Source organism: Hippoglossus hippoglossus, chromosome 15, assembly GCF_009819705.1.
Source record: "Hippoglossus hippoglossus isolate fHipHip1 chromosome 15, fHipHip1.pri, whole genome shotgun sequence".
NCBI classification, from domain to species: Eukaryota; Metazoa; Chordata; class Actinopteri; order Pleuronectiformes; family Pleuronectidae; genus Hippoglossus; species Hippoglossus hippoglossus.
Window position 1 is genome coordinate 6,531,198 of NC_047165.1, and position 71,783 is coordinate 6,602,980.

Sequence of the window (71,783 nt, forward strand, 5' to 3'; positions counted from 1 at the left end):
ACTGGAAAGTGAATGGAAACTTGAAGAGGCGGCCATGTTGACCGAAGTGGAGCGTAAAAGGACAGAGAGACAATCAAAGCTAGAAGAGGAAAGAACGAACCTGCAACAGCTAAAGGCAGAGAAGGAAGTCCAGGTAGCAGCTGCTAGAGTAAGAGCATATAACAGTTTTGAAGATGACTGCCAAAATGGGATGAACCATGAATCAGATGCTGCTCACCAGGCGACCAAATATGAAGCGCGGCTAAATTCAAATGCGTCATTTCAACCTCAACTAGCACCTCTGAGAGCAACTACATCTGAAGATACTGTCTCTCTGGCCCAAGCAAGCGCACTCAGCATAAATCGCTTGCCCGTACCTGAGCCAGCAATGTTTAATGGAGATCCCATGAAATTCCTTGATTGGAAGATGTCTTTCACAACCCTTATTGATCAGAAACCTCTCTCACCAAGTGAGAAGATGTTTTACCTAAAAACTTACCTCGTCGGAGAAGCCCGCAAAGCGGTGGAAGGGTTCTTCTACAGGAAGTCGGAGGACGCATATACAGGCGCCTGGAAAGTCCTACATGAGAGATATGGGAACCCATTCCTTGTTCAAAAGGCCTTTCGAGACAAGCTCGCCAGATGGCCTCAAATCAGTGCGACTGATCCTTTAGCACTTAGAGAATTTACAGACTTTCTCCAAGGTTGCGCAGAGGCAATCCCACATGTTAAAGGTTTGACCATCTTGAATGATTGCGAAGAAAACCACAAGTTACTTCAAAAACTACCAGAATGGATTGTACGAAAGTGGGTCCGAATTGTCGACGATAACCTGTATAAGTCTGGGGATTACCCCGATTTTTAAAAGTTTCACAACGTTCTTGAACAAAGAGGCCCGGATATTTTGTAACCCTATCACCTCCCCACATTGGATGAACTTTAAACACACAGACGAAAAGGGAGCCAGATCCCTCAAAACATTAGTACTTGCGTACCGTGCTGCGAACGGATCGGGTCCAGTCTACATCCAGGACATGGTTAAACGTTACACCCCAGCCCGTTCACTCCGCTCTGCTTCGGCCAATCGGCTTGTTGCTCCCTCACTGCGAGCTAAACACTCATCAGAATCACGACTGTTTGCTGTCCTGGCTCCTAAATGGTGGATTGAGCTCCCCATTGACATCCAGACACCAGAAAGTTTACGCATCTTCCGCCGCAAACTAAAAACACACCTCTTCCGACTATACCTTGAATACCATTTTTAAAACTAACAATTTAGTAGCACTTAAAATGGCACTTACTTATAGCACTTTGTAGTTTTGCTTTTTTGAAGAAATTGTACTTTCTCTATTCTTGTTGTTCTGGGTTTGTACCCTCATGGTTGAATGCACTTATTGTAAGTCGCTTTGGATAAAAGCGTCAGCTTAATGTAATGTAATCCCTTAATACAACTGCCCAATTAAAGAATGCCAGCCGAGATGAACTTGAAATGTCCAATTATAGGGGAAGACCCCCATGTGTGGTCTGCCAGGATGAAATGCATGGCATTGCCAGGTGCCCTTCTTTTGCTGCAAAACCCATGGAAGACAAAAAGGCATTCATCCATGAAAACCGCCTCTGCTTTGGTTGCTTAAGGAAGGGACATATCAACAAAGACTGTAAAGGGCAACATACATGTAATACCTGTGGTCGTAGGCATCCCACTTGCCTGCATGAGGAGTGGATGAAAGGACCAGGGGAAGTGACGAAAAATGGCTCTGCCCTAGCAGATGATGGCCCGAGTGAAGAGGTTCTCAAGGTCACGTCCTATGCATCAACCCAATGTGCCCTCGTTACCTCAAGCATAGTCCCAGTCCTGGTGTCGTCGGTAAAAGAGCCGCAAAGAGAAGTTATCACTTATGCATTACTTGACACACAGAGTGATGCAACATTCATTCTAGAAGACTTGCTTCAGGACCTGGATGTGGACTCGAAACCAGTGAAGCTGAAACTCAGCACAATGACAGCTGTCGACACCATCTTGGCAAGTACGAGTATCTGCGGTTTACGAGTTCGAGGTCTTAATTCCGATAAGCACATCCATGTAAAGCAAGCATACACCCGTAGCTTTATTCCGGTGGATAAGTCTTATATCCCAACAAGAGAAACGGCACAAACGTGGCCTCACCTCAGACATCTAGCAGACATGTTGCCATCACTTCAAGACTGCGAAGTAGGACTGCTAATTGGGTATGATTCTCCATCAGCACTAGCCCCACTTGAAGCCGTCATAGGCAAAGACAATGAACCCTTTGCACAGAGAACTGAGCTCGGCTGGAGCATCATAGGTTCATCTAATCCTCATCTGGACAGGCAACGAAGTCAGAGCTTCGTTCACAGAGTTGCTGTAAAAGAAATTCCTGCCCCATCAGTCGATGTTTTGAAAGCCCCGGAGTTAGACTTCAATGAAAGGGTCTATGAGGACAAGTATGTATCTCAGGAGGATGTTCAGTGCATACAGTTCCTCAGCAAACACATCAAGCAGAAGGAGGACAGACACTTTGAAATGCCCCCCCCCCCCATCCACGGTGGGAGGAGTGGAAGGTCGGCCTTCTGAGGCTAAAAGATGTTACCACCCACTAGACTTTGGCAACCTAATCAGAACAGAGTTACATCACTTCTCTGATGCCAGCAGCAAGGTATACGGGGCCTGCTCATACCTCAGGTACAAGGATGACCAACGTAGAGTGCATTTTAGCCTCGCAATGGCCAAGGCAAGAGTCGTACCAACAAAGGTGACAAGCATCCTGAGGCTGGAGATCTCTGCGGCTGTAGTGGCAACCTCCCAAGGAATCAGTGGCTACTAGGACGAGTGGTTGACCAATTCCAGACAGCGACGGCCCCGTTTGTCGGGTCAAGGTTCAAACAGGAGAGCAGAAAGCAACAAAAGGGCAAGGTCTTTCATCCAAACCCTCATTCGTCGAGAGGCCCGTCCAGAAACTGGTGCTCCTCCTCGAGAGCAAATAGTATAAACATGTTGCACATAGATAATTAAAGGGCAATTAGATGTGGCCTAGAAATCCTGTATAGTACAGTTGGTTGAATTGTTTATATCAGGATTTGGTGGGAGTGTAACTGACTGCTAAACCTGGTAGGTTATGCAGATTGTTTCATTTATTATTTGGGTTGGGTTTATTTTGTTCTTTATGTTCAAGTATGAATCGTGTTATTTAAGTTAGTAATTTGTTGTCCTTTTAAAACGTAGCGACTCACCTCGCGTAAATGCCTGTAGCTTTCACGGAGCGTACCAATATAATATAGACACCAAATCCCTCGCTTCCGGTCCGAGCCTGATATAAAACACCTGCCGTGCAGCTGCGTCTTGAGGATGGTAGCAGCGGAAACGACAGGACGCCAGCTGTACGGCGATTCCCTATCTTACGGACGTATTAATCCTCGTTTAACACCCCTCGGCGAGTGGAATGAGGTAGGAAGCAGGTTTTTATTCCCTTTGCTACAGGTAGCGCGGAACGGGAGTCGCTATGTCACATTAACCCGTCAAACTTGTCTCACGTGGTTATTTGTTTGTTTAGCTGATGTTTAGGTATTTTAACGGTTGTATTTGTCTTTTACTAAATGATTATGTTGTACTTGTTGTCTTTCTAGTTTTACGGTGTTTTTACGGTGCCATGGAGAAATGTTGAATAAAGAGCCGTGATGCATCAGTTTGGAACTCTCTGCGTCTTGTTTGCCAGCCAGGGGCTGTTACATAGAGTATCAGGTTGTTTAGCTACTATGATTTATCTACTTCACAAGCTAGTTGCTTTTTTTTATCTGCTGTTTGCAGGAAATAAGGTCAATGAGCGGGGAGACAGTTCATTTTTGGGCATAAACCAAAACAATTAGCTGAAAAGCACTGTAGAGCTGAACCTCCATTTACCGTTATTAAGATCTTTAATATCCAGCAGAGGTCACTGTGACAGCTATGAATCTGAAACATCCCCACTATGCCTTGGATTTCATATGCACCTATTGATTTGTCTCTGGAGACATCTTTTAAGGACGGGATCAGCCACAATGCATTCCAGAGGGAAATCAGAGATGAGGGTATTTCTCATCTGTTATCGCTAACAAAGCAAACATGTTTCCTGACCCCAGTCAAACTGACTTCAAACACTTTTAGTTCAAAGTCTCGAAAGTATTTTGAAAACACGTCATCATTGTTTCCTTTGGGGGGGAAACTATCTATAACTTAAAAGGGTCAGAAGGACCTGAAATTAACAGCTGGGATTCTCACTGTGGCTTCATTTCTTCATTCTTAAAGAAGTGTTGAAATAGTTTACACTCACAGATACATGTCTCCACATTTGTATGAAATGTATTAAAACTGAACTTTTAAAGCAAAGAGTAACTATAATAAAAAAATATTTGTATTTACTTATTTACCCTCTTATGCACTATATACATTTTCAATGAATGTCTTAAAACACATTACAATGCAGTTGGAGGGTATTTAAATCCCCTATAAAGACACACACACATATATCACTATAAATGTGTTTGTCTGTATTGTCATTCACTATCATTATGGACTTCTAACTCATTAATTAACTCAACTACATTATAGATGTCATAGAGCTGCATGTATAAAATGTTTATATACCTCAGCTTAAATATGATATATTATACAAGCAAACTGAAAATCTACCTTTTTCAATCAAGTTGAATGTTTTTCTAAATTATTATTCCTTCATATCTTTTACATTTGGTTTTATGATTACCTTTTGATCTTTTCATGAATTGCTTTTATTTCTTATTTGCATTAGTCTCTATAGTTATTTGATTTGTCCTAAGTCAGCTTCTCAGACCTCGTTCTTGCTGCAACACAAATAAAGTTTGTTTGATCAATGGATTATTTTAAATTCAGTCCTGGTCTGAGAGGAACATGATCCACCAGTAGGTGGCACTGCAGGAGCCTCTACGCATCACACTATTTCCTAGAGTTCACACAGACTTTTCAAAACGTATTAAACAAAGGGAGCAGAAGGGAGGTTTTTGCTGTTTGACCTTGTTTGTATCACAGAACTCAAGTGATGAAATGTTGTCCTACGATACTGACACATTCCACTATTGGCTGGAACATTTTGCTGATCTTGCAAACCTCACTGCAAAGTTCTAGGACGGACAACATGAAAACTGTTGCAAGTTAAAATGTTATTTCATTAAACTCCACTTGGGAGAAGCTGCTCCAGCTCCATGTTTTGTTCCAAGCTCTCATTCCTATTGCAACAGGTTCATTGTTATTCCAAGTCTTTATTTCAGCTTCTCAGTGTCATGGAATAGCAGCAGCAAAATTAAATTCACACAGTCACCATGCTTGAGCCATTAAACCCTGACTTTGTGGTTTAACGAAGGACCATTAAGGCATAAAAAGCTGAGCTCGGACCGCTCCCCAGTGGCCTCTATCTCACACAGGAGCTCATTCAGGAATCTCTGTGTTTGGGAAGCTGCTTCGGGCGATTTAGATTCTAGATTGTAGAGCTAAAGGGCTAATCGGGCCCCAGTGACCTCCAAGCCTAAAACCAACTGCCCTAATCTGGTTATGCAATCCCCCCTATAGACCCTGGATCGCCTGCAACCTGCCCTGGAACCTTTGGGTACAGTTTCCCACATGTTAGCTCAGGTCTCGTCCAATGCCAAAATCCCAAATTTTTTTTGGAAACATCATGAGCTCGAATCACGTCTCAACTTCAGAAGGAGCGAGCCTGAGCTACAGGGTGTCGTTACACTGAACTGTACATTCCTCTGCATTGGACCCAGACTAAAGTTATTACAGCAAACTGCCCCATTCTTTCCTGAGATAAAAAAAGAAACGGGGGCAAGAGGTTAATCTTCTGTGGAGTCCAGGGAACTGGAGGGATTTTCTTTATGTGGGTCAGACGGGGTCTCACAGATTAAAATGACACGGGTGCACACGGGTAGGTTTTCTGTGTGTGGGTGTGAGAGAAAGTGACATTTTGCACATACGCGCTGTTACGGAGCAGCATTCATTAGGAATTCCTCCGGCCTTTCGGTTGCATAACTGGGTCATTGAGTTACTTCACCGTGACGCCCAGTAAAGTTTCTGCGCAGGACCGAGTCGGCTTCAAGAATCTGGAGGGAATCCAAAATGTACTGTACACCCAGGTGGTGATGGAGTTTACTGCAGAGACGATGAATGGATGGAGGAGGAGATCTGACAGGATCGTCCTCATGGGTTCGGTGTGGAGGAGGAGAGAGAACATCTGGTAGACATCCAACAAACTGCAGAATTGAGCAAATGAAGATACACATTTGTACAAGCAGTGCTTTACTGTAGTTATGTTCATGTTCTGAATCATTTCACACATCTGGTGAAATGTGGGCGAAGACATTGTCAGACAGGAAAATCAAAGTGATTAATTTCTTCTTTTTATTGCATAACGACTTTAACATTGATGTGAAAGTGCAGATTTCAGTTTAAAATTTTCCAGTCATGTTGTTATGTTTTAGCTTCACTGTGTAAACTCAAAGATGTTTATTTTTGTGGAAACCCCTGGGGGGGGGGTCCAGAGAATACATTCGCCCTGTTTATTCTCTATTGCTAATCCCAGTGTGTATAAATCACATGCTGGACCTTTCATACAGCGAAGAGCTCGGCTATTAAAAGCAGTGAGAGTGAGTGACGCTGCTGCTGCTACAGTGTTGTCAGTGGATGGGAAGAGTTCCATCACAGTTTCCTCACAACCCCCCCGACACAGATCTGATTACTGGCTCAAGTGAAGCCTCACCTGTCGTCTCTTGCTTTATTTATAGTCAGATTCACTACATGATTTTAGTCAGGAACATGGACGACAGATATGGAAGGGTACCCTCACAGGAAGGCTACACTAAGGCGTTTTCAGACCCAGGGAACTGGGTCCGGGCTTTCTCCGGAGGTTCCCTTTCACACATGCACAACACAGCAGGAGATTCTCCTCAGCAGCCACAGGTTAGACGTAACATATTCATTCTGCTGTGGAGGTAACTTGTGTTAGTTTACAGCACATCGACACCAGTGTCTGTTCATATCACCAAAAGCTTGACGTCTTCATCTGTGTCTTTTAGGTGTGCGATGCTGCTTTTTCATCCTGAGATTTTTGTTCTGTCGCATGTTAGAAACCTCATCAACACACCCACTCACTCATGGTGAATCCTGCGGAGGATCCCCTATACTATTTTCTCACATCAGCTCCTTTGGACTTTCTGCTGTCTTTTTAGTAGGGGACTGGCTGGAGAAAGTCGGCAGAAAGTCCCACGTCTCTCACTCGGACATTTGCACACATTCAGCCCCTCCAGAGAAAGTCGGGAGGATCTCCGGAGCTCAGTGCATGTCTGAAAGCAGCTTTACTGTGAGATGCCCCAAAGGGAAGTTTTTAAGAGGAATCGTTGGGAGGGTTTTAAATCCACCTCCTCCATTTGTCCCTCTTCTCTCAGTACGACTCTCAGATTGTCCTCAGCTGTCCTTGAGATTTCACTCAATATGTTTTTCATTAATTCCCCGATATCACAAGTTCACAGTTACATGACATTCATCTCACTCACTTATGTACTGGGTCAAATGTAAGGCTGTATGATACATTTGACACTTTTTAATACAAACCTTTAATGGTTGTGTTCACGCACCCAAAGCACTGATGATACTGAAAATCAAACTTTACCCAGAGTGCTTTTCTTGCGTAAGAAGCAGAGTCTGGTCATCTAAAGATCTGAGCTTTGTGCCTTCACCATCCACACTGACCACTTCCCTGTGACTTGCACTTTGTTCCGTGAGAAGAAAAGAAAGGAGAAGAAACCGGTCGTACTTGTGCTGTGCTGCCAGCTCATGTTCGGAGCCGTATGTGTTACAGAGCCAGTCAAGGATTTGTTGTACGAGAAAAGATCTTTTGAGTGGAACAACTATGTCTCCACTCTCTGATCCAATATCTGGCTTTGAACTCTGACGCATGTTTGAAAAGGGCTTATAGTCTGGTGGTTTATTTGTAAAAATCCAATGTAACCAGCTGGTCTGCTATTTGTCGGAATCTGGGCCAGTCATGGATCCCCCTGCCTCCCCTCTGCGCCCCTGCAGCCTCTCTCTCTCTCTCTCTCTCTCTCTCTCTCTCTCTCTCTCTCTCCTCTTTCTCTCCTCTTTCTCTATGTGCCAGCTGCGCGGATCCATACACAGCGCTGAGTTGAGTTTTGCTGCTGAGCGAGAGACAAAAAACAAGACGAATGCATGCATGGGCGTTGTTGCCTACGCACGGACGTGCTGCTCAAATGTGAGGGCATCGCAGGCCGGTTATATGAGGGTAAGTGTGTGTGTGATTCTCATGCATCATGCGATAGAAAAAGTAAAAGGCGTTGTGCAGCATGTGCCAAAAATACTGAGCTGATGTGGGAGGTGGGGGGGGGGAGCAAGGAGGGTAAGTGCACGTTGTTGTTCTGCGCTCAGCTGGTGGAGGAGCACCAGGAAAAACGGTGACAAGGTCAAATGGTCATGAAGGCGCAGTGCGCTGCAGCCTGGACGTGACCGGACCATCGTATGAAACTGTGCCAGCTGATGTGTGGCTGAGAGTGTTTGCTGATAGCTTTTCTAGATATGTGATATCAGACAGTGTGAATGCATGAGTGCTGCTGCTTTAATGGTCCGACTGGGGACCATTAAACCCAGTAATTCAGCAGCGGGCAATGTTGTTGTGTTCGCTGCGGAGGGAGTTGAAATCTTACCTTACTCAAGGTTACTATGAGCCAGAGACTCACGCACACATACCTAACCCTTAACCTAAACACAAACCCAATTCTGACCCTAAAAACAAACTGTCCTCACTATGCCAGGTCTATGATATAAAATGTTGCAAGTACACACACACACAGTCATGTTGTCATTACATTGACCAACTCTGATTTCCTGGAGACTAGTGACCCAACTACTGGCACAACTCTACTACTACTACGTATTACTTGCCTAACCCATAATGTGACTGAGTAAAGAGATTAAGGTCCCCACAACATGAGTAATACCTCGACCACACACACCTCTCCACAATCAGCTTGACACGATGTTGGTGGAGTGTGTTTGATAACTTTCGAAGCTGCTTGCTTATCAGCCGTCCTGTGGCTTTGAGAAAGCTGCTATTCTCACAGTGATAAGCTGGTCTGTTGCTGTCTGTTTTCACCTGCAGTGAACAGCACCGACCATGTCAACGGGAGAAAGTTCCAGATGCTCAGCTCCGCTTCAAGAAGCTGGAGTTGAGAGGGTGGAAACTCGTCTATTATCAAATAGCAGATAATGAGCAGATTGATTTTAACAACTAGTATATTGTTTTTGAGTAAATAATCATTTAAAAATAGCAAACAATTTAAAGTTATATCATTAACCTGTGTAACCCTCATCACTCACATCATCAGAGGTTATTTTCTCTGACTTAATCATAGACTTTAATAAAGATGCACAATGCGTTTCCACTTTTTTCTTCAAAAATGTCACAGACATGAGGTTGGAGTTAGAGGTGTCATGTGTGAGCGACTTTGAGTAAGACACTGATCTTCCTGTTGCCTTGTAATCATCCATTAGTGCTGCCTTCATCTCAACACGGCTGCACTCTCCCTTTAAGCGTCTCTCTCTCTCAAACACCTTATGTCCCAGCAGGACCTTGTGTCCCGAGACAACCAGACGACTATAATTAGAGAGTTGTATCTGAAGACACGCAAGCAGGGGCAGCAGCGGCGTAATATGAGGCAGTGCTGTGAAACCAGGTGACTCAGTCTGGATCATTAAAGGCGGCATTGTGTTCATATAGCAGATGCCCTGTGGGACACAAGGTCTGGAATACTGATGAAGCAGGGAGATTTCCTCAGGGCACATCAGGGAAACAGAGAGGAGCAGACTATGGCCTTGTTACCTGAATATCTTCCCCTCCGATTTGCCCACATGGCATTCATCAAGTTCACGTTGTTTTACTAAATATTTCCATCCAAACAAGAACACAGAAAGAACAATAAATGTTCAAACAAGGTAGACTATCACCACCACTAGGTGGTGATAGTCTACATCAATAATCCATGAAGTAACAGAGAAGAACGCTGGGGTCATTGGAAGTGAGCTGTGATGTCATCATTACACAGAAACTGGAGTTTTTGACTCATCTGCACTTTGTAAGGCGTTTGTTAAAATCTCCATAAAACAAGGACAAGAGGACAGGGGCACACCAATCTGTTTACTACAACTTTGGGATTATTTTGTTACTTTTTTAGCCTATGAAATTGCAAAATATAGTAAAGAAATCCATGGTTCATCTTTATATTCGATTTACAATCATATAACATGCACACAGCCTAATGTATGTCAAATATATGTTTCCAAATGGCATTTAATGGTGAATTTAGTTTCATTATTAATATATTGTATTTGTCGCTTCCAGTTTGGCCAGATTGGCTGAGGAAAGGAAAAGGGAAGGGATTTGTCAAACTGAAAACATCCCTGTAGTTGTAAACTTTAAAATACTGATTTTAAAAAAACGCAAAGTTGAAATACTTAAATCATATTTGTTCAGAAAAGGTCTTTCCTCGGGTCAGTTTGGTTTAAACATGCTGGAATGTGGTCTAAGCAACTTTCCATAAGAAAATAAGCTTGGGTTTGTTTTTACACCTTGAATAAAGCAACACACACACACACACACACACACACACACACACACGTATGAGTTTGTTGAGTTTAAAAGAGGCAAACTGGGGACGGTTGGGTTTTCATTAGCAAATATTCACACAGATCTATATTCATCACACTGCTGAAATGAATACTATAGTTCAGAGAATGTGGGATAATGTTTCTGCATAAAGACTGAGAGGGTAAGAAAGAGATTTTTCATTATGAGATGATAAAAACTCCCCCTATTAGTTCAGGGAAACTGGGAATAATCAGAAACATATGTTTTCTGTTTAAAATCTTCAAAAAAGAATTCGAACATTGTCATTTTGTTGCCAGGGACATTATGTTGATTATTGCTCATGAGCTAAACTTACCAAACACAAGAGTCAGAGGAATCACAGCACTGGTGTTGGAGAACATAGATACAAGACAATCCTGCAAAATCTATCAGCATCATTATCTTTTAGTTTTAATGCCAATATTTTGGGTCTAGGTTTTTGGTTCCAATCCAGGTTTGCAGGATGTGTTCTAACCATTTTCTCCGGCTTCCTGCCACAGTCCAAAGATATGAATGCTGAAATTCTAAATTGACTGTAGCTGTGAATGTGTGTGTGAATGATAGTTTGGCTCTGTATGTTGGCCTGGCGATAGACTGGTGACCTGCCCAGCGTGTCCCCCGCTGCTCGTGCCTAACGTCAGCTGGGATTGGCTCCAGCATCCCTGCCCCCTGGGCAGACGGAGGATAAGTGGTATAAATGGATGGATGTTCTGTCTGGCTCCTGCAGCCCATTTGTCCAGTTAGATACTTAATGACTTTTCCACGAGAGTTGTCATTTTGATCTAATTACATGTTTTAGAAATCTGCTACAGAAAATGGGGAATTGCTTCTCTGAGAAGTGGAATGTCAAGAAAATACAATGGTTAAAATGTTTGGTTTCTGAGGTAAATGTCAGCTGTAGTACAGTTGAGGTTCGGCCTTTTTGTTCACTTAGACAAAAGTTCTCACACTCGTCATGTACTAGGCATGTTACTAGAGTATTCCACTAGGCGCCACACCACAGAACTCAGACTGTATTCTGTAAATAAGAACAAAGCTACACGGAACAAGGCCTCTGGCTACTTCTGAGATCACGACAGAAAAAGAGGTTCGTGGCTCCATCATGGCTGGTTTGTGCCACCCTTAAATCAACAACATTGTGATTGAAAAGACATCTCCAGCCTCAGGGAATCATCATGGTGATGGTTAATAACTAAGAACCATGGGACCTGCAGGAAACGTGCTGCAGGCCCCCGTGCATCCACCACACTGACCTCCATCCTTACTTTAAAGGTCACACTCTCACGCACTGGCACCAAACACACCAGACATATATAATGAGCATAATTCCCATGCAGGGTTGAAGCTGTGATCACATTGATTGTTTATTCTGCTGTAGAGGTTTGGAGCTTGTTCGGTCACAGACTTTATATGTGTTGGACATGTTGATAGAAGTTTGTGGTGGTGCCTTAAAACAGCTGACAGCTAACACGAGTAACATATATGATATCAGCCCTTTTTGCCACTCTGTGCTACAAACTGAGCCTCGGCTGCAACGATTTCCCCAAAAACTAAACAACGGTCAAGTTTACTTTTGATTCTGAGATGGGAAATTTGTGTTGTGTGAGAATGAGCCAAGACCACACACAGAGTTTTGGTTGTGAAACTCGAAGGATTAAAGTCAGCGTGATTTGAAGGTCATGTGTTTTCTAATGTTGGCTAAAAAAAACACCATCTACAGGTCGAAGAAAGTTAGATGTTGTCCTTCAGTCTAAAAGACCATATGTGTAATATGTCCTGACCCTCAGATATGACTCATATAGGAGCAAACATTTAGCAGGCGCGTCAGACCTTCATTGTCATGGTAACAATAATAAACACATGGTAAATGTCGTGGAACGGTCAAGGATTGTTTAAGTACATTGTCACAGCTTCTAGAGGCCGTTGGGTCAGTGTGTGTTCGTCCTGTGAGTTCTCTGCTTCAAGACGTAGAAGCTGTAGAATAATGTTGCTGCAGTCTTTGACGGATGAAGCGCTCGCTGACAAAGCTCTGTTTGGGAAACACAAATTCACAAACAGACATTCACACACACCCTTCTTGAGGTTTGAGGGTTTTTTTGTAGATTCTGACATCAATGTGGCTGCGACCACAGCTGAACTCAGCTTCCTGTTCAGTCTTGATGTAATAAAACAATGCTCCTGGAGCCTGACCTGGTTTAAGACCTACAACTCTGAAACCACGCGACCTGGACAGTCTCTATGCCGATAGAATCTGTCCATACGTCTGTCTCTCTGTAAGCAGCTGTTTTCTGTAGTCTTTGTTTCACACCGATGCTACAAGGTAAATATGTTTCACGCTGTGTTTTATTCAGATCCTAGTCTAGTGTCATTTTACCTGGACCATATTAAATGTGTTCTAAATGGCATTCGGTATCTGCACCACATTGCACACGCTAGTAAATGTATTGAAGACGTGCGGATCTGGATCAGGGGGCAGATCGAGGAATTATTTCTCACTTTCCTTTACGTTCTGCGATGATTTTCAGCATTTTCATTGATTTCTCCGAGAATAATTCATGGAACTTGATAGAAAATCCCATCGGGCTTGTTTAGGGCACTGATAGTTATGAGTGTGTGCAATTTGGTGAAGATCCAAACAAGATCTAGTGAATTTAAATGTGGCTTCGTTAGGAGACTGTTGGTCAGAGTGTGAGTTCTCTCAGTGCCTGGTTGTTTTTCTAAAGCTGTAAAGGGACTTTAACAGGACTGTTTGTTGTCATTGTTACACCCTCCCTGTCTGGTTTGTAACTCACAGTTTCTGTTGTCTCCAAAATCAAGCTGAGGTGTTTTTTTAACGCCCCCCCGAGGGCCCTGGAATACATCATAAAACTGAGTGTGGCGTGTTCTCCTTTGAGGCCTTACAAACACATTGAATTCATCTTCCCTCCTCAAAAAACATTTGCAAAGCATTATTAGCATTATTAAATCCACCTCAGTCTTTGCTTTTCCTCTCGCATTCATTCTTTTCACTGCACATCACCACTCACTGATCTATTGACACAGTTGTGCAGTTGGTTGTATAAGTGTGTCACATCACTCCAATAAATGTGGCCTGCATGTGTCTCATCGAGCTGCATGAACACGAGAGAAACACTACATTTTTGCTCCACAGCGCCACTAGTGGTCAGAATCTCCACGTGTACCTGTAATCTGAAGTGGCAGACCTCACTCAAAGAAGTGTTGTGTAAACTGAACAGAACCAGTTAAGTTACAAAAATAGATAAAAGGGAGACATCCTGTTGCCTAACGTTGGTCTACTTTGCGATTCTTTTTTTTATTGTTATCTGTAAATACCAACCTCTGTCAGGCTTCCAAGTGTAAACCGAGGTTTCACCTTTCATTGTGTCGTGACCCCGGAACAACGTAAGGGATGCGGTGCACGACTAAAAACAGCCCTGGGGCAACAACAAAGCAGGGTCTGAAATGCGGTCATTTGACTTGAACCCAATTTGAGAACTTGAACGTTAAACATCTTTAATAGTGACATTAAAACGTTACCTTTGGATCTTGCCTGGTAGAAATGTGGAATTGAACCTTGCACCCACTGACCCATCTGTTGGATTTTTTGATTCAGAGGGGTCACATTTTCACACGCGGTGCTCGTCGTGCATGTGGCAGATGCGTCTCACTTGATCATATGGGTGTCACGCAACCATGTGTCCATACACAGCTGAGGGATCTGGTGACAGCCTGTGAAATTAGTTCAACCCCAGCCTGTAAAATAAACCACATACATAACAAATATGAAGCTGTTTTGTCATAAAAATTGGGAAAGAGAACGTATATATGGGAATGTTCTTTAACTGGAGACTCTAAAATGCCCGTATGTGTAAATGGTTGTTTGTCTCTTTGTGGCCGTTTGCAGACGTAAACTCTGGAAAATGTCTGCACAACTGGGTCCGGACATTTTCAGAGTTTGTCTTTGACGTTTGAAGGACACAGCAGGTGATCGTGTGTTTTTGTTTGCAGCACATCGACACTGGCATTAGTCTGTAGCACCAAAAACGCTGGTGACCTGTCCAGTGTGTGTCCTGCCTCTTGCCCAATGTCAGCTTGTCACATGACCCAGAAGCGATATAACCGATATAAATAATTCATAGTTGGACATCAGAAAACGTTTTTTCTGCAATAAGCGTCCTCCTCACTCTAATCCAGAAAACATATTGTTAAGTTTTCATTGGAAGATTAGTCCATATATATATATATATATAAAGAGTTAAAGTCATCAATGGTTAGTGTTTGTGGAAACCTGTAGACATGATATATTGAAAACATTCAGCAATACTAACATTGAGAATGTCTTCGTGGGTCTGATGGCTTCAGCAGATGGCCTCCAGCTTCCAGACAGTCGAGCAAACAAGTGGAGCTGGGTGCAAATGTTCAAGGCTCAATGGGTTGGTATCTGTAGGACTGTAAAGTACGACTGGTGCCGTCGCACGCAGCAATCAAGAGAACAATTGAGTAATGGGTTTCAAATGGGGTAACAAGATGTTAAATGGACACGCCATAGAAATTACGGAACTGGCAACGCTCCAAAATCCCTAAAGAAAATAAGACCTGGCCCTTAGTTGTATTTGATTAGTTATTTTCAATTTGAGGATGGGCCAACAGGATGGCTGATAACAGTGACAAAGAGACACAAATCACTGAGGAGACAAACACATCTATAGGTGGATATAAGATTACTGCAGGAGCAGGAGTATGTCAACAGCGGAGACCGTCAGCGGGGAATTCAGATTTCCTGAATTCGTCTAACAGGTGATGTTATGCATCTGGGAACATACTGTACAAAGAAAACACATCTGATTCCCTACGTTACACACTGCTGCTGTGTGGTGAATCTGACAAATTGTCATGTGCGCAGCAAAAGGACTGAGCTGACACACAGAAACCACCCGAACACCTCACATGCTGGTTCAGACTGTGATAAACACAACAGCATAGCAACCACTAAAATGTTGTTAACAATAAAACACCTAATAAATCAATAATAGAATAGAGTTAATTTAATAGAATTGCTCTGTGACTGAGCAGATCGAATGCAAACTTTAATGAGAGGACGGAGATTGCATCAGACCGTCAGCATGAAACTATTTCTAGCAGCTTGTCCCAAAAACCGTGGTGCAATTTATGAACCGTTTTGTGTTTTGCTAAAAATGTGGAAACAACCAGCAAGTAACTAAGTGACCAAGCTCCTTTTATTTTTCGTTAACCATAACCACATGTAAGTCAAGGCTCAGTTCCAGCTTGATTCTAAGTAAAAGTGCACTTTTAAAACCCTTTGCTCACTTTGCTCTCATCTAATCTTTTGTGTTAATTGCATCTCATTTGCCATTTGGTTGTGAAATATGAGCGTGAACCTAAATAAGCCGATGTATGGAACTGAATTTTAAAGTACATCAGTGTTTGTGGGCAAAGACTAGACTGTATTAAGATGGATAACAGTAAGTTCTACTGACTACCACCCCATAATGTCCGAGTTATTGATGAAATACAATGTTTGTGACATCACGGATTTAATCTCAACTCGTAAATTGAACCATGTTTGACTGCAGAAGTTTTCTGGCCACGAGAGTCAGGTTTGGATTTAACCTCAAAACCCTCTGGATCTGACCCTGTCAGGACAGCAACTGTTGCTGCAACTTTAATTCACAGGAAAATGAGAGGAACACTCGCCCACACAGTTCCTCCAGTCTGACATTCTTCAGAGCTGGAGGAAGATGAAGCCCCATTGGCCAAAATGCTGGATGTGAACTCCTCTGGGTAAATATTTCAGCTACATGCTCCTAAATCGATCACACATATTGGCAGTGTTGCTTTATTTTTTAGATAAGCTGTAAAGATCGAAGGAGTGAACGAAACGAATTCAACAAATAAAAGTTGATGTATTTTTGTGAGGGTTTGGGGCGATTTCCATGGCCACAGAGAAGAATGTGAGCCGCAACCTATCACAGCTGCAGACATTTTGGGGACAAATGCCAATTGGTGAAGTTGCTGCACTTAAACTAAAGAGGTGAATGTCTCAAACGTTGCTGGATTCCTTGATTGAGGGGAACTCATTGTCCGTGCAGCCGCAGCTTTGTGCTTCGACCATCGTGACAGGGATTTCATACCAGTGCGTGACCTCTGCAGACCACTCACACTCTGCTGGGAATTCGAAAGGGCTCCAAAGGTAAAGCTGAGGAGGCATTTCAGACCAGCAGGCCTCCCTGAGGAGTTTTCTTTCCTTCGTCGCTTCTCTCCAAACCTTAATCCTCCTAAACAGAGCCGGGTCTCCAAAGTTTCTAATCTCAAATGGGATTTAGTTCACCCCTTCTGTGTCTCCTGAGCCATGTCGGGGTTGAAGAGGCCATCCACTGGAATTCCTCTTTTCTACCTCTGTCCTCTTAAACCTCAGGGTGTGTTTAGAAAGCCACTTCCAGCCCATTCATGCCATGCCCTCCACCTCTCCCCCAGCCCGACTCGTACGCCTCCTGACTTCACAAGATATTCTCGATTTAGACGTGTACGATGTTTATTTGCTCATAAACTTGTGTTCTAAAAATGGAGTTAGAAGGAACTGTCTGGGGTTCAGCAGGAAGCGAAGGAGTTGACAACATAGGATTTCTTTGTCTGACAATAGAAATGCATACAAACATGCAAGGAAAAGGAGGCAACTGAATGTTCCTCCGTGTTCCTCCTCACATGCATGTTACATACTATGGGGAAATGTGGGTTTATCAAAAGGTTGCTGCATGCTCAGCTTCTGCAGACTATAAATAGCGTCACGGAAAATGTACATTTTATTATCGCATAGGTGTTACAGAAAAGAGAAACTGCTTTTAGACGTGCACTGAACTCGGGATATTCTCCTGAAATTATCCAATGGTGATACCATTTTTATTTCTGAAAATGGCTTTAGTGGCAGAACCTCAACCACACAAACACCTGTTTTAGTTTTGCAGTTGACGTTTGTTTCCAACTCTCTCCTTTCTTTCATTTCCGCTCCAATTTCACAAGTCTGCACAGAGGTTGAGTAAAAACAATCCTCTCGATTTTTTCCTGTCTCTGCTTCACTCTATCCCTCTTGTTTTTCTTCTTCTTTCCTCCACTCTCCGTCTCTCTCTCTCTTCTCTATGGAAATACACAGTCAAGGCTGTGCCCTGACACAAGGGTAAACCGCTGACTGACTTTCCGCTCTGGCTACACCAGCCAATAAACAAGTGTGAGGCTCAGACAAACGCGGAGCGAGCAGTCGACACATTCAACTGCATCAAAATAAAGACGCTGAGGAAATGAAGTGAGGCTTTGTGTCTTCACACCAGCGCAGAGACACAGTCGTCCCTCAGTCCTCCGCGGCTCCAGCCTCTTCTCGTTGGGGTTTGGGTTAAAGCGAGGAAGCAGACGCATTAAAGCTCCTTCACAGATGATTTGTGTCACAGAACCGCAGCCTGCTTTTTTTAGACTGGGTAGACAGGGTGTGGATGACTGTGTACCTACCACGACTATATGAGCAAACAGAGGAGACCAACACTTAGTGTCCAGACTCAGACACGGCGCAAAAACAACGCCTCTGCATGGCCTCACGTGTTATGATGAAATTATACATTGGTGTGAGTTCTCACAGACACTTAAGAAGACAAGATGTACTCAAAAAGCAGTAAAAGAAACGATTGTTATGTGTTTACTTTGTCTTTTTCACAGTGAGATTTACCGCGGGGGCTCTCATGTCAGGAATTCAGTATTTGTAATTGCTATTTGTACAGGAAGAAACTCCTGCTTTCTCGACAGTTGCATGAAAACAAGCTCCCTCAGGCAAACGCCGTCTTTCCTCTTTCGTTAGCTCTCTGGTTTGTCCTTGACTAAACGCCTGAGACTGGGAAACACAATCAGCATTGACCTTTTGCCGGAAAATCACGTGCTACTTTTGAAGAGACACTGTGATCAAGTATGAATAATGCAGACTTTTGTTAAAACAGCTGCCTCCATGCATATCTACATTTCCTTATTTCTTTGGAACAAACTTTCCTCGTGATTTCAGGGAGATTTGAAGAAACAGCTCATTAGTTTTTCCAATGAAATATTTTGGCCATTTTGGCTCTGTCTAGTGTTTCAAGCAGTCTTTTTCCAAGAGCATGACTCGGGTCATTAGAGAAAAAAAACAATCATATAAAGATCCAGGCGAAAACACAAAGTAGCAGGGGTCAGACTAAAGGTAAATGCCACTACGTAGAGCACATACCCAAGCACAGCCCCAACAGTCCTCCAGTACGTTGTTGTCATGAAGATCCATGAATTATTCCCTGGGAAAACCTTGAAAATGTCAACAACAACAACAAAATCAACAACAAAACACGCTTGACCTTGTAATGGTAAAGAAAGTGAAAAATTCTCTTGGACCCGCCCCCTGATCTGGATTCTTCCCTGGCTCTTAATGCATCCTTCCACCAAGTTTTGTGTCATCTTCCTTACAAACAACAAACAAACAAACAGATATGAAACTATAACCTCCTTGGGAGAGGTAAAAAAAAGATAAATAAATAAAATACACAAAAACATGCTGAGGATCAAAACTGTGAAGCTATGGCACATGGCAAAAAGAACAATCTGGCAGAGAGAGAAAAGTAATATATATATATAATTTGTTTATTTTTGAATATTAAAGCCATTGTTAACCATTGTTGATAAAAATTTAAAAACTAAAATATGTTTTTACCATGATATAGTGTTTTACAAATAGCACTCACCTTGATCACTGCATGTATGTAAACATTAAAACATTGCAAACTAAAAAAAATCATATATAGCATTTTATTTGTAAAGCACTTTTCACACAGGTTAGTGCTGTTTAGAATAAAAATCCACAATTGACTGATGAGTCGTAAATAAGACAAACTAATAAAAAGGCTGAGAATGAAATTCAGTAAAAAAAGATTTTAAAGGCATCAATAACAAAAAAAACCAGGTTAAATATATAAAAGAACAAGTCAACAACATAATATTCATAACAAACCGGTAAAATGGAATAAAGTTTATAACATTGATGCAATTAAAGTAATGTCTATAAAACAAACTTAATATTCATCGGAGCCTATGAGGACTTTCTTTATACTTTACACATAGTTTTATATCTGTGAACTAAATATCAGCCATATAATGTAGATGAAGGAATGTGGGATCACTCTATAATCAGTGAATGTCAAGAAGCTGCATCTTTGATATCATAACCACATTATCACTGGATATGTCTGCTCATCTACAGACACACAGAGGTTCTTCTTCCTCATCAGAGCTGGTTAGGAAACTTTCTAACAGTTGGCAGAGTGTTACACATTCAGACAGTAATGGGCTGCAGATGACATTTTAATGTCTTCCCACATCAAAATGGGGAGAAAATTCCACCACCCCCCCCCCCCCCCCCCCCCCCCCCCCCTCCACATGACTGCTGCTGCTGCCTTCAGAGACTGCCGGGAAATCAGATGGCAGTTTGTTAGGTACACCTAGTTGAAACTAAGAAAACAGGCCTGCAATAGGTTCTACATTCATGGTTGTTATAATGTTAAGTAAAGAGTTTATTCAGATTTATGGCTATTTTAGATGCTGTTGAATTGTATTGCAATATACAGACAGGTGTTTCTATTATTCTCTCTTATACACAGTCCTGGCTGTCTTTGGAAAAATCTCTCTGAGGAGATCCGATGGGCAAACTCCCACAGACACACTTTTATATGCGTGTTTTCTCCCAGTTCTGATCTTACCGTCTATTATAACCATCTTATAATGTTTTATTCCATCTTGTTTTTATCCTTTTCTCATCTGTACGTTTTTTTTAAATATCTGTATCAGATTGTTTTGTGATCTTCAAATTACTTTTGAATAGTTTCTTATTGTTTGCTTGTTTTGAACTGTTTCCTATTGTTTGCCTTATATTTTTCATCTTTAACTTGTAAAGCACCTTGTAGCTGTTTTTTGAAATGTGCTATACAAAGTTCATCATCATCATCACCATCATTATTATTATATAAGACAGTATCGTTCATTACAAACAACATCCTCCAACATTATCATACAGTTGAAAACACAAGTACATTTTAATAAATGATGAACAGTACAGGCTTTATTCCACGATTGAGTATTAGACTTCACTTGCTTTAGTTTCTTTTTAACCAATCTGTACTTATTCTTCCTTGGAACAAAATCTAAAGAAAATATGTACGTAATGAAAATAATAAAGTGCATAATCCAGATCCAGTGGCACTTGTGGGAAATTAACAGCAATCAACAATCACAACAGATTTGTGATGACAAGTGCTTTAGTAGAACTGTAGCTTGAGTAGTATAAAAAACGTCCTGCATTCCACTCTTAGCGTGGTTCCTTCTCAATCCCTACAAATGTAATCAATTAGCGGTGACAAGACGTTTATCTGTCGCATGATCCCATTAATTGCCTTATGGGTTTGACGCCACGTGTGTGCGGGCACGAGCACACTCGGAATTTCCGAGGGGCCGTGAAAGCGTCACAGTTGTAGCGCTGGTCCAATTTGGATCCACAGAGTCAGACTGGACTCGACTCGAGCTGCTTCACGGACCCGGTCCACAGGTAGGACTCCCCGCTGTGCGGGTTAACCAGCTAACCAACCACAACCACCCGCGGGTTCGTACTCAACCAACTTCAATTCAACTCCAATTCGAACTCGACCCGGAAAGACGGATTTTTTTACTCATAAAGTGTCGCTGCTGGTTCCTGGTGTCAGATCCCGCTCCTCTCCTCGCTGTCACGGGGAGGTGTTTGGTTCGCGTTACCGGGTCCGCGCTTGTGTTTCTGACCCGGCTCCGGAGAGGCTGAGCCCGGGGACAGTGAGCCCGGGGACAGTGAGACCGGGGACACTGAGCCCGGGGACACTGAGCCCGGGGACACTGAGCCCCGCGGTGTGAGGCTGAGCGGCGGCGTGCGAGCTTCCTTCTGTTGACGGCTTCTGGCAGAATTAAATTTAGCGCCAACATGAAGCATGCTCAAATCCACGGGGGCGTGTTAGCTTAATGCTAAGTAAGTTTTAGCTTCACTCAGCGGGGGGGCTGGGGTTCCACTGATGAGGATTCACCTGCTGACTGATGGATGAATTTAGAGAATATTTAGAGAACATCTGTATTTTAATATCAATGACAAACAGATGCGTTTAATGTGTTCCTCTAATATTGCTTGAAGGGATGGTTCACCTGAAAATGAAAGTCACTCTGTCTCCTCACCACTGTGCTGATGGAGGGGATGGGTGGTGAAAGTGTTTGAGTCCATAAAACACTGTCAGGAGTTCCAGGGCTGAACAGCGTTGTAACATAATCCAATACAATTGAGTAAAATGGGGACCACGTCTTCAAACGTAAATAAACAACAGGGAAAAAAATCTAATTTAGGTTAAAAACATGGTGTAAATGTTGCAAATTTGAATGTCGGGACTTGGATGATATCACAGGAGCGGTATGGAGGCATTTTCTGTTTTTTTTCTTTTCTGTTGTGAGTTTGTTGTTGTTGTTGTTGTTGTTGTTGTTTTGTGGACTCATCACTTCACCCAACTTTCCATCGGCACAGTGGTGAGGAGATAATGAGTGATTTTCATTTTTGGGTGAACTACCCCTTCAATCTCATTTTGTCCTCGACAGCTGCAACTTTTCATTAATATGTATTTTTATTCAATCATTTGCTCTGAAATGCCAGGAAATGGTGAAACTGCATTTTTCAGTTTCCCATTTTTCTCAAGTAGCAGTTCCCGAAACTAAGAAATACTAATTTTACATTGGTAGCTAGAATTAAATGACCAATTCTAGTTATCAATGTAAAATGAGTAGCCTGTAGTTTCTGTTCTCCTAATTGAACAAACTGCAATTTTAGGGCGTATGACTCAGCCAAGGTCCAACAGCCCACATCAATTTAAGTTCCCCACCCTCACAGATATCAGTGCCTTGTATGGGCTTGATTTAAATTTTTTTCCCCAATAGCCATGAATAATTCCTGTGAAATTCACTGGAATGTTAAATCTCGCAATGTTAAAGAAAGTGATTTTTAAAATTCCTGGATGACCCCCCCCCCCCCCCCCACCTCCTGATCCAGAGCTGCACCAACATTGAATGCTTTCATCCCTTCTGCCAAATTTCGTGTTAATCTGTCCAGTAGTAAATGCGTAATCTTGCTCCAAATCAAACTAGCAGACAGGGATGAAAACATAACGTCCTTCTCAAAAGGTAATAAATGGATTATAGCAACACATCTTCTTGCTTTAAAAGCGACTGAAAGTGGTTATTGGATTGTTGGAATAGTTCATTTGCTGTCAATAGTTAATATTGTGGTAAATAACAGGATTAGAGAAATAATTGTGGCAATCTTGAATGAATTAAGTTCGTTCAATGACGTGATCGCCTACGTTCGTTAGTCTCAGTACCACGTGGGGCACATGGAGACTGTCGCTGCCTTCGGGGGGGGGGAAACCATGTGCGTGACAGGCGGCTTCAATGCAATGTTCAGTGGCAGCACGTGGTGGGTTGTTGTATCACAGGACCTGGCGGCAGAAAAACGTTGTGTGCAGAGTCCTTTGAATGTTTTAAACGTGTGTTAGTGATGACTCAAAGCAGAAGTGTTTTTATAATGAGGCGCAGATGTTCCTGTTACAGTGTTGGACAAATCTACTCTTATGTAGATCACCAATACAGGTCACTAGTTGTCATTTTGTTTCTCTAAATTTGCCCACATAGTGAATGTATTTATATTGATATTTAATCTTGCGTATGACTTTAGGATTTGCGGTGATGCTGTCTTGCGCCACATTACAGGAATCTCCCGGGGCTATGAGTTAGTCAGTGTTTCCTCCGTGTCAGACGTGTCGGACGTGTCAGTGCTGTTTGTGACTCTCCTGACCCCTGAAGCAAGTCGCAGAGCGCACCAGAATAGTGGCTTTGTTTTTGCACAGACAGCTGATGGGACAGCAGCACCGGGCCACCACTGTGAGCGCACAGGAGCATCTGTTTTATAGGAGGAGGGGGGGGAGTGAGTTGTCCCACCTGTTGAGTTGCTGACTTGACCACTAGCGCTGAGCTCAAAGCAAGAAAGACATGTGGTTTATTATTAGTACCAACGCTGGCTCAGTGAGGCGTTGATCTCTTGGCTGGTGGTGCAGCCTCGTGTGATGATAAGATTAGGTGAAACCGACTCATTCCAGGATACATGCACCACGTCCGGCCCCGAGTCTTAGTCATTGAAACCCGTCAGTGCTGTGAGTGTAATCGTCACATTGGTGAGTGGAGTTGCCAGTTTATCAGTCAGCTATTTAACCAGAACTCTTGAGCCGACTGAAAAGACAGCCAGCAGGAGACCGGCTTTGTCCTTGCTGTCTCTGAGTGGCGGGAAATGATTTGAGGCACACAGGGTCGGGTGAGGCTGGAGACAATGGATTCGACAAACCCTGCACCCCCACCCTACAGGGTTTCCCCCCGGGGTGTCCTTAATGCTGCTTTCATTAGTTTCTCATGAAAGTCTCTGTTCCGGTCTCTGTGCCAGTGTTTCCTGCTCTTATTTGTATCACCATGATGACAGCCCAATTCTACAGAACACGACAATCTCAACAATCTAAGATCTGTGCCTGGATTCAAGTTGTGTGACTAACACAAAGCTCCTGTAATCAAGGTATCTTCAGGTCTTCAAATCACTGTAAAATCATTGCACTGCAACGTAACAGATATGTATTAGGTCTTCTCGGAACAGGCTGGTGTGTGTGTGTGTGTGTGTGTGTGTGTGTGTGTGTGTGTGTGTGTGTGTGTGTGTGTGTGTGTGTGTGTGTGTGTGTGTGTGTGTGTGTGTGTGTGTGTGTGTGTGTGTGTGTGTGTGTGTGTGTGTGTGTGTGTGTGTGTGTGTCGGTCATTCCTGGGAAGGCTGTGTAATCAGAAACTTGATTGCCAGGCACAGTTGTCAACAGTATGTTTTATTACTGTACAGTTTTACGAGTTGTGCAAAGGAAGCTTTTCTAAATGGTGTGGCGTCCACATGCTTGATGAAGACTTGGCGTCTGATGGAAATTCAGAGGAAACGGGGTTGAATGGGGCTAATTCTGATTCAAATTCAGGGTGGTGTCGCTGTTCACACCATTTAACCTTCCCCAAACTCCCATGGTATTACTAATATAACCAGCTAATTAACAACCACACTATAGACTACTTTTATATTTGTATTTTACGTACTTATATGAAACACACAAGGCGTGTTATTTATTTTCTTAGTTGCCATACAAACATGGAGCGTTTGTAGCAACTTTTTCAAAATAAAAATGAAATATGTCACCGCTAATGACATAAACAGAAATGCCTCAATGTTATTAATATACCCTGCTTGGTTCTATGAATGTCATTGCAGTCTAATACTGTTGAGAGAAAGTGTTGAGAGTTAGATAAGTGTCCGCTTTCCGTAAGTACTGGGAAACGACCTCGAGAGAAAGAGTTGGCCTTCCTTCCCATGATCATATGACCAGCATCGGCATATTTTGTGTGTCAGTCTGGGACTAAAGGCAACCCTGTTCAACAGGTATTGCAATAAGATAATTATGTGCTCTTGTCCTTTCTATTAAGATTACGCCCTTATTAACCTCACCTTTTCCCATTTGTTCCTCCTAGTTTGTTTCGTCAACCTCCCAGTGCACTGGTTTCCATGTCACTGCTGTCTTGACTGTTCTACAGTCAGACCTGACACATGGTGCTACCAGCTTCTTCTTTTCACTAGCCAGTAAAGAGCTTTTACTGGAAGAGTGTGATGTGCAAGAGGTTCACACCCCACGCTGTACAGGCCTTGGGACCAGTCAAGCGTGTGTTACACTAAACTACAGAGAACAAGACTGGGGATTTTTGCTTGGTGACATCAGTGTGTCCAGATCACATGTTTCTTTTTCAATATAGAAATCTCCCTAACTCCTCGTCTACTATACAAAAAGTCTGGCTAGTTAGAAGTTGCTCAAAAAAGCCACAATTCCTTCTTGTACCTTTTTGTGCTAAAGTCCACCGGATATACTTTCTGGCAAGAAAAGGAAAATGGATTCATATGTTATTAATTAGTGACAAGTGGACCCAATGAGTGTGCCAACGTTATTTTAAATAAGGCAGTTGGTTTACGGAGAGGTTTCCTGTAAGGCATGGTCGGTTAGAGCTCAGTTATTTTCTGACCAACAGCAGATACTATTGGGAAATCCTGTCCTTTTTGTGGTAAGAGGCCGTAAACGTTTGGGCACAAATGTGACAACTTTCCCAATGAGGTGTCAAGAAAACCAGTTCCAACTCTTCCTGTTTGGCAAGATTTGACATTATTGGCGGAAACAATAAATTGCTGTCTCTTTTTCTATTGGAGCGATGGTTGTTGAAGCTGTAAGTACCACTCTGTAGCCTACAAAGTGCCCGTGTGTGTGGTGGGCACCATGTCAACACCAGGCAACTCATGCCAGTTGGCTTGTTTGGTTGAGAGGGGGCTACCATACAGGAATCTGGGACGTGACTAAGAGAGTATATTTTAAAGTGTGAGTCCTAGTGTTGTCTACTGGAAGAGAGAAATGTAGGAGGCAGAGTGTAAAAATACTAATCTGGGTATGGTTTTCTCAAAACTGGCAAAAGTATATAGGAGGCACACAGGGTGAGTTGAATACCGACTGCTCAGCAGGGGTTAGGTTACGCTAGTTGCTATTAGTTTAAATGATATGTTGTCTGACTGCTCTGGGGGTGTGTTTATAGTTCTTACCTAACAGCCACACTCGAAGGTGGAGTGACAAGCCGGGCCTGACTTGGAGAGATATTGCCAGATATTGTGATAATGGGGCCACATTTTCAGACCACATCTCAAAGTGACAGAAAAGTGACAAAGTCATTCATCAGTTTGGTTTACCAGGTTTTTTGAGACCAAAACTGATATTGTCACATAAACATGCCTGATTTTTTTTTTTCCCCTTTTAAGATTCATGAATTATTCTCTGTGAAGTTGCCAAAGAAAGTGGAAAGAAAATCCCCTCTCCTGATCCATGCCATAAATAATTTGTTTCTCTCTTGCTCCATATCCCATCCTCCCTTCAAGTTTCATGGAAATCTATTCTGTAATTTTTGCGCAACCCTGCTGACGAACCAACCAATAAAAAAAACATGGACAGGGGCAGAGACACAACCTCATTGGAGGAGGTAATACGACTTGTCAGGGCTCCCTGGTGGTCACACTGTTTACTGCAGATGCTGCCAGTGATGGGGCGACACGTTGACCTTTCTGATTAATCTGTCAGTTCTAGTTTTCATTCAGTTTGTGCCTGGTCTTGTGGTAAATCTCCGTGTAGGCAGCCACCTATAGACCTGTTGATTAACATACCTTCTTCTGAATGTTGGACTCGTGCAGATCTTTCTCATAGACAGAGGTTTCTCAGACTTAAACTCCAGGCTCAGCCAAATTGGTATAGTTTAGGAGGTGCATGTTACTTAATGGCCTGTAGCGTGTGTGGCCTCCTTCATATAGGACCGTCTCTGTCCTCGCTGAGGGTAAACTCATGACCAGCCACATCAACCATTGGCTTCCTCGTGTCTGTCAGCAAAAAGACACTTAGTGCGTCTATTTATCGTGGATTAAATCAATCACACATGCCATCTTATGTTTAAGAAATAGAGCCTGACTGGTTTTCAAATCAGGCTATATAACGGTATCAGCATTTGTTTGCCGATATGAGCCGAAATGATCAAAATTTTATTTTAGAATAAACAATACAGAAAATATGTATTTTTACATAAATATTTTTACATAAACTATATTTACAGTTTATGTAAAAAAAAAAATAAAATTCTAGCCTCGATTACATGTCTGTGTCATAAGGGTTTGATAACGACATGTAATGAGTGAATGCCATAAAAAAAATACATAAAAATATTAGTATCAGAAATAGTTTTAACTTCCTAATATAGGTATCGGCATTGACCCCAAATACACATTAGTCCGGCTCCAGATAGGTTCGGCTCTTGCCAGTATCCATCACTTGTTTCCATGTTTTATTTATTAGCCCTCCCTTTGGCAGGAAAGTGTTGCGTTACCCAAACATGTTGTCGAGCATTAGAGCCAATAAAACATCTCCTCATAGCTCTGCTTGTAGTCAAAAGCTTTTGTTAGCTTATTATAATAGGTGATGGTCCGTCAGTGTGTGTCCTTTTAGAGCTGTTGTATTTAAGAAGACATGATCCATGTATTTAATGAGACAACCTTAACTCTGCTCTGAGTTATTTAGCTTGATTTGGTGTGTGTGTGTGTGTGTGTGTGTGTGTGTGTGTGTGTGTGTGTGTGTGTGTGTGTGTGTGTGTGTGTGTGTGTGTGTGTGTGTGTGTGTGTGTGTGTGTGTGTGTGTGTGTGTGTGTGTGTGTGTGTGTGTGTGTGTGTGTTTTCTTTACTAAGGAAGTGTGTTGAGGAAAAGTTTTTCTGTTTAGAGAAGGTGTCACTCAGCTATCTGAGCACATGTCTTCCATCACATCCAGGGGAATAGATGCTCGGAAGCAAGAGCACGAATAAAGACTGGAGATGAAAGCAGAATAACATGGAAAAAATATGGATGGGGAGTGATAGATGAAGGCCAAGGGAGCAACCGACTTGAAAGTAATGAAAAAGGTTTAGTGGAGAAATGGTCGATGCAGCGAGGCGAGAAATTAGCAGACAGTAGGAAACATAAGGGGGAAGTGGAGGGAGAAATTAAGAAGCCCTGGGTGTGTGGATTGAAAATTGAGATCGTATGTAGAGCAGAACAGATGAGTTGACTCAAGAACATTGTGGACTAATAACAATTTGGAAAAACAAACCCTTCACTTTCTCCTATGAGCTGCTTCTTTTTCAAACCTCTAGTTTCCATCTCACATGATTATTCAACCCTCACAGCTTTCTTCTCGAGGAAGGGTCTCACCCCACTGCCCTGGTCAACCTTTTTTTTTTTTTGTTGAATGAAAGAAATCTGGGCGTTGACGTTCCACACGGCAGAGAAATGTGTAAATGTATAAAAGAGGTTGGACGGAGGAGAGCGAACGGGGTGTTTTGAGGTAAAGGAGAGGGGGAGGAGGAGGGATGGACTCTGAGATACACAGAGGGGCCGGTCTAATGCGCAGCAGACAGTGGGGTGTCAACCTACTAAACCTCTGGATGGTATAAAACGAATGTGATGTGACACTTGTTCAGCCTTTGTTGCATCTGACCAGAGGAAAGAGGAGGTTTGAACCACCCACCCCCGTACTGATTACTGTGAGTAATATGATAGAAAGTGACTTTAATGGGAGCAGAAACTTTCCCACACGTTTGGGTACTGTGATGTTTGTCTTGTGAGTTTCGTAACTTTTTGTGCAACTTCGCCACAAACCAGTAAGAATGATTTGTATCCTGTTGTGTTTTAAAACCCTTGTGGAGCTTTTTCTCAGCGTAAAAAACTAAAGCACAAATTGGAAAGTTTAGTTGTTACTGTTCTGTGTCGAGTTGTGAAGTTTGAGGTTATCTCCCACTGCTGCTGGCATGAAGCCACCAAACTGGGAGCATACTGGTAGTTTTTGCATGAATTGGTTTACTGTGTCTGTTCAAATTACATTATTAAATTTCCCATTATTGAATTGCTGCGACGGTCTGTACATAAAAGTGGTTTCTAAACTAAACTAAATCTAAATGAGGGAGAGGAGGGCCAGATGGCAGCCGATGATTAAAACGTTGCTCGGCAGAGATATTTTATGCTGAGAACCTGTTTGTTATCTGTGTATTTCAGACCTGGTGCTGCGCTGATCCAACTCTAACTGAACACGTGACCCCGTCTCACCAACAACAACCATGACGGCCATCAATGCTCCTCAAGACAAGTAAGAGAAACTCCTAGAGGAAGGACATTCCTTTGTCACATCTTGGATGGACAACTTGATGTTGTTTTCATGTTCTGCTTCATTGTGTACAAAAGGGTTTTGGACGGGACCCAACCAATGCCATGATCTAAATTGTTGATAAGACGTTGAATGACTTAATTGATGTGCATTTCATGTGAACTTCCTTTTTGTCTCTTTCCCAGATACAATGCAGTATGGATCATTTTCTTCATCCTGGGTCTTGGGACCCTCTTGCCATGGAATTTCTTCATGACGGCAACAATGGTGAGTTAGGCAACGGCTTCAGACCTCTTGAGAATTTTGCAGGAACAACAGACCGATAGGGGAAAGGAGGAACCCTGCTGGTGGCCTGGAGGCGCGGACGAGTTAATTAAAAAGTTGGACTCCATTTGGACAAAGGTCACCTAACTTTGAGAAAATAAAGATGTTTGTTTACCTTTCTCTCCAAATCCACCTGGTTTCACTCAGGATGTCTGACCTGACCCCAACCAGGTGGATTTACATGAAAGCCCCTCTAATCCCCCAGCCATTGTTTTTGAGCCTTAAAGGGTTAACTTCTCTAAATGTGGAATTTTACGTTTAATTTTCCACCCTGAAGCGCAAATTACTCAAGCCACATAAATACAACTAGGCTGAGCCAGTAGACCTACAAATAAAACAATATATTAATGAAAGATACTGTCTTCACATCCACATTGTTATTTACATGCACATCCTTCTTTCATTTCTCTCCAGTACTTTACCAGCCGGTTGAAGGACCCACCCACTCCTCTCTTCACCAATGTCACGGCTAACAGCTCAATGGAGGGCGTGGACACTCGGAATGTGCTGGAGTCCAAGTTCAACAACGTGATGACTCTTTGTGCCATGGTGCCTCTGCTCATCTTCACCTGCCTCAACTCCTTCATACACCAGAGGTATTCACCCTGCTGCGTTATTGACAAGTTCACACCAAGGGAAAAAAATGACCATGGAGAATTATATAACTTGCGGACTCGTGTCAAATAACTGATTAAAACCCAACGTGTCAAACATCAGTGTGATAAGAAGGAACTTAAATGACAGAAATCATCTTTGGATAAAAAAAAGTTTTTAACGTGCACTTATGGCGAAGTTTATGATCTGTACTCCAGCCAGCCACCAGGGGGTGATCAAGATGATTTGGCTTCATTCACTGTCATATCGTCTAAAATGAGTTAAACCTGAAGGCCAAAACATCTGCTACACGATTATCGCATTCCACCATCCATGCTTGAGTATTTCAGTTTATTGCAGTGAGAGATTTAGTAAACAAGATGTTTTTTTTTATAGAAAAACTCTACACCTTTATTTCTGCTGTTCTTTCTACCCCCCACACTGCTTATCTTTGCCCCCCCCCCTCGACCCACTGTAGGTAACATGATCCTGTTATGTGAATGAAGGTCTGTGTGCCTCCAGTTTGTTTGCTTTAATTAAGTTGGATTGGGAGAGATCTGGGGTGGACCCCGACAGTGGCCGACTCTTCCCCTGCACAAACACACCCAGGAATGCTTTTTATGTTCTCAGCTTCACCCCATCATCTTCTTCTTCTTCTTCTTCTTCTTCTTCTTCTTCTTCTTCTTCTTCTTCATCTCCTCCAAACTTTGCCTCTGTTCTTTTTCTCCTGCTGTCCCGCTCTCCCTCAATATTCTCACTTCATTTCTGCTGACCGTTTTTTTTTTCCACCCCTCATGAACACAGGCCTTTGTAAACTGACACAGCTTCTCTATTTTCATTTTTCTCGCACTCTATCAGTGACTTCAGCAGAAAACTCTTCAGATGACTAAAAACACTGTTTCTAGGAAAAGGGAACATATTTCTGATTTGACCTTTGTTTTACTAGGAATCATTGCCCAGTTTCCACATTCTTGCTTTTCTTATCAGTCTTTTTCTCTTGATTTATTCTCCATTATAAAACAAATAGTTGACAGTTGGTCAAATTCACTTTAAACATCCTATATTTATATTTTAAGGACTTATTTTATAAATTAACTCCTCAAGCGTCATTAAATGGTTATGGGTCATGTTTTTGACCAGTGGTTTTGGATGGTTGTGTTTTGCTGGTTATTAAATTTTTTATTTGTCTCTTGTTTCAACCTGTGTGACTCAGGATTCCTCAGAAGCTGCGTATCTCCGGCAGCCTGACAGTCATCCTGGTGGTTTTCCTGCTGACGGCTGTCTTCGTCAAGGTGGACATGGCCCCAATGACCTTCTTCACCGTCACTATGATCAAAATTATCTGCATCAACTGTGAGTTTCCAAATACGTGATGATTATATGATTCTTCTCTAGTCACTGCGGAGACTCTTATATCAAACTATTTAACAGCAGAGACATAACAACCATTTCTTAACTTGTCTACTTTAGTTTCTATAAAGTCTTTGAGAAAACGACTCTACTTTTCACTAAATATGGTTACTTCTGGTTTGAGAAAAACCAACATGGCGCTGGACAAACTTGAGGCTTCAAAGCGACGGCTCTCAAACCAATGGGTGACGTCATGGGGGGGGGTCGCCACTTGCTCGACACATATCATTCCTCTGGTCATGATTGCTGATTTCCTATTTGAATGTGTGGTCTGACCAATCAGTAGCAAATGAATTATCCATCTCAAAGATGTGATTTTCAGGCGACACTAGTGAGGTTGGACAGCAGCAGTTCTTCACGTGTACAGCTGTGTGGATCTCATCCACACTGATTATGTAGGAAGACGACGTTGACCTTCCTAGTCCTGTCCACAAAGCTCCGATTGTTATTCCTCAGTTTTCTCTAACCAGCGTAAAGACAAGACACTTGTATTTGGAAACTGCACATCTCACACAGCCTGACAACAGAAGCAATTTGCATCTGTGAGGTTTGACTTAATAGATATAAAATATAGTTTAATTCACAGCAGCACAGCTTCCGAAACCTTTCCATGTTGAACTCGAGCAAATGATTAGTTCCACGTGTCTTCTTCTTCTTCTTCTTCTTCTTCGATCAAAATCTTCTGCATCCACTGTGTTGGGAAAGTCCCTCTCATATGGACACACACACACACACACACACACACACACACACACACACACACTGTTGTTTGATGCTGAGCTTGTTTATTTACTATGTGTCCATGAGCAGCAGGGATAAGCTCACCCCCCTCCCTGTCCCCTGTTGGGCCAGCCCTGACCCCCAGATCCTCGGGAGGATCAGCCCATCGTGTTTCATTTAGAGGGGAGCACGTTGTGACCTTGAAGCTTTGATATCAGCAGTGGCACATTCCTCTTTGTGGACACATGTTACAAGATTTCTGCAGCTAATTAAAATCCCAACTTGTTGTATACGCTGTAGTAATCTACTGGTGTGATGCAGGTTTGTGTCTCACTGGCTGTTTGTAAACTGAGATAAGGAAAGTAGAGTTATCTCCATAAAACACATTTGCTACATGTCATTTTTAGAAAATCCTCTCACTGGTTGTAAATTTTTTATGTGGCCTTTTTCCAGATTCTGTGGGACAATGAGTTTATTTTCGTTTTCACAATGACTCTCATTCTTATAAATGCTCCTCTTGTCTCCTCTGTTCCTGCTCAGCGTTCGGGGCGATTCTTCAGGGCAGCCTGTTCGGGCTGGCCGGGATGCTGCCTGCCTCCTACACCACTCCCATCATGAGCGGACAGGGGCTGGCCGGCGCCTTCGCCGCTTTCTCCATGATCTGCGCTCTGGCCTGTACGTGTCTCACATAGTAGCAGTGGTACTATAACAAAACTGCTGCATGTCCTGCGGTTTAATGATTTTTGTAGCATTTTGTAATTTAACTGCTCATAAGATATAAAGTGACAGGGATTTAGAATATGTTTGCATTAAATGAGTTTGAAACACACAATTATACAAAAACTTTTGAATATTAAATGTGTTTTAGGGGGAAGTTCAGCCAAAAGTTAAGTCATCAGAAATAAAAACATTTCAGGCTGCTCTTTGAATTTGGCCTCTTACAGTGAATAATTAGGATAATAGAATTAGTTTCTCAGAACTCCCTTTGACTCTTGAGATTTTTCTCCGAGCTGCTTCAGCAGACTTCACAGAACATGACACATTAGCTGGTGAGGCTGTGAGGGAGGAAGAGGAAGTTCTTAAGAAGAACTTAAATCAGTAAAATCAACACTTAGTGGATAGTTTTAATAACACGTATGATTCTATGTGCCTTGTGTTTGTGTGCAGCTGGATCCGCCCTGCAGGACAGTGCTTTTGGTTACTTCATCACTGCCTGTGTTGTTATTTTCCTGGCCATCATGTCATACCTCGCCCTGCCCAGGATGGTAAGACCTCATTAAATAGAGTTAAATAGTTGTTTTCATCGTGTGGTATTTGTTTTACAACCCTTTTGGACAGAACTCTGTAAACTCTCAATAAGAGTTGACTTCCTCTGCTGCCTTTGAGGAGATAGAAAACACCTGATATTAAAAGTCTGCAGCATCTCAGCAAACACGCTGTCCTCCTTAATCTTTGCTCCACTGGCTCAGTGCACTCAACTCATCATCATTGTTGGTTTTGTCAACAGGAGTTTTTCCAGTACTACACAGAGAGCAATAGATCCAGACCATCTGATGATGATGAAGAGAACAAGATGGACTTTCTCAAAAATGGTACAAATGATGCTCTGTATGCTCTGAGATCTTGTGCATGCACCCAATGAAACTTTACTCCACTTGTCACTTGGACAAAGCAATGATAGCAAGATGTTTGTTTCTCAATCAGAAAGTCCAGCAGAGAAGCGACCGGTGGTGAGTCTGATGGAGGACGAGGCCAAACCCAGCGTGTCTGTGGTAAACATCTTCAAACAGGTGAGACGACGACTTTCAGTTAGAAATGCTGAGCAGCTACAGAAGCAGCATTTACCACTGTCCACCTGTGACGGCGATGGAACTGGTTGCATCATATTGATAACGTGCTCCGATGCTCTCTAATCAGATCTGGGTGATGGCCCTGTCGGTGTGCTTCATCTTCACCGTCACCATCGGAACATTCCCAGCTGTGACCGTTGAGGTCATGTCCACAGTAGCAAATGGAGGCGGCTGGGGTGAGTCTCTGTTTCCTCCATTAGCACAAAGACTATGACAACTGACATTTGAGACGGATGACCGCTAGTTTTTGTCCTTTTTATGCTCAAACTTATTTAGTTTGATTCTAGGCTGGAAAACTGTTGAATCCTAGTCTCACACAGAAAGTTTGGGCGCTCTGTGGTGCAAGGCAGATGTTTAATTTTAAGACGAATCAAAAACACCTATTTATCAATAAAAAACTGAACACTGTCTCACACAGGCAATGAAGCACAACGGTGTTAGAAAGCTTCAGTGTACACTTGTATTGACTTTTACAATACTGTGTGTTTTTCCTTCTCTGCCTCTGCTTTATTCTTTATTTATAAATATGAAAGCTGCCCATGAAAATACATATATATATATATATATATATACACACACATTTTAGTCCTTTGCACATACAGCATCTCCTATAACAAAAACTGAAACTGTTATATCATCCTGTGGTGTTGTGAAGCTCTGTAAAGTTAGCAGCTTTCTCCCTGGGGGAGTTCAGAAGCTATTGTTGGCCTGGATTCACAGGATCTGGAGTCACAGGGGGAAAAGTATAAAAAACCACAAAGTAGCAAGAAAAGTTCGTTAGGATCTTTTGATACTTGTCAGCGTCGTGACTCGGGGTCACAGCTGGGATCCTTGGTAACAGCTGTGAATCCAAACCGACAGCAGGGAAGGAGAAAGCTGCAAACTTTCAGATCAGATGTTCATGTGAGGTTGTAAAGATATTTTAATTGTTTTTTAACAACAGATTTTGTTTTGCTCCCTCGTCAGATAAGTACTTCATCCCCGTGTCATGTTTCCTCCTCTTCAACGTGATGGACTGGGCTGGCAGGAGTCTGACGGCCGTCTGTATGTGGGTGAGTTCAACACAAATGAGATGTTTTATCATCAAGCTCGGTTAAAGTGAGGTCACATCGTAACAAAGCCAGGTTCGAACCTTCACGTAGTTTATTGACTCATTGATCAGGCTTCAGGACACAAGCTCTCGTGTGCAGATTTTCGGAGCATATTGAACATTTTCTAACATGTAGTAACGATAATAACCACCGCATCAACTCTAACACCTCACACAGTCTGATAAACGAGCTCATCCAGTGATGTATGTTGTTTATAATCACATTAATCTCATAAAGTCCATTAGAAATGACCACATCAAAATATTTAGTGGGATCTGCTGTTTTTCTGGCTGGTGCTGGAAACAAGAGACCCACTAGTGGATGTTTTAATGAAAGACTCAGCCTGCGTAAATGTCTACATATAGATAAATCTGCCATGAGTAAGGAGTGAAAATAGAGAAGACATATTTTACTGTTGAGATCAGGTTTGTTTTCGAGAGAAGAGTCTGGATCAAGTTCATTTTTAAATTTTAGTGCTTTTGTTGGAAGGATTTTTGAAGAGTAACCACAACCGGAGACGCTTTTCCTGCTGCTTTCAGTCTTATACTGGACGACTTCCAATTCCTCATCAAAACTTGCCGCCAAAACTAGCGACAATGCACTGCTACCGCCCACGGTTTGGTTAGAGGTGTGGGTGTGTTCCTATGAGTCAACTGCCAGTCGTGTGTGTGTGTATGTGTAAAGGAAGTGGTTTGGGTGTCAGGCTGGTGATTTGGATGGTTGCTCTCTGACACACACTGTGAAAGATGCTGGCAGCTCAGATGTTAGTGAACAACTGAAAAGCCTGGAGCTCTTCTCCACATCTGTACACTTCACACCTCTGGTTGTGAGTGTATTTATAGGGTTTATCGTTTGCTCCAGTTTGTTTTAGCTGATACTTCACCTCCTATAATCTCTATAAACAGATTCTGCATGTGAATATGTAGAATCTGTGGGCGTCTGCTTTTTAGTTTAGCAACCATCTGAATATGAATGTAGCTAGAGGTCAGCCAACATGTTGTCTGGATCTAAAACGCCCACATAAAGCATCGCTGTTTGTTTTAGAGGTAGAAACGATTGACTCATGTGATTTAAAAAAAACTTGTCCGACTGGAAACTTTAAGGCAACAGGTAGAGTCTTGCCGTTGATCTCTACTGTTTACAACACATGCCACAAAATATTGCCCGTTGCCCCAAGAAGCTCCTTCATCTTCAGATCTATTCAGATTTCTCCTCCTAATACTTCATTCCCCTCATTTGGTCTCATTTTATATTCATTCAATGAAAAGTACGTCAGGCAGATTTCCTTTTTATTAAAACAATAATCATCATGTCTTCTTTTTTTTACTCGTGTCTTTCTGGTCTCAGCACAAGTGCAGTCCACTGTAAAACTAAATCCAGAAACAGATCAACAATCAAGTCTGAGTTTCCTGCAATCCACAGGAAATCATCAAATTGAATTAAGTCACTCAGTGCGAGCGGAGTAGGGTTCGTTAACACAGTGTGACCTACGCTGGAATGCAGCCTCTCGGGGGCAGATAGCAGGAGTCAGCTGCTCCACCACCATGTGAGGTTATTTATCATCATCAGGAAACAGGATCTGGACTGTTCCCTCTGAGCGGCTCTGTCACTGCAGAGAGGACGTGAAAATATGAGCTTAGCTTCGCCGTTCAAAATATAAACTCCAAATTTAATATAATACATTTACAGCTGATGAATCTAAATGTTTTAAAACAATGTTCATGTTAAAACACACACACACTAGTTTTTAGTGCATCCACAGTTATAAATGCTACATAACAACTGTTCAATCTATTCAATTCATCTATTAAAGGTCATAAAACTGTGAAAATGTGCGTCACATGTTCCCAGAAACAAGCTGATGATTTGTCTGACCAATGTTTCAAAACCACTGAATATTCTTTAATATTATCTTGATAAATAACTTGATTTAACTAATAGAGTAATGCACCACTTGTTAATTTGACCATCATTCAAAGATTCCCTCACACACACACGCACACACACACGCACACACACACACACACACACACACACACACACACAGTAAAATCACTAAATGTTGTTTCTCTCTCTCTCCAGCCGGGTAAAGACAGCCTCTGGCTTCCCGTCCTCGTGGCTCTGCGCGTCGTCTTCATCCCCCTCTTCATGCTGTGTAATGTTCAGCCTCGTAACTACCTCCCCGTGCTGTTCAGCCATGACGCCTGGTACATCATCTTCATGATCTTCTTCTCCTTCTCCAACGGATACCTGGCCAGTCTCTGCATGTGCTTCGGACCCAAGTAAATAACACACACACACACACACGCGATTAGCCTGAAGAAACAGTTTAACCTGGCTCTCATCATTGCTCCTCTAAGTTGTACATTACAACAAACATCAGTGTTTAGGAGTGAACCATGTGATCTTAATGAATTCTCTCCCTGTGTTGTGTGCGTACAGGAAGGTGCCGCCTCACGAGGCAGAGACGGCGGGGGCCATCATGGCCTTCTTCCTGTCCCTCGGCTTGGCGTTGGGCGCCGCAATCTCGTTTGCTTTCCGGGCCATGATCTAAAACCTCCCGCAGACGCAGAGCAGACGACCACGGCCTCCAACAACCTTCCCCGTCATGAACTCTTCAACATCCGGACTAACTGCGCTCCTCGGACTGAGAGGAGGCAGCAGAGACGACCAGAGGACCAGAGGACGTGTACCGACTCGTCTCATCCAGTCACCATGGCAACAAAATGAGCTGAAAAGTTACTGATTCGTTTTTATTTAGTTTTTATTTGCTCCAAAAACTAAACTGTTCTGGGTTTTATGTTTGTTTTTATTTTTGTTGTATCAATGCTACTGATCAAAGAGGCTGTTTCTCTGAGATGAAACCAAAAGATTTTTAAAAAAGTCAGTTGAAGTGAACTCATGTAGAAGACGACCGAAAGTTTCAAATTTTCCAGACAGAGAACGAAGACGTTCTTCACACTTAGCATCACAGAGCCCTCTTTTAAAATCCCTTTTGCACAAAGCTATGAAAACAAATATTGATAATTGTTTTAATGAAGTTGAAACATTTTCTTTTTTCTGCCTTTTAGAATTCACATGAAGTCACGTTGGTGTGTAAATTAAGTCTCAACACGTTTGTATACACGCGGCTCTGCGAGGCAGGTGTTCGGCTCATCTGCATTACCTTGAACACTTCAACTCATTCGTTAGTGAACTGGGATCCTCCACGTTTTTTTTGCACATCGAGCACGAAACAACAAGCAGGACGTCGCTCGGCCGTGACTGTTGCAGCTTTTAACTCTGATCAAGCCAAATACACAAAGACGTGGGAAAACGAGAAACTCTGAAGGGGGGGGTCACGACCCTGCAGAACCGCTCCGCTCCCTCCGTCTGCTTCAGTGTCGCCTCGGGCCACTTCTGTTTGTCAGCATAGAAAAACCCTCAATGAATGTAATATGGACTGAATCCTGCAGAGGAAGTTTAAATAGATCACATGGGCCGTTAACCTTCCCTCTGAATGTTCATTGTGAGTATCGGTAAATTCCTCTCCTGTAGTTTTAAATGAAGTTTGACCACTATGTCTGTTTTATCTGAACACATCCTCTGTCCCGTCCTCTGAGGTCTTCGTCTACTTGTCAGGACACGTGAAGTCACCGTGTCTCCCTGACGAGACACACCCAAGTATTTTGAACGCAGTGAAAAGTTGTCGGTGACACAATGAGTGAGTGAGACTTTTTAAATCTCACTCTGCTTCTTTTTTATTTTTGTTTCTGTCTGTGCCATTTTCCTTCAAACGTGTTCTCGTGTAGGATGAGAATTTATACAAGTAGTTATTAGTTCATTTATGTTTTAATGAATGAAGGTGGATAAAAAGCCGTCCGCCTGTTGGTGTGATATTTTGGTCTCTTTGGATTTTTGTGGCTTTTTAAAAAAAAAACCCAGTCTGCTTTAGTTCTACACAGTTTTCACGAAGCCATCATTATAGCCCGTTTGTCTGAAAGCACGACGTGGGTCTGTTTGTCGGACCGTGGAAATGTTACTTAAACTGCAGCTTCAAACAGTTCAAAATAAAACTGTATTTTTAAAACTCTGGCTCCTCCTGTTGGTCATTTGTGGAAATGCATTCGTCCGTGTGAGATTATCACTGCTGATACTAAGAGCTTTGTATTTAATACGTATGATCAGGAAAATTGCATCTAGTTTTTAACCCTTTTAAAAATACATTTTAAATATAATTAAAGCTAATAAATATGAAATGCACATTTCACACTAATAACGTCATCACTGTTTAATCAGATTAACTTCAGAAAGTGACACCTTCAAGATGTAGTCAACCTTCTGTAAAAGTATAAACTGTCAATATAAAAGACAGTAGCAGATTGTAGTTAAGTAAATTAAAATACTGGAGTTTATATTTACACCGTTTGATTTATGTGGACGTTCAGAATAAAGCAGCTGCATCTCTCAGCTGATAACAGATCATTGCTGCTGCATGTGACTCAATAATGAAGTTAGTTTAACTGTGTCCAGGACACAACAGAAAAAGCTCTCAGCTTCCTCTTCCTCAGTGACCTGTGTGTAACGAGCCCACTGAGTGAACTGTCACCTTCTCAGTATTTACTGTGATGAAATGGAACATTGTGACAGAGAAATATAAAAACATGTCGTAATTCCTTAAAACAAAGACGATAGATTTTAACATCAGTCAAACCCAGGAGTTGAGAACTTTTTATAAAGTGTGCTCAGTTTAACACGTCACTTCTATTCTTAAAATCCCAACATGATGGAAGCACAATCGTCAGTTTGATTCCTGCAGTGAACGTATGAAATGTGTAAATCTAGTTTAGAGAAACTCTGATTTCTGAGTTGAGCTCATGATGAAACTGAAATGTGATAAACTGCCTCGTGACATTTTCTCCTAAAAGAAACAAAAAAGGAGCCAGAAGAGTTGTGTTGATGTTTTATTCGTAAGGTAAAACATTTCATTCAAAAATAAATTACCAGAGATCTTTAAAAGCCGGACAGACGTCGTCTCCGACCCACTCGTCACAATCTAAACGGTTTCCTGTCAGAAGCCAAATATTCACACGATGAACGTTCGTCCTCGGAGAAACTAACGAGAACCTAAAGCAGCAACTTGTCGTCTAACGAACCACAAACTGTTAAATTAAGAAAAAAAAAAAAACACAGCCACTGTCAAGTGATTCACTATAAAACGTATTCAAAGTTTATTTAAATATTTAATCCAACATACATGCCCGCTCTGTGATATGTCAACACAGACAGAGACCGAACAGGACTGAAACACTGTGGATGGAATCAATGTTAAGAGCTCAGACAGATGTGATGCAGCTGTTTGTGTGTTAACTTCAAGAAACAGAAGGGAGCAGTACATTTCTACACTTCATTAAATTACATCAAGTCTGGACACCAGTGGAAAAGTGTTAAAGATTTAGATTTGAGAGAAAGAAAAAAAGATTTGGATTCAGATTTTTAGAGAAAAGAAAAATAAGAAGAGACAATCTTTTGACAACTAAAAGGGAAGGTTTTAGAAAACGAGTTCAGCAGTTAAATACAAAGCTATAGCCAGCAGCCAATTAGCCTAGCTTAGCATAAAGACTGGGGGTCAAAGCTAAGCAGCTTAAGGCAGTAGCCTCATATTTATCCAACAGATTTCAGTGTGAATCGTCTCATTAAACAATTCCCCAAGAAAGCAAATAAATGGATTTTTCCGCAATGCCTGAATTTTCCTGTAACAGTGATTTGAGCTAAAAAACTCCCTAAAGGCAAAAAATCTAACGTGCAGCCTTCATGAGGTCGGACGAGAGGAAGCAGTCGGAGCTGAGGTGTAATGAAAGGCAGTGGAGGATACCTGACTAATCGCTGGGCTCTAAAAGCTCTTAGCTTAGCTTTTATGCTACAACACAGCACCATGCAGAGGATCTGCTACAAGACACTAGAGGCCAAATAAAACACGTCAGTTCTAAAATAAAGAGCCCAAAAAAAGTCTGCTACAGTTGTCTTCAGTATGACAGAGTATTCAAGAGTGAGACAGATGTGTAGAGGTTTGATTTTACCTGGTGAACACAACCTCCAGATTTAGAGATAAAAAACTGAATGAATGGAGGCAAGCAGGTGAGTTATTAGTACGTCAGAGGAGAAATAAATTACTTCATTTCCTGTTCATTTCAAATACGTCGGGAGAAACTGAATCAATTTACCAGAACAGGCAGGAAATTGAACTGTTAAGACTTAACTCGTTCACAACGAGAACATGTGATTCCGCACTGACTTGAAATCTTAAAATCTGTTTTCTGTTTTTTACTGAGGTAACGAAAAACAAGAGAAAACAATCATCTCACTGTTACTGTTCTCAGCTGATTGGTCACTTGTGCTTGTAGGAAACGTTCCTGCACCGTGAGCTCTGAACTGTTTGTCCTGCGACACTGAGCCGTGAAACCCACAGATAAGTGTTTGCATCTATTGTTGATTACAGCTGCACAGACGTGACAGATTTCCCTGAATTACAGCTCCATCGCAAAGCCAGCAAAATGGTGTGTGTGTGTGTGTGTGTGTGTGTGTGTCTACAGTGTGCATTACAACAACTATCCCAGCGTGGCACACAGGAGGGGATGATCTTCCTTCAAGGTTTTGGCAACAGGCCGAAGCTGCCGGCTCCTCTCCTCGGTCCTTCAATGAACGTGCAGTTTCTGCTCTGAGGCACAGGGGGGCGATGAAGAGCAGCACAGACGGGAAAAACAGGTCAACGATGTCATGGTGGGTGTTTGTGGGGGGGGGGAGGAGAAGCTTTGGTGTTGAACTAGTTCCACAGTTCTAGGACTGAAGACGTTGAGCGAGGAGGGGAGGGAGGATCAACGTGATGAGGAAGAGGAGGAGGAAGAGTGTCAGTGAGTCTTTAACTTGGTGTGCTGCGAGCCTTGTTCTGTCAAGCTGGCTTTGAGAGAGTTAACCACCGTCTGTCTGACGTTGTCTTCCATATAATGTTCACTTAGCGGCTTCAAAACCTGCAGCAGGGGAAAGAGGAGAGAGGGAGAGAGATTTTATTTATAGGACAAAGAAGTTAACTTGTCTAAAAACGGATAATTAAAGGGGACAAGGAAACTGAAAGAAAGTAAGTTAGGGAAGAAAAACCTTAAAAAGGTAAAAATCACTGGAAACAACATGCTGAGCACAGACGAGCAAAATGAGTCACAACTGAACAAAACCTCTTCAACTGAAAAGAACTTAAAACCAGAATCATCCTTTCCACATTCATCAGAATAAGATGGATAAAAACCGTTGGGGCGAGTTCCACGTCCTCGAGATCCTGAGAAGATTCGCTCCTGTCAGTTTTCAGAGCCAGAGGACAAAGTGTCAGAGTCCAGCACCATTCAAGTGAAAGTTAACCAAAGAAAGCAACAAACTGCAGCAGCTTCAATATAAGGAGGTTGAAGGTTTGACACTGAGTCCACTGGTCACTGAGCAGCTAGTAATTCTTCTTGTAGTTGTTGTTGAGAGGAGTCAGAACGCCAAGTCCCAGCGTCGCTGCTGATGGGAGTGATGGGAGGAGAGAGGCGGGCCACGCCAGGCGGCTCCTGACGGGCTCCGAAAGTTTGAAAAACACCTGAGAGGGAACGGGAGAGTTACACAAGGGAACAGATAGACGAGCAGAGAGATGAAACGGATCCAGACGTTCAGAAAGAGGAAGTTGAAATCAGGAAGAGACAGAGCAGGTCCACATTGATACGATTCAATTTGTATTTAAATATTATTTAGGTGTTTTTTCCTTGTGGGCAGAGGTCTTTACAATAATCACCTGGAAATGATAAAGATTGTGAATATTTTGTCACAACAGCTTAATGTTGACAGAGTGAAAATAATTAGTCTTGACCTTAAACCACACAAATAATAATAATACAAGGAGAGCGGCAGAAGGAGTTGAAGGAGAAAGTAAAGAGAAAGGAAACAGGAAATCTGACAGGATGTTGAGGACAGAAGACAGAAGTTCAGAGAAACGGGAAGCGACACGTCTCACCTTTCTGACCATCTGCTGCAAAGCATGTGAGGGGGGGAGAGAGACAGAGGGGGAGGAAGGAGGGTCAGACGAAGACGTCAGAGGAGACATGAGTTTGTGGTGGATCACAAACGCTGATGAAACACTTGCAAACAAGGAATGAAGAGAGAGTGAGGAAAATAAAAGAAGGTGCTGACAGAGTTTCAGTTTGGAGCTGAGAGGTGACACACTGGATATGAGGTGACGTGGATGATGCAGCTGAGAGAAGGAAAACTGATGGTCTTTAAAACACCTCAAATAAAAGGGCAACATGAGGAACTTCAAGTAAACGAATACAGAAAATGACAGTGGAAACACACACACACACACTTATTGTTCCAACCCTGGAGAAAGAAGATGATATGAAACTTGATGCGAGTCTAATTTCAAAGCTTTGACTTCAACGTTTTTCTTTTTAAACTCTTTCTCAGGTCAGATTATGTTTAAGTGAGAAGTGATGGTGCTTTAACACAAACACTTGAACACTTGAAGAAATGACCCCAAGAAAAGAACTGAAGAAAACAAAACAAAGCTTAAGATCCCATGAAACCGCTCAAGTATCAAATTGTAAACACACAAATCTCTCCCCTCAAATTAACCTTAAGAAAAATGAATCTATCTCATTACAAAGATGGTAAATTTAAATGAAAAATCGAATCTAAATCCAATATTAAACGCAGACTAATACTGGACTTTTACAGCAGATGCAGATATTGATATTCAAGTTAAAAACCTTGAACGATAAATTAGCTTTTAAACATAAAACCAGAAAGTACTTGTTCTAATGTGACACAGGCAGTTGAATAAAAACACGTCTGTCCTGTGACACCAACCATTTTCACAACTGATTGTTCTGATGGATTTTAGCTGATAAAGCTCTGAAATAAAGTTACTGTTAAAATTGAACTTTTAGGTTTTGGAGAACTATGATCAAAAAAAATACAACCTGAAGACATCATCTAAGACTCTAAATAATCACATTTTATAGTCAAAACATTAACTTCCTCTAAAATCATCACATTCATTTACATTGTGTTTTTTCACGCAGCAATTTCTTACTTATGCTCTGATACCAAACTATCTTTGATGACCTTATATTTGCTTTAATATCTAATGCGTTCCTATTTTCCAGATCTTTTCAGTTGAAAAACATTTGACCTCAAATCTATTGGCTTCAGCTTAAAGTACCAAATATAACTAATATGATCTTAATACCTAAAGACCACAAGAAGAACCATTAGAAGACATTTGACAAGTTACATTCAAACAAATCAAAAGTGAGCGAACCGGGACAAACACACACAAACACACATCGTTGACCCACCTGTTCCCACAGTGTATCGGCCACCAGGTCTATCATCGCTCCCACCTCCCGAAACTCTCCAGAATACTTCACGTACGCCCAGGCGCAGAGTGACAGCAGCGCTATGCCCATGACAAAGTTAGCCAGCGATGCTAAGGTGCTCAGGCCGATGAAGCCCGTCACCCCAGACACCACGTAGGTGACAAACATGACTGCAAACAGCGTGGCGGGGGTGCGCGCTGCGTAGAAGATGTTCTTGCCGTCGTTGTGTTTGGAGAAGTTGGTGTAGGCCTCGTTCAGCTCGGACTCCAGCTGGTTCTGGTAGCGCTGGCAGAACTCGTCGCCACCCATTTTCTTCACGGAGCGGAAGTAACCCACAGAGTGCTCGCGAAACTCCTCGTGGCAGCGCTCCAGGTCGGCTGGGGCGATGTATGGCTTGTCCCCACCGCACATCTGAGGGGGGGGGGGACATAAAAGTGACAGAGGAAATTAATTTGACTGACTAAACTAATGAAGACAAAGGTGTTTTCAAATATTACAGTAGCATGGAACTAGGATGTTGACTAGTTTGCAGGATTTCTATTGGATATTAAATGATTTGAACGGCTGTGGACTCCTTTAAAAACAGACACGTCCTTACCAGCTCCATGTTCTTGCCGTACATGTCTTTGGCTCCTGCCACAGCCGTCAAGTTATTGGCTTCTGCCGTCGCCTGAGAATTGGGAGACAACAAAAAAAACAATGAAATTCAAACAGCAGAGGGTGAGGCAATGGGTATTCAATATTCAACTTGGCCACAGGATGTCACTGAACTCTGAATAAGCTCTTTCAGGTTTGAGACACTCACCTGCAGCATGGACTTTGGGTGGGGCAGCTCCTCACCTTGGTAGATCTTTATGTAAGCCTGCAGGAAAATGAAATACAGATAATCACACCAGTGTTTCCAGTAAAATGTAAATATTTTGGCAGCAAACACTGGAACAAGCTGGTAAGTATGAGGTTAGAGCCCAGTCAATGGGTTAGTGTCCTGACAACATTTAAACAAATAAACAAAACACAAACACAGGATTTAAGACAAACAGTGAAAGAAAATTCACTGCATCTATAATCAAGTAGACGTGTTCCTTCCACTTGTGTCTTTGTCAAACCGGAAAGTTTAAACAAAAAATTTGCAAACCACAATTTTAACACGTCTTCATTAATGCGGTTTAAGTTTTCTCCTTTTCTCTACAAGGATGCCACTGTTTACAGTCGACTGTGGCAAATTATCTAAACAAATTTTGTGCCGTTTTATTTGGACAAGGCAGCCGAGTGTGTTCTTTGAGGCTTTGTAATTATCTTATTGTGACATACAAACTGTGAAAAGCAATGGACTTATGTGAAATCCTGCAGGACCTTGAAGTACTCCAGGAGATCTCTGCAGGTGACTTTGTTTCCTCCGATCTCCTTCACTACCAGTCGCTCTGGGGCCAGGAGGAGAGGAACCAGCTCGGTCAGCTCCCTCTTAAAATCACCATCGATGTCTGAAACACAAAAACATTTATCCTCATTGTCCCATCGGAGCACGACACTTCGGTCAAGCAGGCTTTAGCTATCACTCTTCATCGCCTCAGGAAAGGAGGTTGTGTTTCCGTCTGATTTCAGTAGTTTTAGTGTAATCTTGCTAACTGACAAAACTTGATGGAAGGATGTGATATGGGTCAGGAAAGAACCCATTACATTTTGGTGTGGCTCCGGAAAAAGGGCAGATACAGGTTTTTTTTTTAGAAACTTTCTTTAACGTTGTGACATAGAACGTTATTCAACATTTTCGTTGATTTCTCAGACAATAATTTGTAGATCTTCATGAAAAAATCTGCCATGTTTAGGCGACTGATATTTATGACTGTGTGTAGTTTGGTGGAGATTCAAATAAAAAATCTGGATCTAGTGAATTTAAATGTGATTTCATAAGGGGACTGTTGGGCCTTGGTGGCATTATGTGTTCTCTGAGTTCTACTTATTTATTCTTTAGTACGTATGCATGTTCCTGTTTATCACACCTTTCAGCCTGCCGTCAAAGTAGGGGTTGGTGGCCACCTTGAGGCCAGGATGTGGCAGCAGGAAGCAGCCGATGCTCGAGAAGCAGGAGTGGATGTGCTTCCTCACGTTCTGCAGCTCTTCATGTTGGTTGCATTTAACCTGTGTCAGCAGACAACAATGTGCTCGCTCAGTCAAAGTGTTAACTTGTCTTTGTCGGTTACCGATGTGTGAATTTGTGCACACATGCTGGACTAAGCAAACATCTGAACAGGCAATGACATTAGGTATGTTTGCGCTTTTCAAAAGGAGGCGTGGTGTCTCCGACAGCCAAGGTGAGTGTGAGCTGCTGCATTAACATCAAGGTGAACAAATATCAGGACAGAAGAATATTTCCTCTGTCCAAACAAGAATCCAACAAAAACAAATGTGCCTTTTTTTAAAGAATTGTTTTTTCTCACCTGTAGTCTTTTGTCCAAGAAGGCGTTGCCTCCTTCCAGACCGTAGTCGTGTTCATAAGGATAACTCCAGTCACGAATCAGGAACATCAGGGACTGAAACACACAACCAACAACGAGAGACACATGATATGTATTCTACGGTTCAGGGGACAAAATAAACTTTTAATTTTCTCTCTTGTTGTACAACTACATGCATGTACACACAGAAGCAGTCAGTACCTGGAAAGGTTTCAGGTAGATCTCTTCCATTGCCAGTCGACCATATTCTGTGAAAAGCTACATACAAGAGAAAAACAAATTACCATCAGAAAACAGGAGAGGATGATGCAACAGAGTTTGGTTCTGCTCTTTGCTGAGGGGAGGTGAAATGCCACAAACCTGCAGATGCTGCAAATCATCCTCCTGGATGTTCTGGGTGAGATTATACACCTGAAAACACAAAGTAATAAACACAACATGAAACAACTGAAGATTTTTCTGAGCGAGAACAGGAAGAACATATTTTCCAAACTAAACATGCTTTAAGTTTCACCTGCACGGAGCTGGTCATTGTGCTGAGGGCGAACACAGTGGCACAGTCCTTTATGGTGGACTGGCTGTCGAACGCTCCCTGAGTGTCAACGAGGAGGACGGCTACCTGTTGTTTGTACATTTGTGTCAATGGAAACAAAAATCTGAGGGTCTTTCATTTTAACCATTTCTCATTTAGCTCGTTTGAGGACGATATTATCTGTGTGAAAACTCTCTACCTTGCTGCCGTCTGGCTTGTCGATCACAAACACTTCGCTCCAGATCTGAATCCCTGTGGTCTCCCTCTCGCAGCCTCCTCTCCACGTGAAACCTGTCAGAGGCTCATCATCACCTCCAATCCACGAATCACCCTGTGGCAAAGAGGGAAGTGACACAGAAAGACGTTTAAACTTTTTTAGAAGGGGACTAGCATCAGATCAGTAATCCGTACTGGTCTCTAAGCACAACATCTCCAAACCCTGTGTAAAGTTTCCCCTGCATATTCATAAAAAAAATGATTTTGTTGACCTGCAGTTTAATCTAACACCACCATCAGGTCACACTTTATCAAGTCTTACATAACCACCCTGTCATCTACCAGTGCAATGTTGACTGGGCATGTAGCTACTAAATGGGATGATATTAGGCCCAAGTAATGGTCTGTAAGTATAATCTCTCATTTGCCAATTTGCTCATCTAACAGGGAACTATAGCATCACACTCCACGGGAACAGGTGTGAACAGATCACTCGAGACACAGTAACATGAGACTCGAAGCTTGGTACAATGATACTTAGTCTAATGAGTATTTATATAAGAACAAAAGTTTAAATATTATATTGGCACTTGTCACTCTTTCCAAAAACCAGACAGTGAAGAATCAATAAAAAGCAAAACACTGTGACCTTTTCCCTATTTGCTGTTGACAAGTGAGGAGAGTTTCTGACCACAAACAGGAAATATAAATGCAAAATATCTCATTTGTAAGTCAAAGCACGAGGAACTGATTCCGAGTGGTGATGTTAACAGAGTGGATCTCTCCTGCACAACTAAACCCAATCTGATGACAGAACAAGGAGTGTTAGAGTAGCAGAAATATGATGTGTAACACCAACTGCTGGATAGAACTGAATATACTGAACAGAATAAATAGCATCAGTGTTTGTGGAAAAATGTGAACATGTGCAGATCAGGTCAGACTTGCACATAACGCTCATATTCATGTTGCCCAACAGCTGTGAGAAAGGGTCTTAACATTCACTCCTCCTTTCCCGTGTGTGTGTGTGTGTAAGTTGATCCTGGCTTCATCTGTGTCAAGCTGCTGCTAGAAGGTCTGGCGAAATAGTTGTTGATACTTGAGTGGGACAAAGTTGTAAGATGTACTCCCAAGAGAGTGCGTCTGTATGAACTGTGTGGGTATGCAACGAACCACTTTGTGTCATTCAAAAGTATTAAAGCATGAGACCCAACAGAAAGAACTTGTCTTTGCTTGTCACCGTGTGGAACAGATGCGAAAACTGGTTCCACATTTATGTCTTCATCTGCCTTGTTTGTTCATCTAGCCTATAGGTCTTGTACATTAACTTGGCGCATATAAACCCTTTTAGCATTGATATCATAGTTAGTTGTGTTGTACACTGACGTGTATTATATTGAGGTCCTGCTAATATTCTGCCAAACAGGTTTTTAAGGACGTGTAACACATCAGGACTGTTGAATAGAAATGCATGAAATTGTACCGTTAAAATTAAACAAGATCCAATAACAATGTCACCTTATATTCAAATTAGAAACAGATCCCAAATCCCCAGTTTCAGCTAGTGCAAGGACCCATAGAGATTAAATCAAAATATCTTTTTGCATCAATTAACTGACAGCACTAAAATATTCAATAGCCACAGTCTTAAATTCTTAGTGGAAATTACTTTATTGTTCCCTATATAACAAACATTGGATAATGTGAATTTGTGTCCTTTTGTTTATATACCCTTGTATGTCCAGAGGCAGCGTTAAACCCCCACGCCATCTCACCTGACTGTGCATGTATCGCAGCATGAAGTCCAGCAGGAAGGACTTGCCCTTGCGGAAAGCCCCTGCCACAGACACCACCACCACGTTCAGGTCCTTCACGTGATCTTGCAGCAGGATTTTCTCCAGCGCTGCGGCGTCCAGCTCGAAGCTGTGCTCGTCCCCGTTGGCCAGGACAATCTGGATGGGCTTGGCCTTTGCTTCCTCTATCAAAGCCTGAGGACATGAGGTTTCAATCAATCAGGGCATTCAAAGGCTTGAGAGAAGTTCAAGGGAAAACACTGTGATGACGAGGCAGGTTACTTGGAGGAGACGGGGAACTGAAAATTACAATGAAGTCAGCATACCAAGCGACTTCAGGAGTATGACAAATAAATGACCACGCTGGAATTGATTTATTATAATAAAATACACAAAGAGGCAGACTATTTGTATTTTAAAACATTTCATATTAATGCTTTGTAACGAGGTAAGGAACTTTCTCTTTTCAGCTGTGAGCACCTCTGTAGCTTTAAGTGTTATCACCAGAAAGTACATAGTACATGTAATAGTTCCTGCTCTTGTTCATACAGAGTTCATCTTTCTTCTTGTTCCTTTTTCCAATCTTTCTTCAGGATTTATGTTCGAGCTGAATCCTAATTTTTCAAGCTCAGATGCCAAATGTTGATTGTTTCAGCTCCTTCAATGTCTTATTACATTTGCCAAGGAGGTTATGTTTTTATTGCCATTTGTTTGTATATTTGTCTGTCAGCAGGATTAGCGGAGGGGTGTGGCATGACCCACAATTCGGAGCTGATCTAGATAAACAGAACCCGGAATTTATTTCTCAATTTCTCTAACATGGCGTCTTAGGGCGTTAGCAATGGTAGAGGTATGCACTCTTTGAGTTCCATAATGTTATTATAAGACATTTGTTTTGGCTTGTGCACTCAGTCTCCAGGCTCTGGGAAAATATTATGCTCAGTTCTGGTTAGATATGTTAACCATGCTCGTTAATAGACAGGAATATGTCAGCAAACACATTTACACTTTACCTCCTCTTCGTGAATCCCTTCATCAGGTGAGGGGGTGCTGCTGGCATTTTTGCCAAAGTTTGAGGCCTTAGTCCTGGGAAGGAAATCATCCTCCAGATCTTCGGCCTTGGCTAAAGGAGGCCTCTTCTTATGCTGAAAAATGGGGACATCTTCCATGCCACTCAAGCCTTTGGATAAGACAACAAGTAGAAAGAAAAAGATCAAATTACAATGGGTTAGATAGCTCCATGCTGCATGTTAGTGTGCAGACGATGGGCGGAAAGTGACAAGAGGGAGAAGAATGTGGAGGCAGGGTTATCTGGCCAGTTTCATTGTAATAAGCCACTGTTCTGAGTTAAAGAAAAAGGGAAATGTCCTATACGGGTCAAATTCCTAATTGTACCAGCACTCTGCGCTGGGCTAAATACTGTTATCCACTCTGGTCTACCCATCTAGGTCAAGCTTGAAAATAGCATAGCACTGAAAATCACAAAGGACCAACAGAAAGGTCACAAGAGAAGGAGGTAACAAGGACGGCGCTTACACACTTTTCTTCTCTGTTATTTTGCTGCTTCTGTGAAACGTGTTTCCTCTAAAACCATCAGCCTTCCTGCCTGTCACACTGCCACATCAGCAGTATCACAAATAAGCCTGTCTGCCATATGTTCACTAATGTTCATGTCAAATAACGCAATCAAATCAAATAAAAATTATAATTCTTTTCTTTATCAATATACAGGAATCTTTTATTGATTTATCAGTCTATAAAATGGTGAAACTGTCCCAGAGCCCAAGGTGATGTCTTCAAATACCTTGTTTTATCAAACCACAATTCCAAAACCAAAAAAAGTTTATAAAGATATGAGTTTATGGAAATCAAAAAATATACAAATCATTTTCTTAGACATACAACAAAATGAGTCACTAATATTCAAAACAGTTGCTGATTAATTATCTCATAAACTAATCACTCCATCTTTAATAAGTCTGTCTGACCATTTTGCGACAATTTCGAACATTTTAAATTTCAAGAAAGTTACGTCTAATTACTCTATGATTCATGTATCTAGTGCTGCATATTTCAACTAATTTCATTATTGATTAGAGGCCGATTATGGTCTTGATGTCGGAAAAGAGTGAAAAAATATGATTCTAACAATTGCATTTCCTGAAGTCCAACATGGCATTTTCAAACGTCCAAACAACAGTTAAAAAATATTCTGTTTACTACGACAGAAAAGCAGCTCACAATCGAGAACCTGAAACTAGAAATAAAATGTTTGGTTTGGATTAAGATGACACTCCCTAACAGTACGCCCTGAAAGTGGCAGGTCACTTGGTCAATTAAACAGGTATAACAACAAGTATTGTGCATTGCTCATCCAAATGTTTTAGTGATTAGACATAGAACTGCTCTAAAACGTGGGACCATATTGTCTCATAACTTTAATCACAGTCAACAGAGTAATTAATGGGAAACACTGTGGTAAACACAAGGTTAGCCGAGTCTAACACGAGCAGGCTTCCATTCTGACTGGTAAACGCCTGCGTCAACGCTGAATGGGTCAGGTGATTATACGGCAGTTTATTCTGACCCAGACTATCACAACCTTATTTGAATTTTCTATAATCAACCAACTGCCAAACCGCACTGGTTTTATGAGACGGCAGCTGTCCCACCTTGAGTGATAACAGCATCCTGGCGTTAGCGCAGGGAGAGAAGGTCGTACATGGGACTGAAATGATGAGTTGACTCCTCAACTCTTTTGATAATCAATTAATTAACGTTTTTTTTAACGTTCACCATTTCATGTGCTCCCACCGCTGCGCTATTTGCTTGTGGCTTAAAAAGGACCAATCAGCATCCTATGAGGGAAGAAGTACTGCCAGTCTTTGGCGTGACATCAGCGTGGAGCAACTGTTTGTTACAACAATGGCGGCTGATACACAGGTCAATGCTGCTGTAGCATCTGTTGGACAGAAACTAAAACAGGACATCAACTTGTTCACCAATTACTAACTCAATGATTAATAGTGAAACATAAATGAAAACTAGAACAAGGATATTCAAGGATCAAGTCGGACGTGGTGCAAATGTCCAAAGGGCAGCAGCAGTGCTGTGCTCGAGTCTGAGATGCTGCTGTAAGCGCTGGGCTGTTACAGTAACCTGCTGCCCAGCAAACAAATTAGCCCTGCACATTTCCTCAATCTGTTGCAGTGCAGCTCCCCAACAAACCCCCGAGCAGCACTCAGCAGGATGAAGTGGCACAGACTGCAGCCACAGAGGAGACCCACACAAAGACACTATTCTGCTGGGACTGAACTGTGTTGCAGCAGAATGTGGGAGGAAAAAAAAAAAAAACACACAAGCATGTAAGGAAACCTAAGAAAGCCAGTTAAAAGCCATGAGTTTGCTGATATGCACGACACTCACATCATGATAACGTGGCCCATGCACTGTCCTACTCCTCAGCTTGCAGAAAACGAGGGCAGAACTAAAATTAGCCACCTTACCTTTCCTTATCTTAGGGAGGCAGCTAGCAGAAGTTAACTGGCCTACATGTTTTCCTGCTCACACACAAAGTTACCTAGGGATGTGTTTGTGCATCATGCAGACAAAGTGTCAGTCGTTCCACTTCTGATGGGAGTCTATCTTTAACTATGCACGGTAAGAATAGCGAGTGTCTACCTCAGCACAGCGTCCCAAATCAGGTCTGCCTCCCCTGGACTCTAGCACCATATCTGAGGCAGTCTCTGATAAGGCCACGGTTCACTCAACTTAAAGCAGCTGTCTAAATACGTGAGGCTTCACACTTTAAAGAGGTGATTTCTCCGGCTTTTTCAAATGATTGAGTGCAGGAATGAAGAAATGAACAAACATTTGGGATTAAGGTCGCAGAAAATACATTTCACGTTATAATTTGGATTGTAAGACAACGTGAAAGAGAGCGAGGAATCCACTGTGACTTATTGAAATGCTGGTACAATGGCTTCTCTGCAAACCAGCACCCAAAGGACAACCTGACTCTGCCTCTCTGGACTCGATTCAACGAGGGCAAACGTTCAATTGCAGCAGAGCAGACCAATCGGGAGTCTGTGAGGACAAAGTGCAGATTAAGAGCAGCCTCAGTTAGTGAAAGCTGTTGCCACAGAGTCAGCTGGCCTGCGTGGAAGTAGACATAAGGGTTATCATGATAAAGGGACTCAGTATATCGGCGATGAGCCTTGAAGACTGAATATTTACTATTTGCTAAACAATCATTACTCCATTTGTAAAAGCAAATATTATCTTAATTGATTAACCTGCAATTTTGTCTAAATAAATGACAGTGAACTGTTAAAAATGTTCTCCCAGACTGAGGTGACTTCTTCAAATGTCTTGTTTCGATTGACTGGCAGCGAAAGATTTAACCATCATACATAGACGAGGAAGAAAAACATCTTCGCCTCATATCTCAGGAACTGGAAACAGTAAATGTCTGATGTTCTTGCTTTTAAAAAAACAACTAAAAATTCAAATTCTTCTGTGTTTCAGCTTGTTGCAAGACTTCAACAAACCCAATCAATTTAACATTATCGTGATCTTTACTGTCCCGTGTCAACATGATGGTCAGAGCAGATAAAAGGGAGCCTACTGTTATCTGACTTCTGTTTATAGGACAAGTCCATTATCAATGATCCACTTTTAATGACCGTAGAGTCCACACAAGTGCAAACTTGAGTTCTACCCAGAGGGTCCGACTGAGCCTGGATCAGTCCGCTGGCAAACTGAACCCACTAATTATAGGTTCTTTAAAAATATCCCAGTCATTAGTGGGATGAGAAGATTAGCTTGTGTGTGTGTGTGTGTGTGGACTGAAAACCAGTGAACACACACACCGGGGCAGTTTGAACTGATCCCGGCTGTAGAGGCTTGTTTTGGGGGTAAAGACCCCCCGGACCCCGGTGGTCCTCCGCGGGGCCAGGTGAGAGTGACGGGCCCCGGGACAACATGAGCCGACAGGTGTCGCGCTTGAATTCTGTATCCGGGTCAGGAGACAGTTTTTTTGTCCCAGCTCGAGTTACGGAGGGAAAACACGTCTCCGCGCACAGAAAGCGAACAATGACCACAACACGAGTGTCTCTGGGGTTAATTCCCACAGTTTCCACCGGGTTAGACTGTGTGAGTTTAGCGGAGAGGAGGCTTGTTCCTGCGGGGGGAAGAGCCTCACTCCCTCGGTCAGTCAGCACCAGAACACCGCGGGTCTCCAACGGACAACACACCGCGGACTAACTGGGGGGGGGGAAGCGAGAGTTTAACCGGCGACAAATAAAAAACAACTTCACATCTCAACTCCGCCAACTTTAACTTGTCCCCCCTGCGACACGGATTCGAACAACGGCGGCTTTACCTTCGTCGGCGACGCGGCTCTTGTGTCCGGGCTTGAAGTGATTTCTGCCCCTCAGCCCGCTCACCTCCGCCATCTTGGACGACTGGGTTTCAAACGTGTGTGTGTGCGTGTGTCTGTGACGTCACGGGAGCTCCTCTCTTGTCACGCTGCGCCCGGAGCTCGCGCAGCTGCCGCAAAGTGTTTCCCTTAAAAAACAAAACGCATCGCTGTTTGTTTGTTTGTTTTTAAAACTCACGCATTCTTTTCCGTGCATTTTCAATTTAAAACCTTCAAAAAAAATAAAATAATAATATGCTTCCTCCAGCCTGAGGTCAGGGCTGCAGCGAAGGATTTGGCTCCCCCCCCCTGCAAGAGTATCGGTCTGTGCAGGAAAGCAAGGTCGTGTTCTCAGTTGGGCATCAGGTGTTTTGTGCCAAGGAAAAATACTTTGCATTTTTTTGAGAGATTTTCTTACAGCCCCACTGTCAAGATCAGTTTACGTTTAATAACAAAATATGGTCATCGTGATGTCATTTATACACTATGATGTCACTAAAGGTTATTGTCCACAGTCATGCAGGATGCAGAGATGCAGAGATGCCTCCAAAGATGCATCCTTGAGATATGCTTGATGAGGATAACTTTTCTGATCACTATAACTTTCAGATTGCAAAGAATATTGGTCTGCACAAGGGTCATGTCCTCAGTTGTGCATCTGGAAAAATCAGAAGTTTTGTGCAAAGGAAGATGCTTTGCAGAGATGAGAGATTTTCTTCCTGTCACGGTCAGGAAATAATGTGAAAAATAATGTAAACAAATTAGAAATTGGAGCAATCTAAAGGTTTTTTAAGGTTTCTACGTTGACAAAGCAATTCAGTGATGCTTATGTGCACATGTCAGGTGCATAGAAAACAAGTAATTCTCCTTATTTAATTTTCAATTAATAAATAAGTCAAACATGTTTATGTCTCCCTAACAACCTGATATTAATCAATATTCAGGGTCATTCTTTAAAAGGTGCAGCTTAACTTATTCTGAACACTGCATCACCGTCTTTCTCTGCTTTGACTACAGCTGAGCTTCATGGTCAGTCTGCAGGGAAACTCAACCACTAATGTTATCCTCATCAACAACACTGGTTTGCATCCCAAGAATGTCAGATATGAATCTGGAAGGAAATTTGATCCATTTCCTCAGTGTGTCTGAGTCTCACTCTCTTCTCTTCTCTTCTCTTCTCTTCTCTTCTCTTCTCTTCTCTTCTCTTCTCTTCTCTTCACCAGATGAATATACCCCAATCAGTTTTTTAATATTGTAATAATGCCATCTAATAATAAAGTCATTACGATGTCTTTTATACAAAATGATGACAATTAAGTTTATTGTCCACAGTCTTGTGAGATGCAGAGATACCTCGAAAAATACATTTTTGACTTCTTTCGTGGCGTCACCTCCCATATGAGTATAACTTGAACTCTCAAATTGTCCCTCCAGTTTAATTATTTGTGTAGATGTCTTGGAGAAGGTGTTTTTGGGCCATATTATTTGTGCATGTTGACCTTGACCTTTGACCCATCAACTGCAAAATGTCATCATCTGGATATACCGTTCCAAATAATATACCCACCAAGTTTGGTGCAAATCTATCCATGCATTATTGAGTTATTTTGCACACATACACACACACAGTGGCTGTGTGCTTCACAGGCACGCAGGATAATTAGCTCAAAACAATCACCGACTCACAGATGTGCTACAGTTTGGTTAGACATCAGAAGTATACCATATAAATTCATATCTTCACTTTACTCCTGTACACTCCACCTTGATGAAGGTTAACACTGTGTACACAGTTCCCACAATAAAGATAAGACCTCTCTCCTGTGTTTATATCTATGATGCAGTAGAGATATGTTGTCCTCTACTTACTAACCTTACAGTCTCTTAACTGCTCTTGGTGATTATGTTTGCAGAACATAAAGTCTCATAAAATCTCCTTCACTTCAGTGGATACACTGGCGTCGTGTGTTTACCCGGCTGTTCTCATCCTGCATTATGTTCTGACATTGTGGAGAGACTATCTGCTGTCAGAGATTCAGAAATAGGAGAGCAGCTTTTCTTCAGACCTTCTAATCCTTATGTGAAATTCCACCTGGCTGCAGAGACCTGGGTTTTAGTGGTTGGGGGGATGTAGCTCCAAATGCTTTGCACAAAACCAACAGGGACAATAAAGGATGTGGTGATTTTGATTTGTTTCTGATTTTAATGTCCAAAGTTTTGCTTATGTAACCATTTCCCCCCAATTAAATCTTGTGGTGAATGCAGCAATAAGTGCTCAGAAAAATGGAAATCTAAACATCCACGGTTCATTGACTCCATCTGCTGAGGATGGTCACGTGATACAGACGCTGTTGCCAAGTTGCTGATTCAATTATTTTACTTCGGCAAGATACAGACAGAGGAAAAATAAAAACAGAAGATGGACTCAAAGCTCGCCCTAGATAACGCTGCACATGAGCCAATCAGGTTTCAGTTGGCCGTGTGTGATGGTGCGTCTGTTGTGTGCTGGATCAACGCGCTCTCTCTCTCTGAGGAACAACCCCACATATCCAGGGGATCCTGCTCCAGCCCAGGATTAGATGTGACATTTAGGGGTCACAGACGGACGCTCTTGTTTGTCCTGTGCTACCACACATTCACAGTTACAGCATTTTCAGGGCAAGGGGGTTTCTTCGTTCTTAATTTGGCTGCCCAGTGTTGACAGCTGAAAACAGACAGAAAACCTCCTTTTTCATCCGTCACCACAACAACTTCAATGCTCAAGGAATTTACAACTAATATAGATCAGAACCTGTTTATCTGGGCTGCAGGTTCCTCACCTTTCTCCCCCTTCTTCCATACAATGTAATGGGAGAGGTCAGTGTGGTTAAACTAGGAAAAGGTCACATAGAAAGAGGAAGTTCAGGGCCGTAAAAGAAAAATAATAGTGTTTTTGGAAAGAGTCGGGGGTTGGAGAGAGAGAGACGAGCCGTGTTAATCTGTGTCAGTGCTCTTCTATTCTTAGCCGGTCCCGTGTGATTGCAGAAATATGAGAGACACACATGCTGACAGGCCCTGATAAATTTAAAGAGAGGGTCAGAGAACAGTGACAGAACCCTGAGACCTGTATTAACCTCCAGATGTGTGCACTGGACATATGTTTATACAGTAATTGTGTGTGTTGTGTTTGTGTGTAGGAGCTGTCCAGGAGTTTTCTCCTTGCATGGGACCTTTCTCATATAGCTTACTGTATATCTATATCTATATCTATATAAGTATATATATGCAGGGTCATTCCAAAAATGTGGCGGAGATAAGCAGATAAGAAGAAATTTAATTGAAATGAAATTTTAAAAAAAATTATCAAATAGAATATTTAAAAAATATATATTTTTTGCCCATGTAACCATAGGTGCTCCATATTACACTATACATAGAAGAATGTCATAAAAAAACATTGACATTGATATTTTATGATTATAACAATATTAGACGTATCAAACAAAGGAAGAGACAAAAGAAAATGTTGGATGTTTTCCACAGGGGTTGTTTAAGAGAGATATCTGGCATACGTCTTGTATGACACCATGTTGTATTTACATATATTCACAAACATCATAATGTCAAAATATATGTAGACATAGATTTAGAATTTAAATTATTTCATTAAATACTTAAATTTATGTTAATATAGATATATTACTTGTTGCGTGTTTCCTACCTCTTTAAAGTGTGTCTGGGAAGATTAAACTTTCATCGTAAATGTTCACTCTACAATATTTTATATTGTCAATTGTCAGAAACCAACAATGACAATGAAAACCACTGACTGGATCATTTCCTTATGTTTGACACAATCCTTTGTTATTGGATTCGTATATGAGCCTCAACTTGCATGTGAGAGTTACTTCTGAAAGAGGGCAGAGGGAAGACTTCCCCCTGCTTCCACATGGTGGCAGTGTAGGCCTGATTGAGTTCTGTGCAGGAGTCAGTTTGAATTCAGAGGCAGAAAAAGAGTTCACACCAAGTAAAGATAATGTATGTGTCTGTCTGTTTCTCCAGCTTTCACTTCACCTCGACCTAAAGAATAATGTGTTTGAACCAGAGTCCGAGCTTCAGCTGCCACTTCAAGGCAGTAACTACACTACGTCATCATTTTATCTCCTCAAACAAATAGAAAGAACCAGATACGTCAGGTCAAGATTTAGAGAAAGTCATCCCCACATTCATTGTAACAGTTTCCAGTCTGGTCTCCCTCAAAAAGAACATTATTCAACTTCAGCTCATTCAGAAATCTGCTCCCAGAGTTTTAACAAACCACTGCTGTTCTTTAACCTTTACATTGGCCTCATCCACATAAAGACTATGAATAATATTTCAGTGGTGATGCTGGTTAACTCTCGGGACATAAGAAATGTTTAGTCTGTCAGAACCAAAGGCTGAACTGACTTCCTGGTGATTTTTTTTAATGGGATCCAGCTTTAATATCTAAATAATAGAAATAAAAAATCTCCTCCTGTAACTTCAATTCTTTTGGACTAAAACTGGACTTTTGTCTTGTGCCAAAATATACAACTACAGCACAAACAAAAGATAAAGGAATAAACTCAAATGAGTAATTGTACAACATGCAAGGTATGAAATAATTGTGTATCGGTTTTAATAAATAAATGTTAGGATTAGTAGCTGTAAACCATGTAATACATCTTTCTACCTTATTGTATGTTTAAATGTAAATTCTCGATATTGCAATTTGAATCGGAAAAGTTACCAGTAATTTGATTAAGAAATGTCTATTTTACAAAAGAAACAATAAAGAAAAGATTCACATTTACATTTAAAAAAATGTTTGTCGTTTGGTGTTTTATTTAATTTTTACTTATTATTTAGTATTTTTAAGCCACAATCCCATTTCTTTGTCAATGGAGTTTGATAACAACATCTTTGGAATCATTTCAATTTTTAATATATGTATATTTTGGCCAATATCGATATCAGAAATTCTTTACTTTCTAATTTCGGTATTTGTATCGGCCCACAAGTATCGATATCGGTCAAGCTCTAAATAATCCCCACTGATCTATAGTGGAGTGGTGTACTAGTACTAGTACTTCTCAAGTAAAGCACAAGTATGTCAAACGTGTATTCAAGCACAGTACTTGAATACGAATGAGTATAGTTACGTTCCACCCCTGAGAAGAAGAGAGAAACAGAGAAGAGCTGACATATGTCGGGAAAATATTTTTCACCATGAAGCTCCTGTTATTCCTCTGCAGGTATTGATTTAAAATATATCTTTACATTACACTGAACCTAACACCTCAGTGTGCCGCCTCCACTCTGCACCAGGTTTATTGTCCCCTGTGTCCAGCTCCTCATACAGTTCGGTCGTGCTGCTGAATCAACAGCATTGTTGCCAGGTTGTCATGGCGTCTGATTGTTGAGTATCATGTCACGCGCCCCGTCACAGCTGGGCATCCATCTCTCCGAGCCTGCGGCGGATCCCATGGTCGCCGTGACGTTTACCTTGGCAACCGCGAGAGACTGGCACAGGCAGGGGAGGCAGGAGAAGCTGGTGGTGTTGGGTCACCTCACGTTGTAGCCGTAGTGTTTAACAGAAACAGGGTTGAGGGCCGGGTCTCCAGTGGGAAACATCCCAACTCTAAAATACACACATTTTACCTGAGGTTCTGTTTTTTAACATAGTTGAAAATATTTATAAACACGTCACGTTGTCTGTTTTCTGATCAGAGTCAACTTTAGGTTAAATTAACTCAGGCCTAGAGTTTGAAGACTCTTTGGCCCTGACCACCTAACAGGCAAAAAAAACTGTTTTATTTTATTCTGGGTTGCTTTATTCCAATGTACTTTATAAAGTACTTGTAACCTCTTTTAGATAAGTGCTGTAGAAGTTAAGTTTTATTAGTATTAATGTCATTATTATGAAACAGCATAAACATATAATTAAAAAGTTTAGGAAATAAATCCTAATCCAATGTACTATTAGTATGTACAGCAATAGGCAGTGTTTACTGTACTGTCATGTAATTTCTATGTAATCTTAATGTAAGTTAGCTGCATATTCGTGTATTATAACCAGTGGAGGAAGAAATGTACTTGTATCATAAATAAAAATACAAGTAAAAGTTCTCTAACATAATATTTATAAAATTCAAGGTATATGCAATTAAGGATGGCCATTATCAGTCTATTATATTATCATATATTTTGTGTTATTGGATTATTATTGGAACATTAGCATATAAGGAGCGTGTTGATGTTGCAGTGGGTTGAGGTGTTTTAAGTAGTTTATATGCTTTTAGGTTCAATATGATTATTTTGTATGTAAAATGTAAATCTGTAGCAAATAAGTATCTATGGCCTTCATATCAATGAATAGTGCAAGATTTCCCTTTGAAATGTGATGGAGTAAAAGTATAAAGCGCCGTTGGTGTTGACCGTTGGTAAACCAGGGCCGCGAGCCTCTCTGGGATCCTGGTGTCTCCAGGGCTGCAGGTTCTCAGGGGCAGGGGTGTGAAAAGGGAAAGCCAGAGAGGAGACTCCGAGGCCGGGCGAGCGAACACGCCAGCAGGGGGTCTCATCACTCTCTCCACACTTCTGCTGTCAGGGCTTTTGTTTCAGTGACATTACTCACTCACAAGGCTCTGCATCCCAGGTAACTGTACTGCTGAGCTGGTGCTGCTGGGGGTGGGGGGGTGGGGGGTGGGACAGTACGCCACTTCAGCACAGCCCTCGCCAAACATGGATTAACCACATGATGGCCACAGAGGAAGAAAAGTGCAACAACCAACTTGACTAGAAAGTGAGAGTAAACTTAAATACTGTCAAAAAACACAGAGTAAACTCAAGTACTGCACAGAAAAGCAGTTTTTTAGAAAACTGTCCGCTACTTCAATATTTCCATTTTATTCTACTCTACTACATTCAAAAGGAAAATCTACTTTCCACTCCACTACATGTATCTGAAAGCTACATTACCAGCAAAGATGTGAAATACAAAACAAACTTTACGATCAGTCTATAGAGCATGTTCATTGTTACACATTAAACTGTCCAATAGTCCATAAAACAGAGCAACAATTTAAATACTGTTTATACATTATTATAAATATGAATATTAAACTCTGAAAGGGGGAAAAGGTCACCGATGTCTTCATATGATTTGATCCTTGATGTGATCCAGTAACGTCAAATAAAAATACCAATATTTAATTTAAAACTTTTAGACCTTTCATTTCTTCTTGTTGCACATTGAAACAATATTGTGTAAAGTGAACATTATATACTAAACTGTAGCTATGGACAACTTGAAAAAAATATAATAATAATAATAAGTACATTATTTCATACAGCAATGTAGTATATTGTACTTTTAGGTCCACTGCATTAATGTGAAGGCTAAAGTTGCCAGTCAATTAAAATAGATTGAGATTTTACACACAAAATAATCATATTCAAAAACCTAAAAGTACTTAAAACACCTCAGCAACATCATCATGTTGTTCTTTGCATGGTTATGCATCAATTAACATATTAATTCAATAACATACAATATATACAATAATATAACAGGCTGCTTGGGACCATTCTAACATATAACAGGTAAGTTCAACTTTCCAAGTATGTTTTTAATCTCATCTAACAGTGGGATATCTATAGGAATATTTTGTACTGCCTCATTATTATTATTATTTTTGTGTGTTCACTCCCTCTCGTAACCATCTCCGGTGTAAAGACGCGGTGTAATAACAGGGTGCAGATTTGATGTCAGTTGTTTTCCGTAACGTTAGAGCGACGCTTGTCTTCTGCTTTTCTTCACACCTTATTTTCACCTACAATTCAAATTTAAAGCCTCCACCCCCCGGTGTCAAAACCAACAAGCAAACAGAAACTCACCAAGCAAAGACGTAACATGTTGAACATTCTTGCAGGAATCACGCTGTGTTTTTTAAACGCCCCCCTTTTTGTTTCTAAATGTTTCTGCATTTACTCAGTAATTATCTTCGCTTTAATTCTCATCCACCAAATTTGAAATGCACAGAGAAAATACGATTGTTGCTGTTTCAAGACTCTTGTCAATCATTTCCAAACAATTTCCTCTTCTCCGATAAAAAAAAAGCAGAAATTCTCTTATTTTACAGCTCTGACCGAGGTAGCTGTAAATATAAAAACACTGTCCCCGCATAATGTGTGATATTATCACACTATATAAACCCAGTCGTTATTGATGCCTTGTTCGACATGTCAGACGGAGAACCTTAGCATCAAAGTTCATTTAACCTTTATTTTACCAGGAAGCCTCTTGAGATACATCATCTCTTTTTACGAGAAATATGAAGCACATAAATAATTTACAACATTCACATACAATATAAAGCACGATAACATGGGCCCTGAGGAAGAGAGTGGGACAATTTGAATGCCGGACATAAAGCTGATGTGTCTGCATAAATTTGTATCCAAAGTCCAGGGTGCACGGTGTAAGAAATACATTTTTATAAAGTTCAGAATAGAAAGATAGTTTTCTGAAGATGATCCATCGAGAGGATCTGAAAGGTTTGAAACAGGAGAAGAGGTAAACAGGGAGTTTAATGTCTTTAAAATGAAAAACAAAAACTTCTGACTCTTGATGTTTGAAACTATACATAATCTTGCACCCCCAACCCTGAGAAGATGCCTGGCCTATGGGAACAGTGGCAGTGCCGGTAGGACCACAGCGTCAACTGGGGGTGACTGGTTACCACTGTTCAGAAAGACTGCGCCTATGGTCCCTCTGCTTTCTCAGTCAAACTGGAGAAGTGGAAACATTAGAGACTCAGGAAGCTTTGCAGTTTTTAAGCCTTATATTTCCTAAACTTTTATGTATCACGGTACCTTGTGTAATGTAAAGTTCACATTGATGGACTCTATGTATTGTTCATATTCTATATTGTTGTAATTGTCATTATTACGGGGCGGCTGTGGCTGAGGGGTAGAGTGGTCGTCCTCCAACCTGAAGGTCGGCAGTTCGATCCCCAGTCTTCCCAATCTACATGCCGAAGTGTCCTTGGGCAAGTGCTGAACCCCAAATTGCCCCTCATAGAACAACAAAGTGCTGCTAATAGATGCACTGTATGAATGGGTGAATATAAAACTGTACTGTAAAGAGCTTTGAGTGGTCATCAAGACTAGAAAAGCGCTATATAAATACAAAACCATTGTTATTTTCTCCTGTTTTACATTGTCCCTGTAAAAGCTCCCAGGGTTCAGGTAAGTTAGTCCCAGTGAAGTCAGATGTCAGTTGTGTTTAAGTCCAAGTCGAGCTGCAAGACTTTCATGATTTGGTTTAGTCCAAAGTCATCAGATTTAAATTCAAGTAAAGTGAGTGTTAACCATTGAGATGCACAGGATTTTAAATTTGGCCATACCTGCATCACATTTGCACACGCTGTATTGGAGATTGTGTGCGTGAGTGTGTGCATGTGTGTGTGTGTGTGTGTGTGTGTGAGAGAGAGAGAGAGAGCTGTCTGCTAACATGAGCACAGCTCCACCACCTCGCCCTCTTTCTGCGTGCAGCTTTGTGCCCCATCAAAGGCCCTGAGCAAAGAGACATGGGCCTTAATTGTTGTGCTTTATCAGGGGAATAAAGGCGGGATGGGCATCAATTTAGAACGCCTTTATTAGACTACAAAGTGTGACAGACTGACAGAGAGATAATTGGCAGAGAGGGGAAAGGAGGATGGGATGAAAGAGGGGAAAGACGGAGGGAGACGAGGAAGAGAGTGGACATGGATGGAAGCGTATTTGATCAGGCGGTTATAGAGCGTATAGAAGAGCGCAGGATTCAGACGACAGTGAAATAAAACTGAACAGATGAACTCGCTCCACTGGTTGAGGCTATGCAGCTTGTTCTGCAAGACGGAAAATTAATTCCTTCATCTATAACTTCACAGGTTTCAACTGAGCATTCGGTGTTGATGAAAAATCCAAAGTGTTCAAGTATTTTTGTGGAAAGAAGTTTTAAAAATCACTAAGAGTCACTCATAGAGCCTTTTATGACTTTTAAGCATTTTCTATAATTTAAATCCTCAAGTTCTTCCTTGTAGCTCAGATATTCACCAGAGAATTATCACATTCAGACGTCTCACCTTCACGATTTGAAGGATTTTATTTAGGTAAGAGTTGGTTATTTGTTGCGTAGCGTCGGGATGCACTGGCTGCTCGGCTTCCACAGCTTGTTAATGTGGCAGGATAATGTCAGCCTCCTTCTATTACATCTGAACTAATGTGTTTGTCTGATTGTCCTGTGGCAAAACGAGGACTGTAAAACAAAAAGCTGCGGCACAATTTCCAATCTGTCCTCTACACATCACGCTAATGACATCGTTTAGTTTCCATTCGTGCAGAAGTGAGACGCGACTGCAGCGAGAAAACGGTCAAAAATCGATTTGATTCTTTTTCCTGTTCTGCTCTGCGTAAGAGGCATTAGATCAGTTTTGCATTGTTGGGTTCACACTCTCTATGTAACACTGTCATTCCCACAAATCTCTCTCTCTCTCTCTCACTCACACACTCACCGTTCGTGAGTTCACACACTGACTGTGCAGCCCCGAGCCCCCGTCCCTCTCCTCTGCTCTCCACCCCTGACATGAATATATGAGTGTTTTTATGTGCGCAGTGAAAAGGCGTCGCTGAGTTAAGTGGCCTTGTTGTATTCTGCTCCGGCTCTAACGGCCTCCGGTGGGGGGTGTGGATGAGAGGGGTGGTGGTGGGGGTGGATGAAGGAGAGGCCTGCAGCACCATGCCTAATCAGGCTTTCTCGCCAGGGTCAAGACTTTCTGTCTGGGTCCGCGGTGCTCCCTGCCACCGCGGACTCGTCCATTCAGGCGCACAATGTCCCTGTCAGTCCCGACAACACTTCCTGCCTCTGCTGGCTCCAGCCCTCGCAGGGATACACAATATTTCACAGCTCCCAACAATGGCCTGTCTGCCTGCACCCACCATATGGTTACTATGGGCCACAATATTGACACACATCACTAATTATTCAAAGAGCTGAGCGAGGGAGAGAGGGAGCTGAGGAGAAGGGGAGCGAGGGAGGCGTCTGTCGGCCAGTTTTCTCCCTGTAATGCAATGTGAGGTGACACTCTGCCTTACGCAAGTGTGTGTGCACTGAGGGGAGAGGGTCTTCATCCTCAGATCACATATTCAACTATAGATCTGACGGTATAAAGCAGGGGTATTCAACTAAAATTTAAAGAGGTCCAGTTAGAGAAAATTTCTTGAAGCAAAGGTCCGGAAGATCATAATGTCTAACTATTTAGTGTGATATATATTTAAGTAGCCTAGTAGTTGTATCAACATCTGTATGTACTAAATACCTGACTGTCAAATCAAATGAATTCAGTACGATTCAAAAACTTTTGGACAATATTTATTGTCACGTAACAAAGAACTGAACATATATGTATGATTGGAGATATGTATAATGTTCTCTCATTGACTAAATAAAAGTAGGGCTGCATTTCAAAATAAGAGAAAATAAATAAAATGTGAAAATTGTGCATGTTCAAATAAAGGGCTTAACTTCAGAAAAATAAAATAAAAGGAGCAAAAGCTTGAATTTCCCTTTTTCTGTTTCACATCTTGACTCAAAAGTCTCAACCAATTTTACAGATAATACATCTCAACACATCTTAACAATTGAACAGTTTTAGAATCACTTTCTTCCCCTCTTATGTCCCACTCCCCCACTTTGTTCGTCTGTTTCTCTCCCTTTCTCCGTCTCACTCCTGTTTCTCAACTTTCTCCGTCTCACTCCTGTTTCTCAACTTTCTCAGGTTTTAAATCATAACCTTCTGTTTTGGCTGTAGGTCCGGGTCCGTACGGGACGGCTTCTGGGTCCGGACCCGGACCGCGGTCCGCCTGTTAGTGACCTCTGGTATAAAGCTACCATATATGAACAATGACACATGTACATGACATCAATAAAGTCATGTGACCTTACGACCTTGTGATTGATTGCTTTAAAATTGCCACAAAGATTTTAAATGACTCAAAGGAGCAGCTTTTAAAGTTTGGTCAGTTTTGTTTTGCAGTGAGAGGGACAAGATGTGATCCATACTGACATGGCTCTGTGTGAACAGGAGGACATCTGTTCTACAGTCTATGGCGCATCCTGCACATCTCTGTCCGACATATGCCTGCTCTTATTCCCACAGGAGCTTCCTTACGAGGCGGGAACTAATACAACACCATCACATGATGTGACCTTTGACCTCTGCCCGGATGCAGAAGTTCCTCGTGCTGAACTCTGGTAGAGAATATGTTCGGACAGTATTGTCATATTATACTTTTATATAACATCCAGAAATTAAAATAACATGTTTATTTTATTCAGATTACTATAAAGCACAAAGAGAACAACATGAGGGGTTTTGCTTGTATGAATACACTTATTCTTGTGACCCTGTAACTCTGCTGTCCAATGTTAATGTCTTACAACATACAGTAAAATCAAATAAATAAATGTAAAATAAAGTTGTTTTCCTCATCCTCAACCCGGAGGATAATTACCTGTCGTCTGCTCTACTGTGAAATTATCTGATCAGTTAATTGAGCTTCAGAGTATTTTTTTATTATGTGTATTTATTTTAGAATAAACTGATGTTGAGATTTTCAGGTGAATAAGTGAAACCTGTGACCTGCTGGTGACAGTAAGGGATCCAGCCCCTGGGGACCATGAATATCTGCACAACATTTAAAAACAATCCCTCCAGCAGATGTTGAGATAGAAGAATATGTTTAAAAAATGGACAGTCGCAGTGTTTTTAAATTTTTTGTCATAGGTTGATCTTTTGTCTTCTTGAATAAAGGGTTAAACAATTTTTTCCGGATCTCAGTGATTTTTTATTTCAGATTTATTTTTTTGGTAAGTCCCACCTCAGCCTCTCAGCTACAGTCAGGATTAAATGTGTAGGGTGCCATCAGCGGAGCCCATAGGATCTGAAGAAAAGAAGTATGGACACCTCGTAGTGTCTTCCCAGTAAGTCCCATTTACAACCCTCCATCAGTCTCTCTCCTGTCCGGCTCTGGCCCACCTCTCGCCGCCCCCGGCCCTCGTAGAAGCCCCAGTTTGTCCCAGCCAGGCTGCCCCCTGAGTGGTGGGAATGTTCTCCTGTGCAACAGGCCATGACAGGCCCATGTTGGGACAGGCCTCAGCGCTCCACTCCACAGAGCAAGTGATTGACAGCCCTCACTGAGGGAGGTGGGATTCCTCATCTGTCAGTCAAAATGCCGCTGGAGATGAAGACGCGATGCGAGGGATCGCGGGGACTTGTGACACCTTACGAGCTGGTGACTCCTCCCCTCCTCTCCTGCAGGTCCTCAGCAGCTAGGTAAAGTTAGCTTGTTTGGCTGAGGGTGAAGGTTGCCACAGGTCCAGATGTTCCCGAGGTTTCTGATCCCTCTCGTGGCTCGCTGTGATGTGCTGTGCCACATCTGTCTGGGCAGAGGTGTGCCATATTGCCTCCCATCTGCCACATGGCACACCCACACTCACACGCGGAAACGGAGGCACACACACGCGGCGTGCCCAGAAACTGCCCATTTTAACCAGGGCCATAAATAGTGTAATTCATGGGTGTGAAACAGCGGGTTTTTAAGAGCGCTCAGAGGAACGGAGTGGAGCTGGACCCTTTGGCAGCTGATGGACAGATTTTCTGTTCCTGGTAGCCACATGAAACTCTGTGAACTGCACAATGAACGCGCTGAGACAGCGAGGCAATGAAGACCTTCTGGTGCAAGAAAATTAGAGTCAAACCATCTTTGTCGTCCTCTTTCTTTTCTGTTGTTCTGTCCTTGTGCGTCTCACCATCTGTCTCCTCTCGCTCTGCAGCTCGGGCTAAGTCTCACTCTCTGTCTTCCTGTTTGAGCCAGGGGGGCAGTACAGAAGCGAATGTCACCCCTGTCCCAATGTTACATAGGGGAAATTGACTCCTTAGCCTCAGTGCTGTCGGCAGCCATATGCTGATGTTTTCATATTCCAGAGAAATGAGGAGAGGGAGTCATAAAGGCTGCTAAAGTCAAAATTACAACCCTGGCTATCAGTGGCGAGGAGAGGGAGAGGCCCCTTCTGTCGCACCACGAGCGCTCAATCCCTCAGTCCTGCAGAGAACCACGAGCTCCAGAAGCATTAACACCGGCTTTTCATCGAAAGTTAGACGTCTTTTTCTCACATTGCTCCACTGGCAGGTCATTCAGTCTTATTCATGGCATCTGTGGCGGCTTCACTTTCTTATCAAACATTCACAGCGGAGGACGAGGCGCAGTTCACTCGCTCGGCTGATTGTGGCTTTAGGAGACATCACCGCGTTCCTCTGCACGGACCGTGCAGCTATAGGCAGCGTTTCCAGCTTATCTATATTTCATGCCTTTATTTGCACTCAGCGTTTAATTAGGCAGTTAGCAGCTCATTAAATTCTGTTGAGAGCAAACTTTTGCCTCGTTGCAAAGTTGTGCTGATGTCGAGCTTTTCCAGGCGACGGAGGATTTTGATTACCTTGCATCCAGAGTGTCATAAGTTATTATTGAGTTATGTCGTCTTTGTGGTTTAGCACCTCGTCTTTTCAGGGAGAATATTCTCTTCAGACGTTTTATTCTTCTTATTGAGACAGATGGAGGAATAAATAGTTGTTAAAGAAACTGTAGTCTCTTAAAACCACTGATCACGTTAGTTTAAAAGGAATTCATGTTGTAGCTTCATTACTGTGTGAATATGTTTGCACAAGTTTGGACTTGAATTTTATAACCGCACGTGGTATTTATGATCACAGTTCCCACAGAGCAAGAATTTAGCACTGATAACATCTGCCTGCTGTTCACGCGGAACACATCTCAGACAAGAGCGCAGAGTCAATCTCAACATGAAAAAAACTATGAGATAAAAGATGCTAAAATGCTCTGTGGATATGAGGGAAGCTGCAGAGTCGAGCGATACTTCTCAGTGAGAGGGACTCATTAGATCCATGGTTATTATAAAATATTGATTATCGTCAATTATCCCAGTTCTGGTCCCAGTTCAGCCGGAGTCTGGAGTTTGCATGTTCTCCTCATGCTTGGGTTGGTTTTCTCCAGGTACTCCGGCCTCCTCTCACAGACATGCAGATATTAAGTTAACTGGAGACTCTATATTTGACCATATACGTGTGAATGGTTGTTGGTAAACTGGCATCCTACTCAGTTTTACCTGAAGCTGAACTTGTGCCCTGGGGGCAAGTTGTCTTGTGTGGTGTGGTGTCCTTTCTTTACTTGTTAGCAAACAGCCTTCCAACCAACTGCCATCCTGCTGCTCATATAAGGGAGTGACTGAATGACGGGTGCAGACAGCCCTGCTTCTCTCCACGTCTCTGCTTGCAACGATTTCCCAACATGAAGCCCGTCAGTGGACCTTCAGGTCCCTTGTGGGCCAATCAGGGTGGTTATGTAAGTTTGGGGTGTTTGGAAATGGCGGCGGCCGGCCACTCAGATATGGCTTGTTGCTGATAATCGTTGGCGCGGCGTGGTGCGGCGTGCGGCTGACAGATGCCTGCTCCAGCTGGTACAGGGGGGGTTTATCGCCCGGTTGGAACGCGGGTCCTCACACCCCTCCACTGTGCTGGCCACCGTCGCCGTGTTTAATGAGTCACGAATTGCCTGTTTGTCTTCTGCTCCCTGCTGTTTCTGCACTCCCTCTTCCAGAACAATCCCTGAAACACATGCTGCTGCGGTCCGCAGAGCAGCCAGACAGGCAGGCTCAGCCAAACTGTTGTAAAGAACAAAGTTGTCATGTTTTTTCATTTCTTCCTATTTTTGTCTTTTTTTTTTCTTCTTGGTCGTTCATCTAACAGAGGGATGGGTTGTTCTGTAATAAAGCTGCCTTTTCAGATGCTGCGCCTGACCTCGCCAATATGGCTACCCTGAGAAACCAGTGCCCATTTGAAGCCCCTGACAAACACATAAATGGCTCTATAATTGGGCCGCTTTGTTGTGCGAGGCGCTGGCTCGTCTGAAAGTGCCGTTCAACACTTTGTGGTAAATGGAATTGCATTATGACAACACATGGCAGTTGCTAAAGGAGCAGAAACTGGCACCGTGATAAGACACAAGCAGGTGGTGTTGACACAGAAATGGTTTGTTTTAAGTCACTAGAAAACCACAATTTGAAAAAAGAAAGTTTTCTGCATCAACAACAATGATGCAGATCACAAATCCGTCTTCAGGCCAGCGACAGAACTGTGTGATTCGGCGAGAGAGTGCGGATCTGCCTCGCAGTCCAAGGGAACACACAGAGTCGCTTGGATGACCATCAAATGGACCATGCACACACACACGCACTTACAACACACATTTACACATTCACAGAAGGGGTGTTTG

General features: G+C 42.1%; 2 protein-coding genes and 1 long non-coding RNA gene across 8 annotated transcripts; 1 reads left to right on the forward strand and 2 right to left on the reverse strand.

The window, feature by feature from the left end:
- The first annotated feature begins 8,160 nt into the window (after positions 1-8,160).
- Positions 8,161-39,664, forward strand: LOC117775563 (equilibrative nucleoside transporter 1-like). 4 transcript variants are annotated; one of them, XM_034608863.1, is made up of 13 exons: positions 8,161-8,306; positions 29,498-29,588; positions 29,792-29,873; positions 30,345-30,526; positions 31,738-31,877; positions 33,195-33,329; positions 33,822-33,919; positions 34,162-34,246; positions 34,359-34,444; positions 34,572-34,680; positions 35,471-35,556; positions 37,678-37,877; positions 38,038-39,664. In XM_034608863.1, the coding sequence occupies exons 2-13, from the start codon at positions 29,560-29,562 to the stop codon at positions 38,147-38,149; spliced, it is 1,344 nt and encodes a 447-aa protein (XP_034464754.1). In that variant the 5' UTR covers positions 8,161-8,306; positions 29,498-29,559; the 3' UTR covers positions 38,150-39,664. The 4 variants fall into 4 exon arrangements, with proteins under 4 accessions (XP_034464754.1, XP_034464753.1, XP_034464756.1 ...); XM_034608862.1 differs by lacking the exon at positions 8,161-8,306 and adding an exon at positions 21,193-21,321; XM_034608865.1 differs by lacking the exon at positions 8,161-8,306 and adding an exon at positions 21,357-21,375.
- LOC117775564 lies at positions 36,440-37,550 on the reverse strand. Its single transcript, XR_004616290.1, has 2 exons — positions 37,376-37,550; positions 36,440-37,293 (listed from the first exon to the last, which is right to left on the reverse strand). It is a non-coding gene; the product is annotated as an uncharacterized LOC117775564 (long non-coding RNA).
- An 861-nt stretch (positions 39,665-40,525) lies between the features above and the next one.
- atl2 (atlastin GTPase 2) lies at positions 40,526-55,531 on the reverse strand. 3 transcript variants are annotated; one of them, XM_034608536.1, is made up of 16 exons: positions 55,356-55,531; positions 50,986-51,152; positions 49,955-50,167; positions 48,163-48,294; positions 47,946-48,050; positions 47,792-47,842; positions 47,633-47,689; positions 47,414-47,506; positions 46,976-47,114; positions 46,329-46,456; positions 45,781-45,837; positions 45,574-45,645; positions 44,955-45,386; positions 43,613-43,627; positions 42,875-43,201; positions 40,526-42,602 (listed from the first exon to the last, which is right to left on the reverse strand). In XM_034608536.1, exons 1-15 carry the CDS (start codon positions 55,426-55,428, stop codon positions 43,064-43,066), a joined length of 1,872 nt encoding a protein of 623 aa, XP_034464427.1. In that variant the 5' UTR covers positions 55,429-55,531; the 3' UTR covers positions 40,526-42,602; positions 42,875-43,063. The 3 variants fall into 3 exon arrangements, with proteins under 3 accessions (XP_034464427.1, XP_034464428.1, XP_034464426.1); XM_034608537.1 differs by lacking the exons at positions 42,875-43,201; positions 43,613-43,627 and having other exon boundaries at positions 40,777-42,602; XM_034608535.1 differs by lacking the exon at positions 40,526-42,602 and having other exon boundaries at positions 43,067-43,627.
- Between the last annotated feature and the right edge of the window lie 16,252 nt (positions 55,532-71,783).

Bases quoted from the DNA above. Each gene is read 5' to 3' on its own strand.
- LOC117775563 (XM_034608863.1), top strand. From the start codon at position 29,560: ATGACGGCCATCAATGCTCCTCAAGACAA. The intron at 34,247-34,358 runs GTACAAATGATG...TTTCTCAATCAG, and splicing joins GATGGACTTTCTCAAAAATG to AAAGTCCAGCAGAGAAGCGA. The intron at 37,878-38,037 runs GTAAATAACACA...GTGTGCGTACAG, and splicing joins TGCATGTGCTTCGGACCCAA to GAAGGTGCCGCCTCACGAGG.
- atl2 (XM_034608535.1), bottom strand. From the start codon at position 55,428: ATGGCGGAGGTGAGCGGGCTGAGGGGCAGAAATCACTTCAAGCCCGGA. The intron at 48,051-48,162 runs GTAGAGAGTTTT...TACAAACAACAG, and splicing joins ACAAGCCAGACGGCAGCAAG to GTAGCCGTCCTCCTCGTTGA. The intron at 46,457-46,975 runs GTGTGATAAACA...TTTGTGTTTCAG, and splicing joins CTTTGACGGCAGGCTGAAAG to ACATCGATGGTGATTTTAAG.